The sequence below is a fragment of the Rhea pennata genome, chromosome 3 (assembly GCF_028389875.1).
Source record: "Rhea pennata isolate bPtePen1 chromosome 3, bPtePen1.pri, whole genome shotgun sequence".
In the NCBI taxonomy this organism is placed as follows: domain Eukaryota; kingdom Metazoa; phylum Chordata; class Aves; order Rheiformes; family Rheidae; genus Rhea; species Rhea pennata.
The window spans coordinates 88,013,991-88,086,079 of NC_084665.1; the positions used below are offsets into that span (position 1 = coordinate 88,013,991).

Consider the following 72,089-nt stretch of genomic DNA (forward strand, 5'->3'; position numbering starts at 1 on the left):
TTTCAGCTGGCACAAACACTTCAAAACCTATGCCTGCTGTGTGTCTCCCACCCCTACACATCCCACATCAACAAACCAACACATCAAAATCATGAGCTTCCCTGAATGCCCCAGGTTCAGCTCCCATATCCCAGCCTCAGTTATGGTAGATAGCTCACAAATCTTGGGAAAACAGACTTATGGCTGCTGCTGTTACCTGGCGCATTTCTTTCAAAGTGACTATTGTGCAGTGGCAGTATATGTCCTACAGTCCAGGAGATCAAAAGACTTTCTAGGATAAAAATTAAGCAAGTCTCAAAGTTACTATTTCAGGCTGGCTGTGAATCTAACTATCAGCTATGTTCTGAGCTTTTCATCACAATCATGAGGCCTATGTACTTAACATTTTTTGTAATTAATACAGACTTAGATTCCTAGGGTCACATCAAGGAAGATGAATTGGATAATGGAATACCTGACACCATAAAGAAGTGATTTGGGTGGTGGTATTGGTTTGCATTGGAATGCAGACCCTTCCTAATCGTAAGTAATTCAGCAATGCAGAACACCATGTAGCTGTAGTGGTAAAGAGGCTGTGCAACCATGCCACCACTCCTCCACATATGCCACCACATATCACTAGGCAGTACTAGCATTTCAGCTTGATAAACGAGCCATTGAACTGACACTCTTGCCTGCTCTATTTTACTTAGCTTTTCTTTTTTCCTTTTTCTTTTTTCTTTTTTTTAATTGCTCATCTTTAATGTTCTGGTTTGGCCTAGGGCTGTTGCAAGAGAATCAAACTAAATTCTGTGCTGGGTTGACCAACAGGAGACAAAAAAGAAGCTAATATCATTGCTACAGGCCCTTTCTATCTAATAGTTCAGTCATTATGCAACAGAGGAGCACTGAGATCCTTTTTCTGCCTGAGAGGATTAAAACATCCATTTCTCAAAGATGTCATTAAGTACCACTTTTGAATTGAGTACTTTGGTACTTTGAATTGGTACTTTGAATTGAGTTACCTTCCTCCTCTCTTGTTCCACTTCACAAAAATACTTAAAAATTAATTGAGTCAGGGAGTAACTATGCATTCTTTGGATCTTTCCTTTGCTCTAATAAACTGCTGATCACATGGAGTGGAAGAACATCAGGAGTCATGACCAAGACTATCTCCCATGCAGACTATTCAGTATCTTTGCGGCTAGACTTCTCTGCTAGAAGGTGGAATTTACAGGTTAAAATCCCCTCAAATTTTAAACTGAGACTTGCTACAGGGAGTAAATTTATGGACTATTAGTTATAGAGGAGAACTACGATTTTACATTTAGCAGCTTTGTCTATCTCAAGAGGAAATTCTCTTAACTGCCACTGATACCCAACCCACTAGCCTGGTAGCAAGGAAAAGATATATTTGTGCTCACTGAAAATGTATATGCATAGATGCTAGAACTTGTTGAGATTTTGCCATGAATTAAGTCTTAATGAGTTCATTGCCTCAACACTCCAATTACATTGATCTGGCTGTTAATGTAATGCCTATGATAATGAGTCGCAGAACCATTGCGTTCAAGAAGCACTCACTAACTGGTGACAGTCAAGTACTATCTAACTAGAAGTTTCTAGGTGTGAAGTTAAATTTCAGAAAATGATTTGTCAGTTCCAGTCATATTGTGATTATGTGTTCTCATTAAATTGGGAGCGTTATTTGTCTTGTGTTCCCATTAAACTGGAAGACAATATTCATACTGCATTACCAAAAGGTGACACAACAACATGAGCAGCTCATTTGCTTCTTCTGTGTTTGTATTTGCTTTATTCAACCATTATGGGTAGAGAACATGGCATAATTTTAATCCACCAGCATACGGGACTAAGGCACTTTTAGCTCTGCATGGTCCTTGTTTGTCAGTTCTAGTTGGTATAAAATCAGAAACTAAGCACAGAGGGACTTTACTCCTGTTTCTCATTTAAATAGCAGTGTAGATCTTCTAGGAGAATAGAAATATTTTGAAGACAAGTTCCTCACCTAGAGAAGGCTGTGTGAGCAGGCACTCAGGCTTCATTAGTCCTTCTTATGTGATCAAAGTCCTGAGTACTTTCCCCTCCTACTTTTAATCCACTATTCCAGTATTTTGTGGTATTCTACTAATTTGTGTGTGTCTTGCATAAAGCATCTGTCATCTTCCTCTTCTAATACTGGTTAAAAATCATACTTCCCTCCTTTTGTTCCGATTCATCCAGTTCTGAAGTTCATATCAAAAAGATGAAAAAGATATACTCCTTCTCCAGGAATCTCAGAAAAAAATCCCCTCTCCTTCTAAACTACCTTGTGTATCAAGGTCTTACTCAGATACTTCTGCCAATATAATTTTTACTTCTTCTTAAGAACATAGCAGTTCAATGTATACTCAACTAAAAAAAAAAGACTATAGTAAGAATTAATTTTATTATTTACACTTTCAATGGCACTTGTTTGGCCAAAATACGACTGGAAGAGCCTTCCTTATGCAATGAATCCAGTACTCTGCTCTCACGGGTAGTTATGTCAAATATGGAGTTTCATTGATCAAGCAGCATCCTGGTAAGAGACTTTTTGCCCTCATGGTTAGAAACCTTCCTCAAGTTTCCGCTTTACATTTATTAACAGCATCCTAGAGCCAAATTTCCCTTTTGCTTGAACATCACCTTTCCATCACTGTTGTTTGCCTTCCCAATATCATTACCTTTCCAATCTTTTTAAAGAGGCAACATATATCCTCTCCGCTTTTGTTTTGCTGGGTTAGACAACTTGTTTTATTTCCCTGCTATGGTAAGCCCTATCTTATGTTGACCATCTTTAGTAGCTTTTTTCAACAACTAGTTCAACCTCAATTCATATTTCTTAGGATACAGATAACACTGAAGAGTCTTTCAGATAAGGTCTCAAGAGGATCTTATATAGTTTTATTGGATACACACAGGATAACTAAACTTGAACCTTTTTCTAGGCACATCACCTTGAAGACCCATAGTCCTCCTAAAACCAGTCAAAACATGCAAGTTGTATTCTTCCTCATCTGCTCCCAATAAGTCTGTTATAGGATAACATGATATTATGTGTCCTTAAATCTCTTCATGAGCTTGCACTCTGAAATTTTAAATTTTGCCCACTTCTATTTCTCTTATGCTTAGAGTCATCTAATTTTTCCCAGATGATGTTCCTGTCCTTGATGTTCCTGTCCTCTTCTTCATTAACCATGCTCTCAATTTGTGTCACCAGGAAGTATCACTGTCACTCTCCTAATTCTTTTGTCAACATCATTAACAGAATTATTAAGATTAACAAGATTGATCTCAAAACTGAATCTTGAGAAAATCTATTAGTAACTTCTCTCCATTCCCCTACTTCCCTTTTGACAGTCTCCATTGTCTTCTGACTACTCCCATAGCCATTTCCTTATCTACTTTCAATTATTTTAATGATTCCTTTCATGTCCAGCTTAATTAATAATTTCCCACAAGGCAATGTATCAAATGCAATCCAGAGAGAACAGTTCTATTCCATTCCCTTTGCCTAAAAATATCACAGAATTTATCAAAAATGATCTTGTGTTAATCTGAGATAATCTACCTTTGATTAAAAAGATGAGACTTTTATTCCATTTGCTTCCACATTACCATTCTCTCCTTCACATTTTGTTTTAAAGCCTTATTTTAAAACCTACTGAGCGCAGACCAACATGTATGTAGATGCACTTTGCACTTTTCTTAAATACCTTTGCTCTTTTACTCTGGTAACATTTCTGCCGTTCTTTAAAATATTTCCTACTGGAGTTTTCATGTATCTTGTCTTTCAGAAATCTCAGGGTGAAGATCAGCCAGTCTATGGCTCCTCCTTCCTGTCTGACGGTGTTAAATTCTTTAATCAATGAACCTATCTTTTTCCCAATAGCTACTCAGTCAGTCAGGCCATTCCAGTTGCTGCCTGTTGCCAGCTGCAACTGGGGAAAAATCTGAATTCAGTTTTGCGACCACATCTAGATCATCTTTCTTTACTTTGCCCTTATTGCACAATGGCTTTGCTCTCTTGGGGGTCTGAGAGAAGCTTTGAGAGATCTAATATGCCTCAGAGCAAGAGGCAATGCAAGGTTCAAAGAAACTTGTGATCATCTGAGTTCCAGTAATTTTCATACAAGGGAGCTTACTCTTCTCTTGTTCAAAAGTCTATATAGTTCCTTGCATATTGCTGTATTTGGTATCTAGCAAAGCAGTCCATACATTTACTTTGCAAAGCTTTGGCTTTTTTTCCAATACATATGTTTTAGTGTAAATAATAAAGCGTATCTCAGTAGAAGGAATTTGAATAAACTTGTACTATTTTAGATTTAACTCAATATGGGGAATTCTCAGAAAGGAAAGGAAGGGATAAGAAAACACGGCTGGTGGCTGCTCTCTCCCCAGTCTCAGCAGAAAATACCTCTATGCTGCTTTGCAACAGTTTGTAATCCACTAAGGCAAGGCAGAATCGGTGATATGATTGAAATTCATAGTGAAATTTGACATACACAAAATGTTGCAACCTGCTGTTAGGAAATCTTAACACAAAAGCTGAAGAAACTACATGAGAAGAGTAGATTAGGTAAGAACTCCACCGTGCTGAACAACAAAAAAACTTTTAATATCATCAGGGTGATCTGTCCTCATGAGATATTTACACTGCACCTGGACTGGAACAGGAAGTGAGCTTTTATTAGGTCTCTCCCCATTGGCTTTGTATGGCATACATGCTTTAGAGTGTGCTTCATATTACTCATCACCAGACATGCTGTGGCCTCATATTTGCAAGGCAATGCACAACACAGTGCATCCACCATTTCTTGCCACTCAGTCATGCTAGCTAATTCCCCTTCTGCTAACTCCTGCAGATTTTCTCTGTGTAGTGTGCATTCTAATGCTTTCCAACATGCAGGTGAGACAAGGCTAGTAACTCAAAATCACGTCAATGGCTGTTGTAAAGGTCTTTAATCACACATAATTCCCATGAACTGAAATGACATAGCTTCCACATTTCAGTTTCATCTCTAACATTTACATGACAATATTTGACAAAAGCAAATAAAGTTAGTACTGTCAGAAACATGAACTATGCTTGTACTGACATTAAAAATGTTATCAAATGGAAGCTTTCTTATTACAGGTATGCCAGTTGTTGAGACCACCCAACACCTTCCACTATTGCTTTCCAGGATCATTCTTCTGCTGCCTAAACTTAGATGTTTTAATCAATTGAATAAAAATTGTGTAAACTAAATGTCTGACACCAGGTGAAATCTTTTGAAAGAAGAAACTACGTAGCTGTTCTTCTAAACTAGGTTAGCATAAAACACGCTGGTTTGCCCTTCTTAAAAAAAAATCTACAACAGTTACTTGGGGAAATTTTAAGAAAGCTGGAACCTGAAATTTGACAGAGGTAGCCATGAAAAGACAGATGTATCTCTCCTCATGAAAATGTGCCCGAATACTAAGCTGTCAGATTCTGTAAATTGTGTTTAAATTTTAGATAAGATATTCAGATGTTAGGGCTAAGTCTCAGGTCCATCAAGCTGGCCTTGTAGACTTGCTTTACATTTGTATAAGATCTACTCCATATCTTTTGAAAAATACAGTTCTTAAACCTGGTCCATGATGACAAGAGCAATAAAAATGTCAGTTTTGAGTATTTATTTCTGCTCTGACCATGCTATTCTGAGACTTCATACAATCTTTAAGTTCTTAATTTCTTTATAATATAATTTCTTTTTGGTGTTAGTGATAGCAAATTGAGAAACAGAATCTAGGCTTCCTAAATTCTAGGTTTTTCTTCCAAACACAAGAGCAGCTTTTTTTCCCAGATAAATACAGGCAGTAGTGGATACACTTGGAGTGCTTTTGTTTTCCTTTAACTTTCAAATGTGTTTTTTGAATACATATTTAAAATGTTCTATTTTGGGAGTGTTCAAATTATGCCTAGTCCTCAAACCCAACCACAGCTAATTAAGATTGTGTCAGTCAGAAAAGAAAAAGAAATAACCATAAAAATTGCAACATCCTTGAAACCCTATCTGATCTCTACAACAGTGACATTTTGATAATGATGATTTTGCTTTCACAAGAGAGAGAATTCATTATTTTTGAGATATATATTTCTACATCAATTTCTGAAAGGAAATGAACCTTACAAACAACTCTAATTGGAATACTCTCCTCTGTGCTCTTAATTCTCATCCAAAAAAAAAAAAAAAAAAAAAAAAAAAAGTAACAGCACCACTGTTAATAGCACCACTAAAATACAAAAGACAGCACCTGCCGCTTGCTTGGTATATATCTTCAACAGGCCTAAGAAACATAATATAAAGCCAAATGTTCAGTTAATTTTACTAGAGGTCATCACCTTTCACCAAAAGTACCACCACCACCAGCCACCTTCCAAAAACCAGTCACACTTCATCTTCCCCAGTACATAACATACATACCTAAATCAAAAAAAAAAGTCTTAAGTTCAAAATCCCTGCCTAACCCCAGACTCAAGTTTGCAGTTATGTCTGAAAAACAGGAGTGATGGATTTCCATACATTCTTTTCTTCTTTCTTTTCCTTGATGTTTATTGACTTCATGCGTTGGCTACTGTGAATCCCTTTAGAGTGTCTAGGGGTCTGAAGCAATTTGTTCAGCGCTGAATGTCTGTGCTGAACATGTGTCTACATGTTAGGAGTTTTCAATCTGATCTGCAATTTCCCAATATGTCAGAAATCTATACTATCTTCTGAAAACAAATATATATTGCATCCTCAGCATCTGAAACAGTATTAGCAGCTTATACAACAGTGATATGCTTTTCCTTTAAGAAGGAAATACCTTCAAGTCCTCAGGTCCAGGTACAAACCTGCCCACTCCACATCATTGCATGATCAAAAGTTGCAGTAATAGCAGCTTTCGCAGCCATGAAATTCAAACATACACCTGGGGATAAGCTGGTGCTAGATCTGAATCACCCAGAGACTACCTATTTGGAGAGCAGCAGGGCCAAGAGCAACATCTAGATTTAAACGCAACCTCTGAGCAACTAGGGCTTCTGAATAATCCTATTGCTGGATCAAGCACGTATTAACTAGATTTGGGGTTATATGGAACCTTCCAAATTCTAACAGAAGTCTCTTTAAATCTTTCTACACTGAACAATATATGAAAATCAAAAAGCAACAGGAATTCAGTACATTCAGGGCATGAGTTGGCCCCCCATGCACACATGGTTCAGTTGCACAACGTAACCACACCAGTCCAACCTGTTCTGGAGACTCATCTCATCTTGCATGCAACAGAGAGTCAACTGGTATATGCACCATGACTGCTTGTCTGGGGTTTCTGGCTTGCTAGACATTTGGAAATCCTGGTCAAATTACTTAGGGTGAAAGAAAAAGGCAAGAAGGCAGCAGACAACCCCAAACAACAAGCCATCGCAAAAAGCAGTAGCTGTGGCTGAAGTGCTTGTAGTTTAGCTTCTCTTGCAACACCCGAACCATCGCTCCATCGCACCTCATTCCTCCTTGATCTTTTTCCCAGTTAATTGCTTGTGCAGCTTCTTCAGGTCAGCTCTGTATATTAGCTCTCATTTCCAGGACTTTTTCAAGAAGTATAAACATTCATTAGCATTTTTAGTGCAGGAAGATTTATGAAAGCTTATGGGATCTACTAAAACTACTTACTATTAATAGTATTTTATAATAACATAACATTTTATATGTAGTACTGAGGCTAAACATATCGAAATGAAGCCTATTGCCCAGCTGTTTCAGTGAAGCACGGGAGCTGCATCCACTTCATCGCAGTACTGACTTTCCCCAAGACGCAGCCGAGGAGATCTGGCACCAGCGGACGGACGCGCGGCCCGGGCCAAGAGCACAAGCGGTCGCCTGGCCGTAACGGCGGCCTTGGATTTCCGCTGGACTCCGACTGGGGGTAGCAGAGGGGGCGGCCAAGACGTTTACTCCTGAGCCCTGGCCCTGTTTACCCCATTAATTGCCTGACCACCCTCCAGACAGGGGTAGTAAAGGATAAGGAAATAAATAAATAAAGGGACGGGGGGAAGGGATGCTCACGGCTCCCCCACCAGGGCAGGAGGAGGCAGCGGCGGCCCCGCGCCGCCCCCCGCGGCCGCGGCCTGGCGGGGCGGAGGCACCAGGCCACGGCCCCGCCGCGGCGGCCTGAGGAGCGGCCGCGGCCCCCGCTCGCCTCGGCTCGGCTCGGCTCGGCCCCGCCCCGCGCCGGCGGCAGCAGGAAGCGGCGCTGATGGCGGCCGCGGCGCGGCGCTGAGCGGCTCCGCCACCCCTGCTGCCGCCGCCCGGGGCGGCCCCCGCGGCGCCCCCTTCCCGCCGCCGGGCGGGCGCCTCGCAGGCTCCGCAGAGGCCGCGGCCTAGGGCAGCCGGCGCGGGCAGGCGCGGGATGCGGAGCGCGGCCGCCGGCGGGGCCGCCGCCGCCCGCCGCCGCCGCTGAGGCCCGCGGCCGCCGCGGATGCGGCCTCGCCCCGCGCGGCGGCCCAGGAGGCGCCTCAGCGCGGCCCTCGGGTGGCGCCGCGCGTAGCCCCCCGCGCGGCCCGGCCCGGCGCGGCGCGGCGCAGCGAGGAGGAGGGATGTCTTCTGCCGCCTCCGCGGACATGATCGAGACTCCCCCCGTGCTCAACTTCGAAGAAATCGACTACAAGGAGATCGAGGTGGAAGAGGTGAGTGAGGCCCGGCGGGGGAGAGGGGGCCGCCGCGGCGCGGCTCGGCTCGGCTCGTCTCCCCTCCCGCGGGGCCTCCGCGCTGCCCGCCGCGCCGCACCGCGTCCCCTCCGGTCCCAGGTGCCGCAGGGCAGCCCGGCCCTGGCGCGGGAGCCTCGTCGTGTGTGGTGCGGTTTCGTCTCTTGGGGACGTTTTAATATGGTGGCGAGCACCGTTGTCGCCAGGGGCGAGCGTCAGCTGTGATTTATTTTCATTTTTTTTCCTCCTTTTAAGTCTCCGTTTCTGCACGTCCCTGCTTTTCCCCCCTTCCATCCACCTAAATGATTGTATATCTAAAATCAGCACGCTGCTCTAAACTATTTTCCCGCGTTTAAGGCTGTGTTAAGTGAAGGGACACATAGCTGTGCTTTATTTCTTCTTTTTTTTTCCAGCGTAGGTTAGCAGTGTGGCAGTCGTGGGTCTGTAACGCTTCAGTTCGTGACCTGCACATATCGCACAGGAAGTGACGTTCAGTTTAGTTCAGACGTTCAGTGTAGCTGGAAGAAAGTGTTTCTGCCCTGTAGGTGGGAAGTTTCATGGTAAAAACGTTGCTTAAAATTCTTTGAGACTGGGATCAAACGGGTAAAGTATAGGATATCTAACGTGCTTCTGTCTATATTTCTTGTGAAAGTAGGATGGATGCGATTGCAGCATAAGTTACAGCTTTCCTAAGGACTCAGTACGTATATAGCAGGGTGGTTAAGTCTCCCTGCCTTACAGAGTATTCTTACCAGGGGGAGAAAAAATTAGTGACAGGAGTTTCCACTGGAATAAAGTTGTTTAACACAGCTCCATACTGAATTTGGCAAGGCCAACTTGTAGAGCCTGGGCGTAACAGGCATCCCAGGCTGCTCAAACGGGCTTTGGGCTTTTATTCTTAGCTTAACATTCTTCTCGGTAATAATTAACCTCTTTTTCTTAGAATGCTTCTGTGGAAGTGCATTTAGTTTTGTGTAGTAGCTTCTGTGTGTATAACAACCATATTTTTAAGTGGTTTGTTTGCATATTATGTTGTTTATAATTATTGTACCGTGCTCACATGGTCTTGGAACATAAAATTTGCAGTATTTCTGCAGAATGCCGGAGTACTTTTTTTTTTTTTTTTTTTTTTTTTTTTTTTTCTCCCCACCTCCAGTAGTGTCATGGCAACTTCAGTTCTTTTACTGTAGCAAACGATGGAAATCTGCAGAAGATAAACTGCCTTCCAAAAGAGTGGCTTTTCCCCTTTGTGTAAACATGGCAATCGTGATTATTCTTAATTGTTCCTCTTTCCTCTGTGCACTTAACTGTTTTTAAGTGAGAGAATTTTATGGTGCTCAGGAACTGAAAGTATTTTTGTGTTTGATGTATACTGACCTTTGTGTAACAGTTAACAAAACACAGGGATCACATCACATACTTTTGGAGAAATGGCTTACTTTACCCAAAGAAGAAAATAAAGTTCATAGGAATTTAGAGATTGTAAAAAGGTGCACAGAGATGTCTCATAAAAGTGAGTAGCACATATAGTATGTTACACATAGCACTTTGAACAAATAAAACACTATACAAATTTTAAATCCTCACAACACTCTTGGGAAGGCTGCTAGCAAGGATTATGTTGCCATTTTACCTGTAGGAAATGTGGAGCCATGTAATGTGTAATTGGTGTAACTAGAGTCCATCATTTTGAAGTTTAATGTTCAGAACTTGGCTGAGTGCTGCATAGCCACCTAGCACCTACAGAGACAGGAATATATGCACAAAAATGTACATATAGGTGATGCCCAAGCCATAATTTATGGCTTATTTAATTAGCTTGTTGCATTAGCCTCAGAGTAGTTCATTGGAGGTGACCCATCTCATGTAATGTAAGCAGGAGAGCTATTGATGAAGTGTTACTTCATGATGAACTCTTGCAGCATTTTGCTCTTTTTACCTGTCCTACCAGCAATTCTTATTAGGCAGTGTGGATATTGTAGTGTGGTACACAATTGAAATGTCATTGCACAGAGGAGGAAATAGTTTTTAGTTCACCTGTTTTATTGTGAAGTAGATCTTACGTTGCACCTTGCTTTTCTTGACTGTGGGTGTTAACCTCTTACATGTCATGCATTTCAGAGCAAGCAATCAACTTTACAGGTATAATTTACAGGCATAACATACATTGTAAGTGAGGGTTTACTGTGCTCTTACTGTAGATCTAGAAATTTTCAATAATTTTTGAATGACTAAGGACCCCAAATGGCAAAATTTTAATGTATTTTATGGTGTTTAGATCAAATATTTCAAAACAGAGTGTCAATAGATCTATACTGGAAACTCAAATTAATTCTTGTATAATCGTAGCTTTGCTGTTGCATTATCAAGGCTGTCTTGTCAGCAGATAGCAGTTCCACTCTGCCGCCAGTTTATTAATAGATATTGAAGTTCTGGAATAGTTGCAGGCCCTGAGTCCGTGTTAATAAACTTAAGATCTGTAAGTGTACTTTCATTTTAATTTGGCTGAGCTCTCCTGGGCAATATCATGAATATACCATATTTTGTGTTTGCTATCATGTACGTGACTATAATACAACTATCCTTCAGTGCTGCTTCCTGCAAGTCAAGCATGTCTCTGACTTAAGGCCGCCTTTTCATTATTAAGGGTTGAATTAAAATGTAAAGCTAGTTTTTACCAATGAGTCAGAGTCAAATCAAAATTATGTGACACAGTAGAGGCATGTTCAAAACTAGAAGGGAAAAAACAACTGAAAACTTGGGTTCAACAGAAATATTCCCTACTTTAGCATGCAAGTTTTTGGTTGTGTAGAAATGTCATCTTTTAAGTTTTCCTGTATTAGAGAGACAAACATTAGAAATTGAGAGAATAAAACTGCAGAATTTATCTGAAAACTTAATATAACTGAAATTAAGCTAACAATAAAAAGCCCCATAGTGCTATTCTAAAATCTTTTATCTAGTACTGTCATCCTTTTCCCACAAGACCTGTCACATCCAGGCAGTGAGCAGACTTTGGTTGTGAATAGTCCTGGCAACCTGCTCCCTGCCACTCTTTCCTGAAAATCCCACAGCCATCATGTAACTTGATAACAGTCCCATACACGACCAAAATGCAGACCTCTTCATCACGTGCTGTGTGTTGGCCTTAGGTTGCACAGCCAAAGGATGCAGGTCTGGTCTTGTATGCTGTGGCCCTGCCCTGTCACTGCCTGATGTAGACCGGTTAAAAACCATTACTATGTTTGCAGAGTTGCAAGTTACTTTTGAACCGTCTCGAAGCATAAATTTTTTGAAATCAACTAGATTTCCCACAATCTAGTTGAACAACAGTAATTAATTCCAAGGGGATTTGGGGAAGCGTGTTGCTGTTGTTTTTTTCTTTTTTTTTTTTTTTTTTTTCTTTTTTTTTTGTTAAGAGTCATAGGTAAGCTTTCTAAGTATTTGTTTTAGAAAACCTACTTAAAATGCCAGCAACTAAGGATGAGCTGTTTATGGTATGTCCACCTACATTAAACATTTGACTTACGAATTTCATTGATGGAGAAGTGTATTGAGAATTCTATGTGTTGCTGACAATTATGGAGCAGTTCAGAGACGAGAATGATATATACAGCGAGGCAATTGGGTTTTGTTCCCTTTTGTATGTAGTTTAAAAAGATGATGAGATCCAGTGACCGATTATGTCCATTGTTGTACAAAGTAAAGGTGTTCATATAAATTGCTGCTGAACATGGAACTGATAATACCTCCTTATTTAACTTTGGTTTGTAAAAATAAAAATGCTGGAAGAACTGTGTCCAGTAGTAGAATACTCATTCTAAAAATAATCTGCAAAATTGGAAGAAGTTTAGAAGAGGATTGCAGGAATGATTCAAGAGCTGAACAATGTTTTTTGATTTGAGTACCTGAGGCTTGGTTTTAAAGAACCAAAGATGTTAATCAGAATTGAATCTGAAGTAAGTAGCATCTGCAACTTCTTGGTCTTTTTCAGAAAGTAAGCTATAAAGGTGCTAAGTTGGGCACCCAGAAGCAAAGATGAAAAAATGAGTAGATGGTGAAAACTTCAGCCTTATCTCTGTAACTTAGTTTAGATACATTCCTAATATAATTCAAAATAGTATTTAAATTCTGTTTAGCTATAGCAGTGGAAGATGTTCCTCATTCATCTACAGAAGAAAATAGCTGTAATGTAAGCTAGAGTTTGCATTTATAGCATAAGTTACACAACACCAATTGCATGTGGATGATTTTGGCATGCTAATAAATCACTAATAAGCTAAACTTAACGTAAAATTTTATTTACTTGTACACATGCAAATTGATTGAATGAATCAAATTGCTTTCTGTAAAACATACTGATATTTCACTTGTAAAGAATGCTTGAGAAAGATACTTGCATCCCAGTGATGAAAACAGGACATGTTTCTATGAGAGAGCAGTAAATTTCCATGTCTAGCAGCAGCTAAGGTCACAACTGAACGACAACATTACTTATCAGAAATAAAGGGAAAGGCCTTTCCCTAGAGAAGAACCTAAAACAACAGTACAACCCTTCTGTGTCCTTTATTTTTCCCACCCAGTAGATTCTAGCAATACTTTACTGACTGCTGAATGATTATTTATTTCTCAAAGACCAGTAATTTTAGACTGTGACAGACCAGCAAGCCAAATTTTCATACTGAAGTCTTTCTCCCTGACTGCTTGATTATCCAGTATTTTCTGTTTAAAACAAGAATCTGCTGTCTGGGCTTCAGTAACAGAAAAAATTAAATGAGACAGGTGCTTTGTTAATTATTGGTAATTAAAATGAATTTTAATTCTTGAGAATGCAACATAAAAGGTGGTTCAGTCTGTAACAAGCTGGGATAAAGTATAACCTGATAAACTGTTATCTCTGCTTCAGAGGCACACATTTCTTTGGAATGAGTGAGCTGTCTAAATGTTAATAATATATTTTAAAAAGAGTTGTGTGTTTAGAGCAAAAAAGAGTTTGGGAAAACACCTGTAGTTTTAGGAATGATACTTCAGTGCTTCATAAGCGTGTTTTAAAGAAGTTGAAAATAGAATGATTTCTTAAGACAGAACTAAATCAGGTAGTCAAATCACTGAGAAGTAGTAGTACAGTGTTGAGCAGCTCTGTTAGATGATGACCTGAGCAAGAACTGTCTGTATCAGTTTGTGGCAATCCTAAATTATGTCCATTTATTAAGAATCTAAGTTGCTTTTTAATCAATGGATTTTATTTTTTTTAATTTAGACAACTCCTTTTTTTATGAAGTTGTGCATAGGTCTCTTACCTTCTGGCAAACTGTTTCTAGTTGCCAAGTGTAAAACTTACTTCACTTAAAACTAGTGGGATTGCTGACTGGTTTTATATTGTTGGTTTGGATTTTTTGTTTTGATTCCTCTGCAAATCCCAGAAAGGGAAGATGATGCTTAGAATTGGGTTGAATTTTGAGAATATATGAGTACAAATAAACTTAACTAGTCAGAGAAGCTAGCTGTAAAGAACTGGCAAATCTGAACTCCCTCTAAAGGTGCTGCCCACGTGTTAGCTACAGTCATTTGTGCTGTGGGGTTTATTTGTTTCAACCTACCTAATAAAGTGCAGCAAGTGCAGAGGAATCAAAGCTGGAATTTGAGGCTGGCTGAATGAATAATAGAAAAAGGTAGGCATATATTTTAGGGGCTGTTCATGGATTCTTTAGACACTTCATTTTTTTTTCCCGTTTGTATACTTTGTGTGTAGTAAGAGCAGATGTTTGAAAAACTGAAAATAATAGCATACTTTATTGGTACTGCTGGAACTGGTAGATACAAAAAATAAAGATACTAAAATTAAAAATTTGTTTCAGTTTTCAGAAAATATCGATGAGTAAATATTTTTCTGAGTCTTGCATTGTGTCCAAAGCTGAGAGATCCAAAAGTTCTGTTTATGTGAACCTTTCTTTCCCAAATTTGCTGCCCACTAAAGGGACAGATAGATGTTAAAGATAATTTAGAGACTGCTTCCTATTTGGAAACACAAGTGGTTTTTTTTGTTTTGTTTTTTTTTTTTTTTTTTTTTTTTTTTTTGAGGTGGGCTGGGGATGGTTAGTGGTGGTTGTTGTTTTTCTGGAACTGCCTCTTTGCTCTTCCAGATCATTTTATTGCTGTATTATATGTTCAGCAAGGTTATTTAAAATGAAAAGCACCAGGTGTCCAGCATATAGAGCTAAATAACATGGAAATTTAACGGTTCTAGATAAAAACTGTTTTTCTGTATTTGAATAGGAAGAGGTGTGTGGCTAATACAAAATTTAAATTAGTTCTTGCAAAGTTTCAGCATTTGATAGAGGAAAAGGGTGCATCTGAAGAAGCATAAAGTCATTTTCTTGTTTTGTTCTGGAGGAGAAAAAATCATCATTCATATCCCCTGAGATAAAATGCATCCTTAGCAGCTTAACATATCTGCAGTCTCTATATCCTGCATGATTTCTAGTCTACATATTTACCAGTCAGTATCATGTATCTTTATATACAGCATTTGTTACTATTTGTACACAGAGGCAGTGGTAATGTTTGTTCTGTGGATCTTACATAGTTTGTATTCTTTAAATAAGACTCAATACATCTATTTGGAAAACAGGCAAATGCCACTATTTTGTCATGCCATTTTGTCATGCAGTAAAGTACAACTTTTTACTATTGCGAATTTTATAGGGAGAAGAATAAATATATTTTTCAATCTGTAACCAGCTGATTCTTGACAAACTTACTCTGTGGAGAAGGAGAAGCATTGGTATTATATTTCTAAACTTGTAATCTGCCCTATATTTTCCTTTTTTCTCTTATCTAGAGGGCAAAAATCTTTTACCAAAATAATGTGTTTATTTTTAGATTATTTTCCAAACATACAGTGGCACAGATCAACTTCTGTTTATTGATTTGTTGTGTCAATAATTCCATTAACTGTGCCTCATATAATTCAGAATATGCACTACTGCCCAAACACATGGTGTGGCATCAGCAGCAGGGGAGAAGAAGGAATGAGTGTGAAGAAACTAAAGTTCAAACAGCTCTTCCCTCCTGTGCTATTGAATTACTTGGTTCTAGCACACGGTGTTGAAGGAGACTTTACTTAGAGTGTTTAAATTGTTCTTACGGTTTCTAAGTCTTTCTCCTTTAAAGACTAAATCAGGTGAAAGCTTGAAGGGAGAAAGTGAAATGTAAGTGGAAGCTGCCATGAGCTTCATTCCTGCCTCTTACACAGGATGTTTTTGCAATGAATACTTTTTCCAGATTAAGTAGGGAAGACGTACTGGGATATCGCGTATAGTAAACCTCGAGGTTGTATCGGATCCATCATTGCTCCTGACAGTTTGCGATGGCTTTCACACGATGTCCCAGAGGCTGCGCCTGCCTAGTGTGGGATCTGCTCTTCTGTTTTCCCTGTATCCTAGGTAAATAGTCAGTGCGTTCATGTCCTCTCCTCAAGTTCAAGCCACTGTGTAAGCAGACGCAGACAAAGTCACTGATAAATTGTTACGAAAGCTTGGTTGTTATGCAACCTTTAATTCTATTAAGTGTGTATGTTTTAATCTTTGAATATTTCTTTTTTTTCCGAAGCATCTTTTCTTTTCTCTTTTTTTCTTTTTGTTTTTTTTTGGAGGGGGGTGGGGGATAATGTCATTAATAATTGTGACTTTTTGGTGAAAAATTTTGAACTTAATTCATAATTAGGAGATTTTTTTCACAGTGTTTTTCTAGCCAAAATAATCTTTGTGTGTAAGCTTTAGCTGTTTTAAGGAAGACGGTAGAAATAAATTCTGCCATAATAAGCTGCTATGATAATGTTATTGGTAGATGCCTCCATTCCTCTCTTGTTGTTTTCTCTTCTCCTTTCCCTTTTCTTCCCCCTACCTCCAAAAAAAGTTTTCAGTGGACAAAAAGTGTCTGTTTTGTTCCTCAAGATCCATACTAGAAATCTAGGACTAATAACCTGAGCACCGCATTCTGTTAAAACGAGGTGAGGAAAGGCTGCTGGGGCCAAAATTAATTTCAGTCCTACCTAGCAAGCCCATGATCCCTTTCTTCTTTCCCTGCCCTTCTCATCTGGCCCCCTCGTGTTTTGGGAGAGTTGGAAGAACTCCCATCCTTTTTTTACAGTTTCTTTTACAGTTTTGTCTGCCTTCCCTCTCTCCTTTCCCCCTCTTTGCCTTTCTCTTACCAGGCATATGTGTAACAGCTTGTTTGTGCCCTTATCTGGCAGCTAGTCGCTGTCTTATAAGGGCCTGGTTTCACCTTTAAATTGCAAATGCATGTTTTGCTGTTATTTTTGTGTGTTGCCATTTTTCCCCTGAAGAATGCAATGAAAAGAAAGAAAAGTTTGTCGTGGTTTATAACTGATTCGTAATTGGAAGTAACCTCATAGAATACCCAAGGTGTTTCTCTGTCCTGCTTTCATTCTCTGCTAGGTTTCAAAGAACATTTCCAAATTTTTAGCCACTGTTAATTTCACGTGAATTAGAAAGCATACATTAACCAAAATGGAGGAAGCATGGTTATGCAGATGCTGTACTTAGTTGGAGGAGCTCGGAGGATTTTACTGTTCTCTTGCTATTGAGGCATCTGTGAGAAAACTGAAGGATAATTTTGAGCACATTGAACTCCTCTGCCATACTTCAACATAGTCCTGTACAATTATTTGCATCTGCATCTAAGTTTCAGAAGTGTGAATTCCTATTACTAGCAAGTAGAAATGAATACAACAGATAAATTTGGCCAGTGAAATTATATCTTCATAAAAATAAATCTGCCATCGTTTCCCTAGTTGTCATCTGAGCAGATTTCACTTGAAGTAATTAAGATCTGAAAGACTAGTACTGCATACAGAATAATAAAATGTTTTGTATACATGTTTTCCTGGTTTTTTTGTAAATGATCTTTAAAGGAAGCTGAGGTAAGCACCAGTTATGCTTTAACTGCATAATATTAAACTGCTATTGTGGAATTCAGGACTTCATCTATCTTCAGTTTTTTAACTTAAATTACTTTTCTATTTGTAAAGTTCTGTTCAGAAAAACAAAATCTTCTAAAATTTTAATTTCAGTATTTCATGTTATATTGTTCTAGGTTGTTGGAAGAGGAGCCTTTGGTGTGGTCTGCAAGGCAAAATGGCGAGCTAAAGATGTAGCCATTAAGCAAATAGAAAGTGAATCTGAAAGAAAAGCCTTCATTGTAGAGGTACAATAAACTTGCTGGAAAACCTTAGGGGCTTTTTTTGTAGAGCTTGACTTCTTTTCCTGTTAAGTTCATGAATGCATTTAGTGTATTAAAAGCTGTGTCTGTACAAGGTAGATACAGTGTCTGCTACCCCCACAGTCCTAGACCCTCCATCGTACAGACCTGGAGACCTGCTGGAGCACATTGTAGCTCCCTTAATTCATTTCCCATGGAACCTGTGGTGGGAAAGGGGGAAGAGGCAGGCACACAGGTGGGAGAAAAGTGAGTTCCTGGATTCGGTCCCCACTGGCGTCAGGATGCTGCTGAACTACACACAGCAGTCTTGGAGCTGAGAAACACTGCCAGGTGCTGCGGTATGAACATATCCAGAGTCATGTCGTACCTGCTCTGAATTAAAGTTTCTCATTTTTTTCAGTATAAGATTTAGACATTTATGTTTAGCTAAGTCAGAGGGTTGGATTTTTCTTAAACTGTGAATGTAATCTGAAAATACAGTCAGGTTTTTCTTGTTCTTTTACAGCACTGTGAAAATTAATATTCTTTTACCTCTAATGGAGTGTGACAGCTTCAAATATGAACATTTACAGTTCACTGTTGAAGTAGTGCAGTCTTAATTATCTAAAGCATTTGTAGCCACATCTGTGTTAGCTACTTTACATAAAAGTTCTACAGTTTTGGGTCTAGTATCAATTATTCAGGATATTGGGGGGTTGGTTTCCTTATCTTCAGTTCAAATCTAATAATGACATAAAATTTCTTGAATATTTTACATAGTTTCTATCTGAATGTGAGATATTTGCAGTTGCTGAGAAACCCTGAAATTAACTGCAGGCATCCCTGTTTTCTAAATTTACAGCCTCTGCTTTTTCCACAGTTTTCCAATGTTACATGCTTTTTCCTCCTACATTACATCCCTCATGCTCACAGTCATACCTGTTCTAACAGGACTCCTGAGGGCAGCCACTGTGGGAGTCTGCGTGCTTTCCTGCAGAAGAAATTCCCACGTGTCTGGGAGTTTTTAAAATCTCTTCATACACTCCACTCTTTTATCTGCCCTAATAAGAGCAGGGCCATTAGATCCATACTTGAAAATGTTTCTTAAAATTTTAAGTTTTAATAATATTTAGGGGGAGGTACCTTTAAGTTTATTAATATATATATATCTCATTTAAGGGCAAATCACCTCTTTATCTCTTCACTGTCTACTTCTTTAGAAAGGTCAATATTTCCTAAAATCAAACCTTAGATAAATAATCTAAATGAGTTGTTTTATGTCATGCTTACTAGTATTCAGTCAGTAAGAATCTTGGATGTTCAAGATATACAAAATAGATTAAGAATAAATCTCTGAAGATTAGAACTAAAAATGTGATATACTTAAGGGTTAAAGGAACTGTATTTGTAGTAGGCCTGTTGTGTAAATATTTAAATGTTGTTTATTACCATGGTACATTTGTGATGTTATTAATTTTAGACTGGTTGAATAGGGAGTAGATCTGATTAGTCTCCTAGCATTTTTGTGTTGGAAACATATCTAAGAGAATCCCAGAAATATTTTAAGAATTACTGGGATTCAGGAAACCCACATAGTGCAAGTAGATATAATGATCTATTCTGTTCTATTAGAACTCCTAAGGTGCACAGGAAAAAAATAGCATCAGCTCCCTAGACTGAATGAAGAACAGCATATGAGAGTACATATGATGCAGATGAAGAGCAGCATGCGATAGCACAAAGCTGCCTTAGAAATCTGTGTAAAGGGAGAAAATTACTTTTTCGTATGCTCTTCTCTTTACTTGGAAAAGAAAAGTTCAGTAGAAAATGGTCTCATTTCTGTAGCAGTCATGCATCTAAACACTAACAATTAGTACAAGCAGCAGCAACTCCTTGCAACTGTATCACCTAAATCTCATGGCTTATTTTATAGTTATTTTTCTTTTTTTTAAAGAACAGTAGTTTTGTATATTATAAAATATTGTTTATGAAGTCAGACAACCATGATTCCAACATTGGAGGCTCCAGGAAGAACACAAAAAGTTCAGAAAGCCATGGTTGCGCAGTGTTTATTATCTAAGTGGTTTTACTACTTAATGAAATAAATTATTTTCTTTAAAATTAATTTAAAATTTCTTTTAAATTCAATTCCAGTTGGACAAAAATCCAATTAGATAAATAAACGTGTAAAGTAGGGCATCAGTCTTTTAATTCCTAAATCCCTGTTATATAGGGTGTAAGGGTTATGGAGGCATGTAAAATTGTAATTACAATTTTTACATATAAACTGTAAATGTGAAAACAAAGCTTTAGCATTTTTTTCTTGTGGTTTGAAATGAGATGTGATTTGTATTACAGCTTCGACAACTGTCGCGAGTAAACCATCCCAATATTGTCAAGTTATATGGAGCCTGTCTAAACCCAGTAAGTTATAGCTAGTCATCTTACATCATATTGATAAATCTTATCATAAGCAAGCATCAACCCACAAAAGATATATTTTATATATATTTTATATGTTTTAGCCGCAGTAAGGATATATAGAGAGAGGCTGAGATTGATTGGTGTTTTTAATTTAATTTTTCTGTGGAAAAAATAAATTATTTCAAGAAAACCCCAAACACTTTCTAGACACCTATTAAATTTCAGTTTATCTTGGTATTGTACAGAATGACATGTGGTGTACTATATGCATAATTTCATTTGTATCTATAGTCTATATTAGCATTGTGATGCGTAGTTTGTGAATCAGTTCCAATTCCCATAGATGCAGTCGCTATTTCTGTCATAGCTGCAAATGTTCCTAAAAATTCTCAAAGCAGAAAAGCAACGACTGTGTCAGGACAGATGCATCCTTAGTTAGTTCTAGTGTGGGATATTTAATTGGTTAAAATAATGTTCCATCACTATTTTTAGCTAAATTCTTTTGTCATTATGTTTAAATTTTTTTTGTAAGCTACTCTTAAAAAAAATAGCAGAGGCAAATGAATTGCAATTTGAAGAGAGAGCATTTGTTTTTCAAGATGACGGGGGTGGTGATGGGGGGAGGGGGGTGTCGTTCTCTCCTTTCCTAGCACTACTAATCTCTTATCCCTAAATATGTACCATTCAAACTGATCTTGCACCTCATAGATAAATTTTCTGTTAGCTTAGATATGAACACATTGCAGTTCCTCTGAAAGCGCTTTCCTTTCAGGTTACAAAATATGTTGTCTGCCCTTACATTCAAAACATCCCTATTTTTTTGTTCCTTCCCCCGAAGGTGTGTCTTGTTATGGAGTATGCTGAAGGAGGTTCTCTCTACAATGGTGAGTATCACTTCAGCGTAGCGTCTTCCTGGAGCTGAAGTGCTAGTGTTAGGGAAATCATAATCTGATATGTAAAATTCATCTTGAATGTATTTTTTTTTTAAGAATTCTGAGTAGAAAATGGTATACTTTAAAAATTGTTTTTCAGTACACTAATCTGTTTCTTGATACCAGATTTTTATATTTTGCCTAAGTTATTTAAGGTTTTTCAGTGGGAGAACTTCAGCTGACAAAACTGTCCCTTATTTGTAAATTCCCTGAGCACTTGTTTAGTGTAGACTTCATTAGGTATAGCTGAAAATAAGCATCATGGTTCATATTGGTAGTTATAGCAGAATGCTAATGAAAAATGTTATGAAAAAGATTGTCAAAATAATAATTTCCAGTTTTTAATTTCCATTATTTTTACATTTGGAAAAAGAGATTTTCAGTCGTAGTGATAAGATACTGATAAGTAACTACTTAGGTTCTGTAGACCTTTCTGCTGGGTATGTTGTTGACTCCATTGTATCTGTTGTAATATGCAATAAAGTTCTTTTTAGTTTGTGCCTTTGTTTTGCAGTGCTACATGGTGCTGAACCTCTGCCTCATTATACTGCTGCACATGCAATGAGTTGGTGTTTACAGTGTTCCCAAGGAGTGGCGTATCTCCACAGTATGAAACCAAAGGCTCTAATTCACAGAGACCTGAAACCACCAAAGTAGGTTTATAGCTAATATTTAACATGTTGCAATTTGAATTTAAGGTCACTTGTAATATATTTGTTTTATTGTTTTTGGAAGAAATACCTTTAATTGGTACTGATTTTATTTGATATAGTGTATTCTAAATGAAAGCTGTGCATTTGAGACTTCAGTTACAGAATAATGATGAATAGTGCAGGAAACAAACTGTATTCACTTACCGTTTGTTAAATATGAAAAACATCATGTTCCCGCCCTCCATCCTGGAAAAGGATTTTAATAGGAACATGGTTTCTAAGCAGAGGCCTTAAAACGCCTTAAGTTTGCTACTACTGTTTTGTGGTGTTGAATAGGAGATCAGGAGAGTTTTTCTTGTGTCATACTTAACCTGGTGTATTTGAGCTCTTTTCCAATATGATCAATCCTCTGTCTGTTCTACATACTCAGCCAGAATCTCTAACCACTTCTCACCAAAGCAAAAGTGAATAGTATTCTCTCCATTCTGTTAATCTGACTTATCTTGCAGGGGCACAATCTTTAGATCTGACTCTGAAGATTAGGAGGAAATGGGTTTGGGGGTCAGCAACATCATCCCGTTTTGGTGGTGGCCTGCAGTTATACCAGATAAAATTATAATGTGAAACCACGCCATGAGTCTCCAGTTCTTTCCCTAGTTATGATTTAGACGGTTATTAACATGTAACTGAGTTCCTTCATTTAAAGAAATAATTACATTGACTGACATTAATGGGACTCTTGATCATTCTTCTTTCAGTAAAATTATTACTGCAATTGTTAGGTTTTTATCTCTGGCATATGAAATACTAATTTTGTCAACGTATGCTTTGTGGATTACTATGCCTACATATATTTATTTTAAATCTTTTGTGTACAAATGTTAATAAATTATTATGTGTTTGTGTTTTGTTTTGTTTCTTTTACTATTTCATATGCTCAGATTATGCCCCAGTGACCTTTACTTCTTTTTTTCAAAATTATAAAATTAAATATTGAGAAGCAAACCTGCTAGAATTTCAATTACATTAAAGTTATAGTTGTTAGAATAAAGTTTCAGTGGTTTATTACCAGACTATTTTATCCCACAATTTTGATTTATTTTCTTTTTTCTTGACAGTTTGCTCTTGGTAGCTGGGGGGACAGTTCTAAAAATCTGTGATTTTGGTACAGCCTGTGATATTCAAACGCACATGACCAACAATAAGGGAAGTGCTGCTTGGATGGCACCTGAAGTTTTTGAAGGTAACAGTATTTACAGTGTCGATATTATGTGTTCTTTCTAAGAATGTAACTTTGAAAAAATTCTGATATAAGAAAAAAGAGCATCATTTACATGCACTTTATGTTAATAACCTTATTAAAGTTTAAAGTAAGAGGTAAAACAAAGTCTTGTCAGGAGCCTTTTGTTTAAAAATCAGTGACAGTAGCTTCTGTATGATTGTAAATTGGGAAATAATTATGGAGATTTTCAAAGAGTAGCACTAAGCAGATTGTACCATGTTAACATTAAACAGCTAATTACCTGAAGATCTGAAACCATTATTTGTTGATTTTGAGGTTTACATAAGTGGGACCTTTAGACTGTTGCTATTTCTTATTTTACAACCATATGCAACTGAAACAGCCAGCAGGCTTCTTCCCCAGGACTGTGCCGATTCTGAGATTTTAAATGTAATCTCAAACTCTTCTAACATTGAAAAATGCCACCATTATTTCACTCCGTATTCTGATGAGCTTTTATCTTTAGAATTTCTCTGTTACTGTCTCTAAATTGAACATAATTACCTTCCTTTTCAGTCCCTCACTTTCTTATAACTCTATCCAAGTCTGCTTTTTTTCTTATCTCCTTCATAGTTTCTCCTTGTCTCTAGAGGTTTGATATACTTCCTCTTTTCCACATACTAAGGAACTCATTATTAACAGTTAATTTAGTTAAGTAGGAAAACAGGCTATTTCTTGGAATATAGCTAGGGAAGACTGACATTTAGTAATTAGGGAGAATTGCTGCCTGATTATTTAGGAAATAATCCAGTCATTAGATTACAAATTAGATACATCTTAACCAATCAGGACCTTAGATTTAAGCTTATCACTGTGAATAGCAGGGGGTTTGGAGAAGTCATCTCTGTGCTTTAGGAAACAGGAGTCCAGTTGTTGCTGTATTTTGCAAGTGATCTCCCAGACTCTGCATCCAAGTAGCCTCTTTTCTTTTTCTGCTCTTAATTAGAGAGGAGCAGCAAATTAAATGTCTGTACTTAACTTTTTGGGGAGGAGTTTCCTCCCAGACACCATCTTAAGAGCCTGTGTTTTGAAGGTACCCAATTCTCTCTCATACTGCTTAGAAGACCTCCAAGACTGATTCTGTTGCACTCCAATGCCTAAAAATTTGTCATTATGGCACTTTATGTTGAGGCACCTACATTTCTTCTAAAACTTGTTCACAATTAAATGAACTTGTATAATTTAGGACTCTTTCTTTTGGAAGTAATTAGTCTGTGTTAAAGCTAGATTTTTTTTTTTGAGTGAGAAATCCCTATCTAAAATAGATTATGAAATAAATTGAAAATATATTGTAATAGGGATTTACAGCACATATCATAATTTCTCTCAAAAATAAATTCAACAAGGCAGAAAAATGTAAATTTTGATATGCAAATTTATTTTTTGGTTGACAGCAAAAGCCTTGGGTTTAAAGTTGTTTTGTACTTAATATCAGTAAATATTTTTAAAAACAAAGTATCAAATACAAAGCGCCTAGTAATTTTTATGACATAGCGTATCAAATTAATCTTGAAATAGTCATTAATCAGAATTTTAAAGTCAAATGTCTAAATTGTTAAGAACTTATTTGCATATACTATTGTATCAAATCAACAATGGAGTAAATGTTAATACTTAGTTCTGTTTTAGTACTGACAAAGATTTTTAGACAAGAACAATGAATGGGCAGGAGTTGTCTTTGCTGTAATGGCAGACTTAGAGTGCTCATGGAAGTAATTGCTCTGATATAAATACTTTCTTGTGATTTTAAATATTGAGGCACCTAATTTGATTTGCAGATCAAATAATCTAAATCAAAATAATGTCATTTAGACCAGGATTAGCTGAAGGAGCAGGTACTCTAGCCTCAGAATTCCTGTTAGAAAAAAAATATTTATAATTGCTTTGGGATAATTGGATAAATTAAGGAATGATTGTGTGCGTCTGCTACTTATCCTGCCTTGTTCTGTTACATAATGAAATGATATAGAATATTCTTGGTATGTTAAATACTACTTTAGCACTGTCAATTTCCAAAGCTACAAGAGGACTTAGCCACAAAGGTAAAACTTACTTGCCCAAGCACGAGAATAACGTTACCTCTCTGTCATAGGCTATGTGTCTGTGTCCTACTTTGTACCACATAGGATCCTCGTTCCTTCAATGGGACCAACCAATCATTTGCTGTTGTAGAAGGCTTTGTCCTCTGGAAAGCGACCTCAGCAGATCTTCAGATGCCAGTTGCTGGCAGAGAGTAGTCTAAAAGCTGTTGCTTTCTTGTTGCCACGGTAGTGTTTCGACTTAAGGGATGGAGAGCAAGCTCTTCAGTGCTTGGCTCCATGCAGTTGAATGGCAGTCTTGCTGGACCCCCATTTGCCATTACTGGGGAGGAGAACAGCTGGTAGAAGTGAAGTGTCTAGGAGGGAATGAAGATGTAACCGGAAGGGCTATGGTTGCATAGGAGGACAGACTGTTTCGCTTTCGTTAGTAATCTGCCGTTGTTGACTACAACTTGTTTTTCCAGCATCTTTGAAAAAAACTGACTGATGAAGCTGACTTTGACATTCCTCTTCAGTAACTTCTGAACCCATTAGGCCATATTTAGCAAATTTGAGAGAGTGTAAAGGGTCTTAGAGATGCTACATTCTTAAAAGTTTTGTAAAGTCAGCCTCTGGGAGAAGTCCAAATTAATGCCTCTGCTGAGAGAGGGCTTCTGGTTCACACTGTAGCCTGTCTGTTCTGTTTGGCTTGCAGGCTGGCCAGTCTGCAAGAGCTGGTCTGAGAGTATGCTGCGCAGTTTGTCGGAGGTATAGGAGCAGAAGATGATGGCTTACAGGGAGAGTAGAAGCTGTTGCAATGGTTTGTTCTATGATGGATATCCACATGAAACTAGGCTTCATTAATTCCACTACTTACGAAATGATTTACCTCAGCAATGCTTTCTGATTGCATATTACCAAAAAAATCTCTTGGTTATTTTATGCTGTTTTTGTTTCATGCCTAAAGACAGATGAACAAATCCATAGCATTTATATTCCTGGACTTTATTGTCATGTCATTGGCCATTCACATTTCTTTTCAGTATTTGCATAAGTTATGATTGTAGAGCACAAATTCTTCTTCTGCAATCTCTGAACATCTTTATTCTTTATTTTATTATCACCTAAATGTCTTCTGCAGCTTTCACAGGAGACATAGAAATACTTAATTCATGATGAAAGAACTTGGAGTAAGTAATGACATGACAATAAGAAAGGAGTAAATAAGGTGGCGAAGAATTGGGAAATCTATTGATTTGTTCACCTAGTAACTTACTGGTTCTGCTAAAACTTGTAATTAATAAACAGTGATGGATATGATAAAGATGTTACTGACTGACATGTTGTGACTGACAGGAGAGAAGTGAGTTCAAGGAGAATACTGAGAGGAAACAAGCCTCATCAGTAAGTCCTGAATGCAGGAGAGTTTTGAAACTTATTAGATCATGTTTGGGAAGACTTCAAGTGAAAAGAATGACTTCTAGAGAGAGACATTCTTAAGTCTGAAATCGTTTGACAGCACGACCAATTAAGTTAGTATAGATCAAACAGCTTTAGAAAACACTTTCTGTCTCAACAAAACTAGTATGAGGTGAAAGGAAGCATATAGAGCTATTTATCAGCAGAAACTGTACTTCTTTTTAATGTAGTATATAGAAAAGAAACAATTTATTGTGATGGCTTTTTTCCAGGTAGCAATTACAGTGAAAAATGTGATGTTTTCAGTTGGGGTATTATTCTCTGGGAGGTAATCACCCGTAGGAAACCTTTTGATGAGATTGGTGGTCCAGCTTTCCGCATAATGTGGGCAGTTCACAATGGTGAGTTGAAAATACTTTACAACATTTAAAGTTGTATATTTGACCCATAAATTTGCTAAACACTAACTCTGCTGCTTAAATAAATAGTTTTTCAGTTTTATACCTCACTAAATGTGCGCATTTGTCATAAAGCCTTGATAGTTACACACTGCCACCTTTGTGCCAATATGGGATTTTTGTATTGGTTGCTACATTGCTTGTCTTTCCCGCTATGTATAATTGTAGTGCATGAACAAATAGGGGAGGAGAGCTGATTTTGTTTTTAAAAAAATGGTTTTTGCTTCTCTAGATTTTTATCATGCTTCATCTTACTTGAAACCTATGTAGCACTTTTACTTGATGTCTTACTTTTTATGGCCAGCATGTTTTAAATGCTTGTTGCTTTCTGTACACAATGTCACTGCATCTCTTGTGTTTAAACACAACCGATTGTTTATAAATTGTTGTTAAAATAGTAAAATGAGTAGAAACTTGAGCAAAGAAACAACTGAATAGTGTGCAGTACATTTGAAGTAAAATATGTAATTGAAAAAAATACGTATTTTTTTATATATATAAAATTCTGTCTTGGGCCATAAAAATATGGCCCAAAATTGATCCTTCCACTACTTAGCAATATTTCAGGAAGTTCTTAAGAGCAAAAGCTGCCTCAGAAATACTATTCTTCTTTTATGAGTACAGTATTAAGAATCAAAGACTGACTACTGCTTTATTCCTAGCATTAACTAGAGCTTTACTCTTTAGAAAGTGGTAACATTTTAATTACCCATTGTAATTACCATTGCAATGCATCTTGTCAGGTAATTTGTTCAAAGCACTACTAAAAGAAGAGCTCACTTATTTCTTCATGCTTGTATGTAGCTGAGACTTGCACATAGTGTAAGCAAAGGAATGTTTTTGTCAGTGTGGGTGGTTTGGGGGGGCAGTATTTGTTTGGGGGGGGTTGTTTTGGGGGTGAGGTGAGATGCAATTAAGTACAGGCAAGTTCCTTCAGACTATGATTAGCTATACATTTTCCTATACTTATATAGCAAAATACCAGAAAGAGGTCAATCACTATAGCCTTTTTATGGTCCACTGAGCGAATTAAGGAGTTTTTCTAACTTCAATTGTAGGTACTCGGCCACCACTGATCAAAAACTTACCTAAACCAATTGAGAGTTTAATGACCCGTTGCTGGTCCAAGGATCCTTCACAACGACCATCCATGGAGGAAATTGTCAAAATAATGACACATTTGATGCGGGTATAAGATTTGTTTTAGTATCATAATCATTTTTTAAACAATTACTTTGTGAAATTATGTTATGAAAGGCATGCCTTTTTTTCAGTGTTTTCTCCACACTTCAGATGCAAATTATCAAAGCAGAATTTGTAGGCAAGACTTTAAAAAGATATGAAACATAGTGGCAGAGAAGAGCATAAATTCCATTCCTCTGCTTACAGGGCCTATGCTAGATCAAACCAATGCTAGTTGGACCAGCAAAATTTTGGCTATTACAGAGCTCTCCTCTCTTGTTGCTTTTTCTGTTTTTCTAACATGGAGATATAAGCAAGTCACTTTGCCATTTCCTAGATTTTGACTGGTCCCCTGAAGACCAGAATATGCATAATTACGTTCTTGAAGACTGTAGAGTAACAGATGCTGTCTAAGTCTGTAATACTTTTGTCAACAGCAGTACTGTTTCATATGTCAGTTATTTGAACAGCTTTTTTTTTGGCAGGGAGGGTCGCAGAAGCTTTTATTTTGTTAAATAATCTAAAACTAGAACACAATATGGATAGAACACTTTGAGCATAGCATGTGTAGTATTCGCATCCTTTTCTAATCCAGAAAGCTTTCCATAGAATGCCAACAAGCTGAATTCCTTATTTCTTAAGGCTTTCATTTGCAATAGTGTCCTTCCATAGTATTAAATATTATGAAAACTTGTTGGGTTGATAAGATATTGAATATTCATTGTTCTATCCTTATGCCATGTTACGCTGGGTACTGTCTGAATGGCATCATGGAAGTGATTCATTATGATTATCACCGGTGCAGAGTTTCTTGGGGATATTCTTATAGAACCAGACTAAAAAAGAGATATCAGTGAGAGTCTGCTATAATGTTTCATTTGTAACAAATACGGAGAAATTAATAAAAATAGTCATGTGTTTTGTAATGTGTTTTTTAAAAATAATTGCATTTATTTCTCTTTTAGATAAGTAAATTAGAAATTATTTTTTTAACTACTGTTTTAAAAAATCAAAAACAAATTTGTAATTATATATTTTTAATTAAGACATTACTTTTTTTTTTCCACAGTACTTTCCCGGAGCTGATGAACCTCTTCAATATCCTTGCCAGTATTCAGATGAAGGCCAAAGCAACTCTGCCACTAGTACAGGTACACTTGTATAAATGAGAGAAAAGAACAGGGAAGTGAAATGATACAGGTGGATTATAAAGCCTTGATTTTGAACTTGAATTGGGAAGGCTAACCTTTCCAAAATCTTAAGCATTGGCAAGAGTCTGGTATTTTATTAATATCTTCCCCGACATGATGTTCAGTATTTTCATCCAGGTAGTTTTGCTGAAGTAGACCATGAATGAGAATGAACATATGGATAAAGGCTATTTCAGAGTGTCCAGGTTTAAGGTCTCCCTTTTCTAATGAACATTGCTAGCATTTTTCACTCATCTGTAATGTTTAGGAGCTAGTATTTTTTAATATTCTACTGTTCTAGAAACTGTAGCTGCTTTCAGTTGTGATCTCCACTATTTAAACTTGCAGTTGTTTTATTTTAAGCTGCAATAAGTATACTAATGTAAACCAGGTATAAAAATGCCTTTTATTAGAGGAAAGGTGAATGGAACAAAACCTGGGCTAGGATTTCAGATGGTCTTGGCCCCAGAAAAAAAAATTTATAATAGGAAATAAAGATCATTCAGTCCTCTCATTTTGTAGAGTAGTTTTCATCCTTTATTAGTTTTTAGCTGAAGTGTCTTCAACTTCTACTGTGTGTGTGGTGGATTGTGGGGTGTTTGGAGTTGTTTTTTGTTGTTTGTTTTTCCTTTTTTTTTCCCCTCCAAACCAATTCCTACTATTCTGGATAAAATTCCCTGACTGATTTGCAACTTAATGACTTGCAAGTTACATTATAGAATCTTTTCAATTGTAGCATTATACTGACTTTACTAGCTGTTCTCTTCATTCAGCACATGATTTTTAAGATGTAATTTATCTTTTTAAATTATCAATATATACTATTACTTCAGGTATTTGTTTCTCTGTTGTTATTCTAAAGTATGATTAATGATGAACCTTGTCATTAATTGTGAATGAAGGTGCTGATTGTATTGTCTGAAATTGTTGCAGTAGATGTTAAATTAACAAAGCTAAACCTTGAGTTTGAAATGTCATCCTAGTACTTATTAAAAATATTCTGGCTTTTTTCTCCTTTTACGTGTTTATATGAATGAATCTACAGAAATACTGCAACACGGCTTTTATTAAAAGTTTTCAGAAAATTACTTTACAGCAAAGTGAGGCTTCTGAGTAGACCCCAGAAAAGAATACACTTTGGTATTTTTAGTGGAAATGTAGTTTCTTAATTATTTTTCCATGTTGCTGATTCTAGGTTCATTCATGGACATCACTTCTACAAACACAAGTAACAAGAGCGATGCTAACTTAGAACCAAGTGACTTTCAAGGAACTTCTACCAATGACACTATTAAACGTTTAGAATCAAAATTACAGCAAATGAAAAATACAGCTAAGCAGCCGGTAAGGAAATGCGTAGAATTTTGAGCCATAATAATGAAATAGATTTTAGCTGAATAAATGATATAATGCTAGATATCTATTTTAGTTTATTTTTTTCAATTTAGTGAAATTCAGTGGTCTTTAAATGTAAGGACTATAAATGTACTATATGTTTTTTTGCATATCCTGATAGTCTGTAGATACATAAAATTTTTATTAAACACTCACAGTCCTTTTTTACAAAGGATTGTAGCAAGGAGGATATTTCACTTGTAAATGTAGACATAAATAGAGAGTAAACTAGGTTCCTCTTTGCCTTGTACTCTTGCTTCCTGTAGAGAAAAGTAATAACACTTTCTTCATTGGTGGTAGTAACCAGATGTTGTTTCTAGGCGATAGCTGCAGTTAACAGCAGTGGGCTGGCATGTCCATAGTGAAATGAGGACAGAGTGAAACAACATATGCAAAGCAGGAAATATGAAGAATATAAGTCAGTAAGGAGCTCGAAGTGGCAAGACTGTGTTGTACACTTCTGCTTTTTTAATTCAAAATTTGTACATTGGGTAGTTGCAAATCAAATAAATTTATTTTCTATATAACCATTTGCTCTAGCTGCACAGGAATGCTTTGCAGGTAGTCTTGGACCCTGACTGGGAAGTATATAGGTGGTTCTCAGAGTAAATTAGTTGACTACTTTAAGTTAGTGGTAAGCTGAGTTGGTCACTAACATAAGTTAGTGATCCTCCCTCAAGAAATACTTTGAAGATATTGAACTTAAGAAAACATTAGTATATTTTCTTTCAAAAGTAGTGCAAAGTTGGAGCCAGTTAGTTATGGTAAAGAACATAAAAAGGCAAGAAAATTACTGAATAATTCTGAAAAGATAAATTGGGAAGCTCTAATAAGATATCGCTGAAATACCAAAACGATTCACTTAATTTAAAAGGATTCCCTAGTTTAAAAATAGTGTTTATATTTGAAATTCACTTCTTTAAGTTAGCACCAAAATAATAGTATGACACAAAAGGATTAAGCATTTATATGAGTTATGAAAATACTAAGTTTTATTTCAGCTGGGATGGAAAACTAGAAAGATTCTTTTGTCCCAACATTGGCATAATTCTACTCAATTTCAGTCTGAGTAAAGTTAGGTTCTTTTGAAAGTTGCAAGATATTTGGTTCTATGCACCAATAATAGCTAAAATATTTTCTTTTTTATAAACCATACAATTTTAAATGCTATAATTTTTAAATGCAAATTATAGAAATATATTTTAACCTACATGCTTAGCATGTTATGGAGGGGCTCCTGCAGAATTTTTTTTCTTTTTAAAAATGTGGCTGTTGAAACAGGGTGATCCTGGCCGTTTGAGTTTACCCCCATCTCGTGGGAGCAGTGTGGAGAGCTTGTCAGATGTTCGTGGGAGACCACAGTCAGCCCTTGTTTCAGGAGAAGCCAAAAGGATGAGTGCTGACATGTCTGAAATAGAAGCAAGAATAACTTCCACCACAGGTAAAAATAAAGGGTGCTTGGGGAAAAGAATGAGGAACTGGAAGAAAGGAAGGAAGATTCAAAACATAGTAGTCTTACAGAACGTTAATAAGATTAGCCATGTGAAAATACTTAAACTTTGCATGTATTCTTTATTGTCATTTAAATGTGGAGGAAAATACGGCATTTTTAGCAGTTGTGCACTCAACTGTAAAAAAAAAAAAAAAAAAAAAAAAAAAAGTTGAGTTTTGCGATTGAGTGCTTCTAAGGTTGCATAGAGATTAATTTGTTGAATTAGACTTTTACCCTTTAAAATAATTTTGAGATTTTTAAATATCAGTCCTACTGTGAGTGCATAAATGTTTGCTTTTGCATCCAATTAATGTTATTCCATCTCTGCTGTCATAATTATTGCTGGGATAACATTTCTTCAAGGTTATTCTAATCTATTGGAATGAAAAGATGGGTTTAAAGTTTGGCACATTCCCTAATAAATTTTAAAATCCTCTTTGACAGAAGTGGATTTCAGAAAGAGAAACTAGAAGATTACTTTATTTATCAGTATAACGAAGTGCTTGTATCTCTTAAAAACACACACACACACACACACACACACACACACACACAGGTACAGGTGTGTTGCTGGGTTTGCTTCAGGTAGCTATAAACTGTTCTGTCTAACTATTAAATCCCTGAGTGAATTGGAGTTTATATGTAAGTATAAATACATAATTTTATGATGAAAACAATTTTTATTTTTCCCAGAAAAACAAATTAATAAAAGTGTGTATACCTGACAAACACTTTCTTGTCTCTTTTCTTCATCAAAGATACTGTTTTTTAATCCATGCAAACTTTAGGTTTAAGTTTCATATATGAAACTTTTTCTAACAGCACATAACCATATTTTGAAATTATAAGACAAAATTACCGTGGTTAGTCCGGGTTTATTTAGTTCGTTTAGTATTTCTCCACCAATCTTAAAATTAGGGTAACTGAGTAACCATAATTAATAAGGAAATACATATCATATTCTGGCTACCTTCTGCATTATGACTATTTGATTTTTATTCTTTACTGTATTATAATTACTCCAGGATCCTGTTCTACTAAATATTGAAGATACTCATGAGATAATACTATCTTGCCCTGAACTGTTTTTATATTAATGTTTTTATTTTAAGCCCTTACGCTAAGATTTGTTTTCTGTACTGTCAGTATTTGACTGGATGACTGTGTAGCACTTCTCACCCTGAATATCTCTAAAGGTTTTCTAACACAGAAGGCAGCTGTATATTTACCTGATGATAACATGTTGTTTTCATTTTTAATTATGTCAGGACTCACTTTAGTCTCTGACACTATAAAGTGAAAGACACTATAACATCAAATATTTTTGACAGTAGTGGAGATACCTCCAAGCCTACATTGTGTGAGGTTTTTAACTTTCCTGATTTGTCTTTCATAAATAGATTGTTTTGAGTAGTAATTATTATTTCAGAATATTTTAAGATTTTTGTTACGACTGCAGGGTTTCTTTTTCTTACAGCAAATGCATATATTTGATATACTAGTTATTTAAAAAAATACTTTAGGTATTAGTGGTCTACTGGAAATGAGACCAAACTTACCTGATATTTTTTTAGAGAGGTGAAACAGCACTGATTTAGTGGGTTGGATGGGTGTTTTGTTGTTTTTGGTTTGTTTTTTTTAAACTGTGTGACAGATATGATGATACACTGTGAACCTGAAGAAAAAATTATGGCTGGGGTGAGATTGGGGTGGTGGTAAGAGTAAATAAGTTAAGAATTATTTTATTTTGTTTCATCTATTGTTAGATTAAATGTAAGAACAAGTCACATAAGACACGTTAGTATTAGGTAGCAGGTTTTAGGTGGATATGCTGCAATGCTACATTTGGGAGATATAATTTTCTCCAAGTAGGAACTCTGTAATCTCAAACTATGCAAGTGGCAAAATAAAAATAATAAAAGGGGATTAGATTTTATTCCAAAGTATGTAACGTTTGTTGAACATCATTCAGAAATGGAAAGGTTGGTGGTGATACTCTGTTTTCAAAACAAAAAATATTCAGTAATAGAACAAAAGAATAGAAGGCAGGAATGATTATCAAGTCTACCAGAACACTAAGCATAATTTAGAGACAGGTTAGATTTCCCTTAACAGGAAATGATGACTCAAGGAAACAAAAGATCCAACTAGTAGTCTGTCTGTAAATACGTATGCCTGACACTAAAGAGGAAGTATAATACAAGTTCAGGGAATCAAGAATATTTATATATTCTGAATATACAGGTGACCTGAATGATTTGATTTAATCCCTTTTTGGATAACTGCATTTGTTTTCTCCCTTCTTTGTTGCCATGCTGCTTTCTGTGTTTGACTTTTATGTTGCTAACTCTAACTAATTACACATTGTTGTACTGATGGCTAGTTCTGCATTTTTGCTTTTTAACAGTTGCTTTACTATTTGTAAGCATGAGTGGAAGGCAATGCAGTTTATTCTGCATGACATATTCTGCATGAACAATAGTTTAACAAAATTTATGAAAAATGCAATATTAGATATTCAGTAATTTTGCTATTGCCATTTTAGTGTTTTGCATGTGTATTGTATATGTGTATTTTTTCAGCCTATTCCAAGCCTAAACGAGGCCACCGTAAAACTGCTTCATTTGGCAACATTCTGGATGTCCCTGAGATCATCATACCAGGTATCGCAGACCAGGTGAACGGGTCTATTGATTAAGATGCTGGAATAATGATCAGACTGCTAAAAATACTTTTTGCTCCAGCTGCTCTAGGGCAGAGCTAGAAATATCCTGATAAAATTTTTCACAGTGTCTCTGTAGGGCGAAGCTTGACCTCTTAGTGCCAACTTTTTATCAGTAAAGTTTTTTTCCTTTATGATACTGATATTAGATTCTTATTATGCAGCAAAGGTATTTATGCAGTATTTTATTACAAAACCTTGTATTTAGTAAAAATGGTCTGAAACTGAAAAATCATGCAGTATTTTATTACAAAACCTCGTATTTAGTAAAAATGGACTGAAATTGAAAAATTCCTACCTAGATAATTGTCTTGCCCTGATCTTTGTAGGTTTTGAGCAACCATTTTTGATCTAATCAAATATTCTAGTAGAACAAAAGACTTAATTACATTCTATACAGTACTTCAAATCCATATTGTACTTGAGATTAAACAAGATTGGAGCTTAATCTGTGTAATTTTTATATTCAGTTACAATCTTCTAGAGCTCAATGGGTTTGCATGAAGTATTCCCATTGTGTTTAATGCAAACTAAAATTATTAGAACAGTCTTCTGACAGGAAGAAAATCAGGATAATCAGCACCATAGCCGGTAATTTCAATTGGAAGTCTAATGAATAATTTTCATCTATCCTAAGTCTAAATTTAATTAGAAATATATCTTTTCCTTTCCCATTACTTTTTTGCAATCAGAATGGATTTATCTCTTTCATTCCATACTTCTCAAAGCCTAAAAATAAGTACAATCAATCCCAAACTGTGATAGGTGCACCGTTAGTGGTATGCAAGTCACTTCAAAACAATTTGTCAGAGTCAGGAGCTGCCAGTAATAGTATCTGTTGCTAATCAGGAGATCCATTAAAAACTGTGGACCGGTACTCTAAATATGTGTCATCTGATAAAGCTTCTATGTAAATCTTGATCATATGTGAATCTTAGTAAATTTCTTTGTATAATATTCCCCAAAGATAAAAATATTGGATATCACAACTGCAACAGTTTGGTTTGTATTTCCAAGTTGAATGCAAAAGATACAGCACTGCACAAGATTTTTTTTTCAAATATCTTTATTGAAGATTATGTATAGAAACATAGAATGTCAAAAAGTAGCTGGCAAAAAGTAGCTACCAAGGAAATACAGCACTATCAGTGAAAACAAAACCTCTTTTGCTTTGAGACTAACCAAGCAGCAAGAAATTATGCCAGGATAGCTTTCTACTGTATTTTCAAACAGTCCTGGCTTCCTGTGACATAGGAAATCCTGAGGGAGCAAGGAAAGAGAAAGTGAAGCCACATACTAAGGAGATCTTTCAAGCTTGGCCTTGTCAATAAGCAATGGGAGCATGGCAAATATGCCCTAGAGGTTATTTGGGCACCTGTTACTCTATTTGTCTGCCTATAACAGTACACGAGATTTTTAAAGAAGAAAAATTAAATGTAAAAAGGTCAGTGAAATCTAATGCCACGCAGTTTTCTCAAAATAGATTGTGCTAGACATGTCTGATACTTTTTTTTTTTTTTTTTTTTTTTTTTTTTTTTTTGAGGTCTGTCTCTCTTAGGCAAAGGGACTCAGTTAGATACCCTTCATCTGGACAGTTTTAATTATTAATTGAACTTGACTAAAATAAGCATTCTAAGAATAAGAAATAAGAATTTGGGGTAGATAAACAAGAAATATCGACCAGTAGAATTAGAAGAGTGTGTAGGATTGGAGCAAGCATATGAATGAATTTTCTCAAAGGTTACTCTTAAGGAATTTAAGCCTTAAATGAGTGCTAAGGAAATTTGCTGTTAATGCTTTATCAGGAGTCGCTATTCATAAAGAAGAGGGTTGGAGTGTTACATAGGATAAACTGTGTTGTGACTAAAAAACAATATAAGTAAGGTAACATTCACAGTCATACACTGAAAGACTAGTAGCAACAGTCCCTTTAAGATGAGAGCTTGTTAGTGGAAATGATTGCAAAGGACCATAGTATATGCACGCAAATGAATCCAAGCTGGAATAAGTCACTCATGTGATGTCATTGTAAAATCAAGTATATGAAATCTTAGGATTCATTTCCAAAGGTCTCTTTCTGGGAGAGAGATGATGATAATAATGCTATTGAATAAGTCCTTGGCTGTCTGATCTGGAATATAATACACTATTCTGGTCAGCCATATGAAAGAAACGTAATTGCAGTCTGAAATAATAGCAAGAAGAGCTACTGGCATGGTATGGAGAATAGGAAGAAGATACTAAAAAAGCATGGCTTTTTTTAAGCTCACAAAATGAAAGCTGAGAAATTAATAATTATTTTCTATAAATGAATCTGCAGGTAAGGACTACTAAGCTACTTAAGCTAAAAAAACAGTATTGGCACAAAGTAAAAAAAAAAAAAAGGATATACAGCCCAGACGTATTTGCAGACAATTTATATTAAAGGATTTCTAGCTGTCAGAACAGCTTTCTAGTACAAATCACAGGGCCAGAAAAAAAGAACACTTCCTATACTTAAAGTATAATCACTTAATCATTATGTGAAAGGGATGTGATTATCTGCATGGCAAAGTAACTATATCTGTGTATCTGTATACTTTAAGCAGTGTTTCTCAAAAGCTTCTTGCTCTTAACGCAATTTAATATACCTATTTCTCACCTCATTCTTTCCACTACTGTTTTAGAACACAGCCTTCAATACTGGCCTCTTAGCACACTTTCCCCTTTATAATTACACTTCCCACATCCCCAGACCGAAACCCAGACTAGCTCCCACCCTGTTCCCCGCTTCTCTGCCACGTACCCGGCTCCTTGGCACTTCGCTCCATGCGTCGCTGTCGCGGCCCCCGGAGCCCCGCGAGCGCGGACGCTCACCGCCACCGCTGCTGCGTGCGGTTCTGCAGAGCACATGGCAGAGCAGCTGCTTCCGTGAGGACGCAGGGCAGCACGCAGGCATGTTCCCATGAGTCAGCTGCTTTGGGGTAGGGCTATTTTCGAAGTATGAGTGCTCCATCTGCTATCATTGTTTTCTGTAGTATGTTTCCCTGGCTGCTTTTATGCTACTTTAGGTCGTAAAGAGTAAATTTTGATCAGCTCAAGGTAATGTTTGCAGAAGTAGAATTTTTCAATATATTTCCTGTTCTTTCTAAATAATTCTTTTAAAATAAGTATGTGTTGAACTTTTTCATTTATGATACTATGTTTTGAGACTTAGTATATAAAAATTATGAACTAAAAATGGATCAGCTAATTGCCTTTTAGTCTAACAGTTTGGTAGATCACCTTTCAGTGGTTGTAATGTGCAACCAGATAGCCAAGTGTAGTATCCCTTTATAGAATAGATAATGCACACCAACCTTTGATTTTATATATAAATACATGAAAAAAAAAAAGCTAAGAACCACCAAAGGTTTAAATAGCCACATGTTTAAAGAAGAAAATGTAAATATAGTTTGTAAGATGATGAAGACAGATGTGCAAAACACTTTTTGGATGCAAACAAGTCAAGCAACATCTAGCAAGAGTACCTGAAAGTACAGTATTTTTCTTCATTGGGAGCATTAGATACCTCATGCATACAGTATGTATGTATTTATCTCTGTAATCTTGTCATCCAAAACTTTGTACCACACATAGTTGTAAGATTTTTATAGCATTAATGCTGCATAAATGATTGGTCGTGATAGCTCTATTTTGCTGAGTATGTTTAGGAAATGAATAGGAATCATAGATGCTTCAGTCTGTAATTTTTTTATAAACTTTTAAAACAAATATAAGCCATAAATCTCACCTTTGTCTCTCCAGATCACTTCATTCTTCTGCAGTTGAGATCAGTGTCTTCATTGACATTGAGAGAGGGGAGCAAGAGAAAGTCTGAATGAGAGGAGAGCTAAAAGAGGGGGAGGGAGTTTGTGCATTGGCTGAAGGAATGCAAACAATATGTTATTATATTAATGAGAGGAGAACAAGCAGTATCTGTGTTTGTGAAAGCAGCTTGTTGGTTTTTGAGACCAGGAAACATGTTTGTGATGTTTATGGGGAAAGATTAATGTGAGAATCTTGAAGCAGCTAGGAGGGAGTAAGGTGGTGGAAGACGAAGTGAAATGAGAGCAATTCAAGAAGGAAGAGAATATATTGTGAGAAAAGGAAGAAAGAGCTGGAGGACAAAAAAGGGAAAATGTAGAAAGGGAAAGTAAAATAGAACAAAGGAAATGAATGGAAAAGAACATGTATCTTAGCAGTTCAAATATTTTCTTACAGACACATTTAAAATTACCATTTTCAAGTAATGCTTTACAGCATCAAACTCATAAGACCCTAATGACTGCCTTATGTCTCTTTTCAACTCCTAGATATTTCAACAAGTGATGCTTTCCTTGGAGTCTCCTTTTGTCTTCTCTCCTCCTATCTGTCCTTAGCTTTTTTCTTCTGTTGTTCAGCTTTCATTGTACTCTTACAGTTTATATATTCAGGTATCATTAAACAGAACATAGGTTGGACATTTCAGTAATTGTACTTCTTACCCACAAGATAGGTACATAGAGAAAAGCTGTAAGTATGACTCCGCAGATGCTCTAAATCTTTGGAACTTCTAGAACTGTGTTACAGTGAGCATTTGAACCATAATTGGCATATGATTTCATAGGATATATTTCTATTCCAGCATATTTTTTTTAACTTCTGCCATAAGAATATTTTTAGCTCGTTTTAGCCTTTTTTTTTTTCTTTTTAATAACTGGAAAAAAAAATATGACTTCAGATGGTGATCAGGCATTTAGAACCCTTTAATAAAGGTGTCATTTCAAAACAAATGTGTAATTGGATGCCTATTGATTTGTAACATTAAAATTCTATAAACTGTTGAAAACCTGACATCGTGCAACTGTATATTACATACTGTTACTGCAGGTTTTGGGGAGGGGCATTGTAAAAAAATGTTTTACAAAGAGGGAAAATTAAGTTGTAAATGGATGTAGAGATAAGAACATTATCAAAACCATGCAAGGGAAAGCATAGAGAAGTAGGAGTAATAATTTCAAATAAAGATTTCATGTTGTATACTACATTTTTCAATTGAAATTAATCTTTAATCTGGAGCAATAAGTATTTGTTGATTTTTTTTTTTTTTTTTTTTTTTTTAGTCTGTTTCTGCTTTGTCTAAGCTCTTTGCCAGATGTCTGCAGTAGTTAAAACTAATTCAAATGGCATTGCCTAGTAGAGCTTGCTCTTCGCTCATGCTACTAACTTGAAGATTTTTCATTTAAAGGTGTTCATTTATTACAACACAATAGTTTTTGGCCCTTCTTCTTCCCCCAAAGCATTTTCTTTTCTTTCTTGCACCCCACCCTGATTATTTTAACTTTTTGGCAACCATGATCTAATACTTCAGCAACACATGTGCCGGGTTCTTTAAATTCACAAACGTTGCTAATCTGAAATGAGAATTTCAGATATTTTTGCAAGCTTATTTCAGCTGGGCTAATTTTAGAGTGGTGTTGTTGAATGAAATGTTCACATAATTGTTGTGTCAGTTACGAGTGGATCATCCGTTTCTTGAGTACTGAGATGATCTATGGCAGTCAAATGAATTATCTATAGTACATAATTATATTAAATATGATTTTGTTTTTAAATGGTCAGGTAGCTATTTTAAAATGAATATATTCAAAAATTTTGACCTACCTTTGTCATTCATATGATCTCCAATACGTTTGTACAGAAGTATTAAATGCAATATAGTCATTGTTGCTTAGGTAAGTTTCTCTGAATTTCAGAAGCAAAACATTAAGGCCACAGAAAATCTGCAATTCAAATTCACTTATAGTCAGAGCCAATCATATATTTCCAGTATAGAATGCTCAATTTTCTGATACACTTGTTTCTTGCAGTCCTTTCTAGAGATTTTAGAATATCAAATGTCATGACAAGCTGATAAAATAGCACAGAATTTTGTATTGCTGCTTTGTGGTAATGTGTTCCTACATACAATAGTAACTGATGTTTAGAGTTTTAAATTATGATCCTTTAAAAAGGTATGAATTAATATTGGGTAAATAGTTTTATGTTTTTGTAGTAATTGCTATGAATCAAAACGTCTATCAAGAAAGGCTATGCAGTAATGTTGAAATGATGCTGAAAAAAGAAATATCCAAGAAGTTAAAAAATTAGATGCCTGTTACAAGACATTGCCGAGTGAGTTGTGCTGATTGAGTACTTTGGGGGCTAGGGGCTGCAACTGCTGTAGTACGTGTTTCAAATGCTACCCACTAGTAGAGAAGTTACGTAATGCAGATCTAAGACCAAGAATTTTGAGCATTGTCAGCTGTTACTCAGGGCATTTTGGTGTTTCCTTTTGGACAGCTGATCTACTCTCAAGAGACAATATAAACAATCGCAGCAATAAAAATCAAAGTGCTTAGGGAGATTCTGTTGCATAATCTACTTTATTTTTAAGGAGACTTGGTTTCCTGGAAATGCCTTTGAGTGTCAGTGTTACAATTTAAGCTCTTTCTCTATAGCTGTCACTAGTGGGTAATTGCTAACAGGTGGAAGGAGAAGAGGAAAAGATTACAGCATTGTGCTCCATAGGTTGATAAGCAAGATGCAATTTAGCTGAACAGTCTCCTTTTCACACTTGTTAGAGCATGGGAATAGGACGTAGGTTAGGACATATTTTTGTTCGTATGAAGAAGACAAAGAGCTTTCACTTCGACCAGAAGAAAGCGCTTTCACCTCTTAATTTTAGTGAGAGGAGCCTAACACAGGCAGAAGTCCTTGCTATGTTTCTTAAGCATACCAAAGAGTAACAGGTTAGAGCTGGCAGTGTGTTATCTTAGCAGTCTAGCTTTTAGAAATCCCCATAACGTAACGCACTTGAAATAGATGTCGTCATCAGCTCCTGCCCCGAGTACTAAGCCCAGTCAAATACATGTGACAGAAGATGGTGGAGTAGAGTGCAGAAGCTATTCAAGTGGTAGGAGTGGTTATTGTATTAGGGTATACTTTTTGTTGACAGGCCAGCATGTTTTGAGTTAAAAATCTGCAGCTGTCTCTCTCTCCCCCTCTCTCACTTTCTCTCTTGTGGATTTGTACAAATTCCAAGCTCCTCTGCTACAGTCGCACCCTTCTTATTTTGCTCTGAATAGATTTCACTGATTTGTTTTGGTTTTGTTTCTTCCCCAGCAGGAAACGGACAGCAGAGGCGCAGATCCGTTCAGGATCTCAGTGTTGCTGGAACAGAATCCAGTCAGGTAAAAGCTTTGTTTTCTTTATCTTTCGGTAAAGCCCGTAGTGAGTCTGTACAAGAAACTGCTTTGTGACTCTTCACCTTTTGTGCTTAGGTAGAAACGGTGCGGATGACCTGGCATCTTTTAGCTTGACAGAATGGAGCGTCATTTGTATGGTATTTAAATTAGAATCCATGGGGTAGTCTATGAATAAGATTCTAGATGAGAAGTGTTACTTTTGTAGCTTACACACAGCATATTTCCCTTTTATATACCAATATTTTGTATGTAGCCACTCCATATGGCTTAAGGCAGATGTCATACAGGAAAGGCATTTCATTTCTTGGTATGTAAAAAACAATCGTAGTTACTGCTTATGATTGTCTGAAGCACTTATCATATTCACTTTTTGCATGAAAATAAAAACTTTATGCATTAACAATAAATTCATAATATTGATAACTGAATCCTGAAAAGTGACTTCTAGTAATGTCACTCCAGTTACTTCAAAAAGGTGTACAGGAGGGTGCTGTCATTCAGTACATAAAATCGCTATCTCAGTAAGGTAATTTAAAATAACATAGTTTTGTATCTGGTATCTTAAGTGCCATGGTAACAGACATAGTGGTGTACTGTGTAAAAATTTAAATAAACTGCAAACATCTTAAATGCAAAAAGTACAACTAACATTTCATTTGATTGTATTTATTTTACTATTTAATTGCTGCCTTCTCTGTTTTAGTAGCACATAGAGGATATTTAGTCATTAGTGTGAATTAACAATTTTGAGATCCCTGATATTATTTGGATGTGGAAAAAAGCTTAGCGTATTCATCAGGTTAGTCTGGTTTCCATATTAAACATCCTACTGTAATAAACTAAAATAGGTGGTAATTTTAGGGGTGTGTAGTTATCAGGGAGATTAACATTTGATCCTTCTTTAATTTCATGGAGCATGGTAGCCACAGAAACTTCATCAAACTCCAGATATTATTAGTCCAGCTTACTATGTTCATCTATCAGAAAATAATAGAATGATTCTTAAATACAATATAATACCATTAAAGAAGGCAGATTTTAGAAAGAAATGAGTCTGCGAAATTTAGTAAAGAACTAGATTAGCCTGCCAATTCAGTTAATTTTTTTTTCCACATCTTGCCTAATTTTTATTCTGCAGTTAAGAGACAGCCTATCAGTTATTTCAAATTCCAGTTTGCTGTGTAAATATATTTAAGTGTAGTTTTTTTAAAGATATTTTCAGTTCTGTTCATTTTCATGAATGATTAATATTTGAACCCATTATATAATTTCAGCATTTACTTCAAATATTAATAACTCTTAAAGAACCTTTCTTTGAAAGTTGCTCTGTTACTTGTATATATAGATGTTCTTGTCACCAGCAGGATACAGAAAAATTCTGTTTAACTCACCAGTTTCTGACAAGGCTCTATAGAAGTACAAGCATCACATTTTACTTTCCTGCTTGTGATATCCTACGTATTGGAAAACTAATTGAAAGAATTACAGTAACCTTCTTTAGCCTTATGCTGTTTTGGAAATACTATAATAAAATCTGGGAAACAACATATTTTAACAGGCATGAAAAATGCTCTTTGGAGAACATTTCATGCACTACTCATATAAATAAATAATGAATTTTCACACTTTGCTCTGTGGTGTAAGAAGAGATAGAAAAGGGCTGAAATATTTTAAAAAATAAGAAAACAATTTGCAAAAAGCAAGCACAATGTATTACGTCAAAAACCTAGATTCTAAGGTTCAGAATTCCTTTTTATAAGTTTATGTAGTTCTGGATGTCCTTCCTCTGAACTTTCATTAGAAATCTTCAGTTGCTATCCATGTACTCAATCTATGAGGCAAAGCAGGAAAATGTAATCTACAACTAGCTTAGCTCTGGTCAGTTTATCACGTCTCCCCATATGCACCATACCGTATATAGGTTTTCCTTTCAAATGTGAAAATCCCCTACCCCCTCCTTCTCTTCATGGCAAACATCCTTCTTTTCTACGTTCCAGTCTCTTACACCCACTCTTCCACATAGCATTTTTCGCTGATCTGCCATAGTACTGTGTGCTTCCCTTCTGGTGCTTTGTCCTTTGAAGTCCTTATCCAGCTCAAAGTTTAATGATGCTGAGGGGGGGTTGATTTTTTTTTTTTTTTCCCAACACCATTTCACTGAAATGCTGATTATTAAAGGTGATAAATATTTTTATTAAATGTGTTTTTCTGGAAATTGCCCATGTGTCAATATAAAATTATTCTTTTAAAACTGGAATTTTTTTACTAGGAGGGATTTTTCCAGTTCAGATGGAATTTTTGTTTGGTTGGAGAGAAACACAGGACTTAATTAGTACAGCAATGATTGGGGTGCTTACCTGTGAAAACATAGACCAAGACTCACATCTTCCTGCTTTAACATCTGACCCTCTTGTATATCATATGATTATTCATATCTGTATACAAGAGTTAGCATCTCCATTTGTGACATGCTGAATGTTATTTGTATAAGGTAAAATGGCTCCAAGAGAAGTTGGAGACATTCGGAAGAAGTAAGCTCATTTTTAGCAACCGTAAGTGGAGGGTAGCTAAAAACAAAGAACTATATTTTATATATGGATTTCTTTGGTTGATTTGTGGCTACTATTTTTATTGTATTTTGAGACCTGAGGCATTTTCTGTTTTCCGTTATTCTTACTGAAATTATCAACAGACAGTGACAGTGCTTTACAGGTGATTGTACTAATCAGCTTTTACATCAAGAGGTTAGATAGAAAAATGTACTAAACCAGCTAGTTTTCAACCATCAGATCAGCCTTCCTAGAGAAGCTCAGTGTTGAAAACATGCATATGTGTTAAGTCCATTTATTTACAGATTTCTGTAATGCTTAGTGACCTTGGACTGAACCTTCCTCTGAGTGACCTGAGCAACACTCTTTACAGTCAAATACTATGTTTCTGTCTGTTACCATCCATATAACGTGATACTTATTTTTCCGTGTAAAACTTCTGAATCACTGATGTGATTCACCTACCTTCTCATTTGCCAGTACGCGTGTTTTAAAAGCTCACAGACTTGTCCTATATTTCTCTGGTTACACTACTTCTCTTGCCTAAATACACTCTTAACAAAAATTAAATGTTCAGGCTCCAAACTGCAGCCACAGAAAGTGTTCAGTGACTTTATGAACACAGCAAACCTCGGATAGAATCATCTTCCCAGAATCTGGTATTTCATACAAATAGACTGAGAAACATACTTGACGTAATCCTGCAAGAGTTACAGATTGTGATCAGATGATTACTAAGATACTGATATTCTTGCTTACATATTTTTGGGGGGCTTTTTTGGTATGTCATCCTCCACAGGGCTGTCTTAATATCAAACCATCTCTTAAAGGGATGATATTCTTGTAACAACTGCTGCTAGACTTTGTTTTTTCCACCTCAAACTGTAAGAATTATAGTATAAAGAAAATCATGCACTGAACAGCTGAGAAACAAGGTCTGTATGTACGTGCCCACATGCATGCAAATTAAGTGAGATAATTTGTGGAATCTGATATTATATAGATGAATCACTCTATCAGTGAGATTATGCAATTGGTCACAGATGCAGGGTTGTTTTTCCTATCCTTTCATAAGAAGATAAAATCCACAGAAGATGAGAAGGCAGGGCCAGTAACAGTGGGGTTTGGTTGTGAGGGGTTTGTTTTGTTTTGTTTTTTTAATTTGGTTACCCATTTAAATTAAACTTAATTAAATTTAACTAAATTTAAATTATGGAAAAATAGTACTTTTCTTAAACAGAGGGGGAGTTATTTTCAGAGCAAGCCAGATTCTCTAGACTGTATGTCTTTGAGAGATGGAAGCTAAGAAGCTGATAACGCAGCATGGGTTTGATGACTTGGCAAAAATGATCAGAGAGTACCCTGACACAGGAAATGAAGCAAAAGGGTTTTATCGGTAATTTTTGAGACAGTGGGAAGGAGCTGACAGAAGACTTCGTGCTCCCATAAGCAAAGCCTTGTGTAGAAGGGGAAGGGAGGTAGGAAATCCAGACGTTCCTAAGAGGACTCTGTCTTAAGCCTAGGCATTCAGACAAGGTGAGGAAAATGGAGAAAGGGAAGTGTGTTTATTTTGCTTAGCCCATTCTCTCATCTCTCAAAACCTTTTTCTGGTAGCTACACTGGAGGTTAAGTTGAGTTTTATAATCTTTGTAAAACCTATGTTTCAACTCTTACTGGAAGCTGAAGAAACGAAGTGTTAACACACAATGCTTGCCAGGTGATGGTTCTGTGAAGGGTCCATTGAGGGTATGGAGATACTGGAGGAAGCAAGGATGAAAAGATATTCATAAAAGGATGAGAAAAAAAAATGCTAAGGAATAGCCAGGGCTTAGCTGTCAGAAGAAGTGGCTGCAGCCTGTTGGGACTTCAGGAGTCCTAAAGCATCTGGCTCAACGTACAAGCTCAAACACAATAACCAAGCAACTGGTTTGTTTGGGGAATTCCCTTGGGTGTTGTGATGTTATGTAAATGTGCTTCACAAATGAATCCCTTATTCTAACTCTCGTAGTTTCATCTAAATAATGTTATCAAGGAAATGGTCTTATTCTGTGGATGGATCAAAATGATCTAGGTCAGCAAACAATCTAGTATAGAATGTTTTTGCTCAGTTACTTCAACTAGAGTACTTTTCCACTTTACTATCAACTGTAGATATTCAACTAATATTTTTTTCCTTAAAGGAAACAGCCAGTTTCTGTAACTGCACACTGTTAAATAAGCTTAGTCAATCTTAAGTGATTTGAAAGATCATAAGTGTGTTTGTCATTCAGATCTGATCATGCTGGCAGTAAACAGTTAATATATCTCCCTAATATCAGCAGAGACTTCAACATGAAAGCTTCTTCAAAATAAGTAATGTAGTTATCCTGACAGTTAATATCATCCCATCTGGAAATTTCTATGGAATACTGATAATACATTGCCCTGTTTCTGACCTGTAAAAATAAAACATTAGATGGTTAATAAAAATGAAATTACTTCTCTTGATACCACTTGCAATGGCTGTCAAAGAGTTAATGGATAAATTAGTTGTCCTAATTTGGAAATTCATTTGTTCTTATGGAGTTTCTTTTTATTTACTCTGTAGTTATGAATACATATATTTCCCTTGACAGCATAAAATGCATTCACATATATGAGTTTCCTCAACAACTGAAGACTGAAATCATTTGGGAATATTAAATAGTATAATCACAGAATGGTTGAGGCTGGAAGGGACCTCTGGAGATCATCTAGTCCAGCTCCCCTGCTCAAGCAGGATCATCTAGAGCACCTTGCACAGGATTGCATCCAGGCGTTTTGAATATCTCCGGAGAAGGAGACTCCACAACCTCTCTGGGCAACCTGTGCCAGTGCTCTGTCACTCTCACGGGAAAGAAGTTCTTCATATTCACGTGGAACTTCCTGTGTGTCAGTTTGTGCCTGTTGCCTCTTGTCTTGTTGCATGAAACCACTGAAAAGAGTCCAGCCTCATCCTCTTGACACCTTCCCTTCAGATACTTAAAGACATTTGTAAGGTTCCACCCCCCCCCCCCCCAGTCTTCTCTTCTCCAGGCTAAACAGGCCCAGCTCTCACAGGCGTTCCTCATAGGGCAGATGCCCCACTCCCCTAATCATCTTTCTAGCCCTACGCTGCACTCTCTCCAGTTGCTTTGTGTCTCTCTTGTAGTGAGGAGCCCAGCACTGGAAACAGTACTCGAGATGAGGCCTCACCAGGGCTGAGTAGAGGGGCAGGATCACCTCCCTCGACCTGCTGGTAATGCTCTTCCTAATGCAGCCCAGGAGACCATTGGCCTCCTTGGCCGCAGGGGCACATTGATGGCTCATGGCCAACTTGTCGCCCACCTGGACTCCCAGGTCCTTCTCTGCAGAGCTGCTTTCCAGCAGGTCAGCCCCCAGCCTGTACTGGTGCCTAGGGTTATTTCTTCCTAGGTGCAGGACTCTGCACTTGCTCTTGTTGAACCTCATGAGGTTCCTCTCCGCCCAGCTCCCCAGCCTGTCCAGGCCTCTCTGAATGGCAGCACAGCCCTTAGGTGTGTCAGCCACTCCTCCCAGCTTGGTATCAGCAGCAAACTTGATGAGGAGTCACTCTGTCCCTTCGTCCATAAGTAAATATATAAATAAATTCTATTTATTAACATAATTTCTCTGTTACAATTAAGGTGTTCCACTTCAGTACAAATAATTCTTATGTTTGCAAGCGTTTTGTCACTGCATAAGTAAGCAAGACTAAAATGGCACAAGACTAACATTGGCACAGGAATAGTGTTAACTGCTGCAAAATAAGGTTTGCTTTTTAAACAGTTTTTAAAGCTCTGAAAAGGTAGTAATTGAGCCATGTTTCTGACTTCCCTGTTTTACCCTCTAGATTTAAATTATTGTTCTTATATAGATGTTTCATTTTAGAAAGTATGGTCATTTATCATTATAGGTCTTGTGTGTAGTAATTGTGTCTTCCAAGCTCTTAAACTGAAGCAATTACAAGAGAAATGTGTTCTAATGTCATTGAAATAATGGATGTTTTGGTGTGTAGAGTCTTGTAGCTGTTTGGATTGTTACTTGACTGATTGAAGTCTTTACTTCTAAAAATCAAAGTTAAGTTATTTGGAAATTAGACCCATAAAGAAAGCCTGTTTCCAGGTAATGTACATTTGAGTACTTCACTTAAAAAATAATAATAATAGATTTTTTTTTTGGTAAACACACTGTACTCAAAATAATTGTGTTTTAACAGCATCTTTTCTCTTGACTAGTTTTTTCTTGCAAGATTTGAGGGGCAAGATCTATAGTCAAAGTCTTAATTTTATATCAGTGAGAGGATATATAGAATATAAGAATGTTGTGAATAAGGATTTTGAAAAGGAAACCAGGTAGAATAACAAAGTCTTGTATTAGGTTGGATGTTAAAAAAGTTCCTACAGAATTTTGTTTTAGTTTCCAATTTAAGGGGGAATTTTTCCTCATTTTCTAATTTCCTTTCTTTAATTCATTGTTCCTTTTTGGTTAAAAACTTTCTCATGTTTTCTGAAGATGACTCATACAACCTGCAAGTCAACACGGGAATCATAACAAAACTTGTAGATTTAATACATAGCAGTCTAGTACAGAATTACAAAACTGCACTGCCTTCAGTTGAATGCAGTACCATTTATTGATTGGTATTGCAAATGAACTTTATTGCTTCCTTATTTACAGAACTCTTTCCTGAACAGTTGTGAAAATTATTAGATGTAATGTCATGGTTCAACATTGCTTTTCCTTACGCCAAATAGAAAAATTATATTTCTTTCTTTTTATGTGGTAAAAATTGAGTAGAAATGAGGGTAAAATTATCCCTGTAATACATGTAAAGTTAATCAAGCTATTTGAAATGCTTTCATGGTAAAAGACTCTTAGATCTTTTACTCCTCTCTTCACCCCTCGCCCACCACATTGCAGGGAGCGTAGGTCCAGGTTTCTTTGTTTTAGTTTATCACTTTAGTGCTGTTACGTAAAATGAACACTTGGAACAATCTTCTGTTGACTTTCATTGTCATTTTAGTTTGTCATCTTATATTGTTTCAGGAGAGTAGAAACAGCAGTAGGTCATCTAGTCCTAGTGTGAGAATGATCACTACCTCGGGACCAACCTCTGAAAAACCAACTCGTAACCCATGGACACCTGATGATGCAGGTAATACTTTGTTATTTCACTTTTACTGTTAGTTCACTTTTAGTCTGTAAAAAGTAAGAACTATTTCTTTCATTTTATTGTGTATGCAGACATTAATAAAAGTAAGCAGTGAAAGTGCTGGTCTGTTTTAATACTGCTTAAATTAAATTATAAAATTATTGTTTTGTTTTGCACACTGAATATAAGAATTTTTAATGTAGGTTATATTAAATTACGTAAACGTTTCAATATTTTGCCTATAACAAATTATTGTTCATATACAGTGATGCTACTATTTAGTGCAGATCTTTGAGCACCGGTTTTTGGCTACAGTGTGTTGTTGGGAGAGAGGGGAATAGACATCTTGCAGCATTTTAGTCTGGTGCGTTTGTATTGTGAGTGCACAGATAAAGCTTTCATTGCTCTGACTTCTGGAATGAAGTGCTAATTAGGTGAGTATGAGCTAGAATACATTAATTCTGTTTTTGTGTGTGTTGTAATTTTGCTTATGCAAAATACACATGTGCACACAAATCATTGTTTTTAAATGAATGAATGTAAATAGTGTGTTTACAAAATTGTTGTAAATACAAATACTTTTATATTTGCATCACTTACGAAATATACTTAAGAGTGAATGTAATTTAATAGTTGAATTCAATTAAGTTGTAATGCACATTATTATGAAAAGGATTGATACTGGACTGCATTAAAGCAATGGATCCCTACAAATTCCTTTTTTAGAATATAAATAAGAATTACACTTTGCTATGAAAATGTGTATGTTAGTCTCTAATTGATACTTTGCAGTGCCTTAAATTCTGAAATCTTTTGCTGGTGATCTATTTAATCTTTGGGCTGATGAGACTGTCATTCTTTTCCTGTAAACCAACTGCAAAATGATATCTCCCTCATCAACTAATTTTGTCCCAGCATATATTTAAGCAAATATAAGGTGATCCAGTATGTAAGATACGTGCTTTTCTTTTTTTCCCCTGTTTCAGTGGGAAGAGGGGAAAATCCTCTCATATTTTGCTTCCACACTTCCTTCTTTCTGTCCATTATCACTTTTTGTTATCACACACTCTGCCTTGTAACACATAATTCCCAAACCCCCTGTATTCTGCCACAGCCCACCCTGGGTCGTTATTTGTGCAGCTTAGGTTCTGAGTTCCTTTAGGCAACGTGCACTCACAAGAATTGCTACCTCATGCAGAGGCAAGCTCTTACCCATGAGTTGAATCAACAGTTCTTTGGGAACTGAGAGCTGCTGATACTGTGCCACTGCAAAGGCAGCGTGTCCCAAACTTTTGTCCTTAAATGCAACACAGAACTAGAGTAAAAGGTCCATCACTATGGCAAATTTCTTCTGCAAAAAAAGGCCTCACCTATACCCAGATAAATGCAGAACATGCCATGCGTATATTTTTTTCAAATTAAGTTTATGCAGTCCATTAACAAAGGATTGTTTTTCATTTCTGAACAGAGAAATAATTTTGTAACAGGGAGGACACTAATAATTAATGAAGCCAAATGATAAAAGAAAGACAAGGTCAAATATGGACAATCACAGAAAAAGTTACAGTTCTGTGATACACACCTGAAACACACAAGAATGTAACTCAAAATATTTGCATGTCTTGATGTATTTGAAACATTGCAGTAATTCCTTTTCTGTGGCAGTATGCCGTATATGGCAATTGTCTAATGTAGGGACTTTTATATTATTCTAATTTAAGACATTGTGGTGATTAAGTCTCTGGTTTTAGGGGTTTTTTTCTACCACCTTCCAATTTCCTTACAAACATACACTTAACCACTGTTTCTCCATTCCCACCCTCTTATTTCTGTTTCCTTTTGAAGCTGCTCTTGGAGATAGCATAGTCTTTGAGGGAAACACCTTAGTTTGTCTACCACGACTACTGTGTGGCAGGTGCTTTTGGGGTATGGGTAAGCAGCCCCTTTTTTTTCCCCGCCTACCCTCTTCCATATGATCCTCTGGTAGAAGTAATGCAGCTATGAAATCAGTAGTTTCTCAATGTATCTTTACTCCTGTGTTTCCTAGAGCTTAAGAGTAACCTTGTGCTCCCTAGATTGTGGGTTACCAAAAGATAAGATCTATAAGAATTCAGATACATGTTAAATCTGGAACGAAAGTACTAGAGAAACCCAATGGAACCGCAGTGTAAGAAGAGAGCAGCCAGGCCCAGGAGATGGATTGGTTACTGGGTTCCTTGCAGCCCACAAAGTATCTCTGATACAGAGCAGAGAAGATGCATGTTGTGAGGAAGATATTTACAGTCCTCACAGGGAGTAGGTTTCAAAACTGTGCTGGGGTTTGTGCTTATTCTATTTTAGCAGAGCTGGTTTGCATAGCTTCTAATTTTAAAATCATTAGATGCACGGGCTGTCTGGCTGATCCTTCATAAACAAGAATGGAATGGCAATTTTTTTTTGTTTTCATAAAGAGAGAACAAGATTGCAAACTGTACAGAAATAATATTTGTTCTTAAATCTGTGTGCTTTTACATGGCTTCTAGAAATTTAGAATGATAACATTAATCTTTATTTCCTCTTGGTGTGATAGATCATTTGAAGTTCTCATATAACATTATCAGAAAAACAAATGAAGTCATCTGCCTTGGGATTGGAACACTGATATTTCCATTCGCCTTTTCACATTCAGACTGTATATATTTGTGAAATGTTTCATTATTTTTTGTATCCTTTAAAAATCAAATTAACTCATTTTGAAGCTATATTAAAATTTTCTTGGTATTGTTACAGAGACCAATGGGTCAGATAACTCCATCCCAATGGCGTATCTTACATTAGATCATCAGTTACAGGTAATAAATATAAGCTTCATTAAATACTTTTTTGCATTTCATTTTAATGCATGAGTTGTGAGCTGCAACATAGTGTCACATGTTTACCTGTGTTTATATCCTGTCTAATTTTTGACCAAAACTAAAAAATACATATATTATGTAATTTGAGATTGGTTGACTCAGATTTGATCAAGCTATTAAAGCAAGCCATGAGAAATACGATCTATAAAACCAAATTAAATCCGAGTTTGACTATCAAAATAAGACATTGTTTGCTTGGGTGTTATTAGGTCAAACTTTTGTATTCACTTTATTTTTCCTTGTAACAGAGATTTAGATTCATAACAGCAGGTTTGGTGTTTGAATCAACTTTGACATCAGTGCTGTAAAGTTTTCCAGGGCATGGTTTAACACTTATTTTTAAATGCTTACTAATTTCTAAAAGTTGATACAAATATATTACAGACACATTCTAACACGCTTTATATTGGAATATCAGTTGATTAGTTTTTAAAATGTCTGATTTATTTTCAGCCTTTAGCACCATGCCCAAACTCCAAAGAATCTATGGCTGTGTTTGAACAGCACTGTAAAATGGCACAAGAGTATATGAAAGTTCAGACAGAAATTGCATTGCTTTTGCAGAGAAAGTAAGTGAAATGTTTTGAACCTTTTCTGTTCTTCTGTATGTTTACTTTACACTAAATTATTTATCTGAGAACACTCTTTCTCAATATCTCAATGTTACTCATTCGGCAGTTGATCTTTATATCTGGCTTTTGTCGACTGGATGCAAAACAGTAATATCAATGTGTGTACTGTTTTTTCTACCACAGGTTTAGACTTTAATATTTAAAAGCTCTTACATACTTTCTTACCCCTGTGCACTAGAAATCATCTGTTTAATCTTAGTAGGACTGTAAACATGTATTTGTTAAGCAAGTGCTTGCATGTATTGTTGGATAGGTGCCAAAGCTATTGCCAAATCAGAAATTAAGTTTGCAGTACAATCTGTTGAGTTCTGCTTCCCTTCATTTTTGCTTCCCGATGTCAGGAAGTGGATCTGAGATACAATATGTACTCGCATGCTAGACAAAGGAACCAGCTTGTTGCTCGCCAGTGGTCTGAGGCACTGCAGGCAAGAGACTTAATGAGGAGTTCATCTTGGTGTTTGTGGAATAGCTAGTGAGAAAAATAGGTGTGTCTGAAAAGCTTGTACAATAGGAAGAGCAGACAAAATAGTTTTAAAAAAAAAGTTACTTCACAATCAGCCTCATCTGTTGACTTTCAGTTTAGCATTCTGAGAACACTTTTTTTTCCCCAAATATTAGAATTCCTAGACTTCATTAGGAGATATTGAAGCTAGCTTGAAATTCGTAATTTTTTTTTTATTATTTCTGTTGTTCCTAAGGATCAGTAAGTTAAGGAAAAACAAGTTTATTTTTCAGAACTGTTACTTCTCTAATGTCATGCTTCTCCTTTTTCTTTCTTTCTAGAAAATCTGAGTGCACATTTCTTCCAAGTTGTTTTTGTTAATCAGAATGTAGTTGAGTTGCCCTTATGTATTAAAGAAAAAGTATTATTATCTGAAATAGTAACTAGGGTGTTTAATGCTGTTTGAGATAGCTGTAACTATCCTTAACTGTAACACAAACTATATGGCAACAGTTAATTAACATGATTAATTTTCTCCTCTACTATTTGATTGCTAAAACATTGTTGGCCTTCTTGTCACCTCATAAACAAATAGTAAAACAAACTGCATTCTATCTGCTATAGCAGTTTTGTAGGATATTTTTTAGTGAGTTTATCAGTGTGTTTGTTCCTCTAAAATAGTTACTGAAAATGTACTGAACACTTATTACATAAATTAACTGAAATGACCGTTTTAGAAATAATCTGCCTCATTCTGCTTTTGACTGCTTTGAAAAGTATGGTTCTGAATACAAAACAGTATTTCAGTGAAAAGTTACCAAAATCCCTGCCATGCTCTTTCCAGGAGTCAAACAGCTTCTACTGTAGCAGAACTTAAAAGCTTAGGCTGTGAGAGTACATACAGTACAGAATCATTTTACTGCCGTTTTGAACGTTTACATGATGAAATCATAACAGAATTTTTGAGAGCACTGCAAGTATGAAAGTGTTCTTTAAATTGTCTGTCTGTAAATACTTAATATGCTGGAAAAGAGCAATTTATGAAAAAACAAAACTCTAACATCATCACTTCATTGAAGTTCAAAGATACAAAAGTAGACAATTTGTTTCCCTAAAAACAACTGCTAAAATAATACTGATCACTAATTGCATAAATCAGCTGAAAGTACAGTTGTAAAAATAATCTGCCTGATACTGCTTTCTGCTGAATTTTAAGAATTTTTCAGTGAAACACTTTTCTACTTGGAGCTGAACTTAACAGAGTTATTGTAGTTCTGCCTTTTAAGTTGGAGCTTTAAGGTTTTAAATATACATATGGTTAAGCAAAAATAGAGTTAAGGATCCACACAGAAATTCATAAACATACTCAGGTGCTCTAATGTAACCTGCAGAATTGCATTTGCAAGCTATTATAAAAAGGATGATTTTAGAGATTGAGACTGTTTTGCAGTTATTTTAAAGCTTTTATGTGGATTTTCTTTGAAAGAGCACTTTTTTTCAGGTTACAGCAAAGAATAAGGAATTTTTTTGTGAACAAATTCTTTGCACAAAATATTACCAGCTATGAATTCAGACCAATAATCAAATAATGATTTAAGCATGTGAAATTGACTTTTTTTTCTTTTTCTTTCTTTTTTTTTTTTTCAAAAAAAACTCTAGACAAGAACTAATAGCAGAACTGGACCAGGATGAAAAAGACCAGCAAAATACATCCCGTCTGGTACAAGAACATAAAAAGCTGTTAGATGAAAACAAAAGTCTCTCAACTTACTATCAGCAATGCAAAAAACAGTTAGAGGTCATCAGAAATCAACAACAGAAACGGCCAGGCACATCATGATTCCCTGGGACCTTTTGAATGAAAAATATGCACAGAAAAGACTGACTTTTTTTATTCTCCCTTATTATGAAACTCATGAGTGTTAGCTTCTTGGTGTGGTCTGTATTTGTCTGCTACACTTAAAACATCATTTAATTTTCCTTTTCCTATGGTGGACATTCAGTTCAACAGGTTAATCAAATAGGGTGAGAAAACAGTGACAGTGACTTGAATCAACAGCCCTCAACTTACAGCAAGTACAGTAAACCATGGCTGTATGCATGCTCCTTGTGTGAAGGCTAGCCTAACAAGTGTTAAAATGGCTGCTAAATTGTAAGATCTTGTATTTAGTTTTTGGTGTTACCTCGATAAGAGCAAAACAAAAAAAATTCCTGTTTAAGAATGGTTTTGTTCTAGTGTCTCATCTCAAACAGATGTACAATAGCAGTTATTTTCAGGATTTAAACATGCACCAAGCTGCAAAGATGGTTGGCTGACCAGAGTAATTCGTGATGCATTAGTGAAGCCTTTTACCTGTAGATGTAGTGTATTTTTTTCCCAAATGCAAAATGGTAGTCAAACTGATGCCAGCATCCTTGGTTCAGTGCTTGATAGCCCTGCATTTTGACTAATGTTTCTTGTAATCTTGCATTCATAAAATATTTGAAGTAAAAGGCTGTATTTTCTTTACTTTCTTGGGGGGAATAGTATGTAGTTTCATCTGGTTACTGGGCAAAAGTTATGGAGGTGATTCACTGGGCAAAGTTAGTCTCTTGGTAAATGAGAGAGAGAATCAAAAATGTGTGAAAGCATGCTTTAAACCTTTACAGCTTTTGTCCTTTTAGCATCTTTGGAAGGAAGTTGAGAAAGGCAAGTTTTTATAAACTCATTGCGTTAATATCATTTATTGGATTTTTCTTACACCTTATTTGCTGAAAAATACTTAAAATAAATGTAAATAAGTTTGTTTTGGATAGAGAGAGAAGGGTGTGGGGAGATGCAGTTATTTTAAATAGCGAATTATGAAACAGACTTGAGTACGCAAATAGCGGAAGCTATTAAGAGAATGAGGGAAATGGCTTAGATCTCTGTCAGGAATATCAGTTATTCCACTCATTTGAACATAGTTCAAAGCAAGCCCATCACAGAATGCCTGCTGCCTTTGTGGCTGAAGAATTGCATTTAATGAACTGAAGCAGAATATGTAACGATTGGTATTGTTATTTACCATTATAAAATGGGAGAAAATAACTACTTGTTTACATTGCAGGTTGATTATTTGGATTATGAATTAACTTTTAGCTGGTACAAAAATGAAGCACTTATAATGAGAAATTATTCCTTGCACAAGCTCTTGGCATACTCATTTGTGGGTTGAGTTTTAATAACACTCTTCTGCAAAAAGAAAATAGAAAATTGAAATTTAGCGACTGAGTCCTCAAAATAGGGATAATCAAAATTTTGATTTATGCTTATGTAAAATGAATGATTGTTCATAGGAGCCCATGAGCAGGACTTGGTAAAATATTAATGGCAAAAATCTCACAGTATTTTCTCTTCCCCTTCCTGCCTACCTGATAATAAACATAAGTAATATTGTGCTTATTTGTGAACAGCAAAGATGAAGGACAGTTTACTGAACAGTGTCCTTCTGTCTGGAAAATAAATCTATGGTTGGCAAAATTTTGGAGGTGAAAAACCCTTCCCTCATTTTATTTAAATAAAGGAAGGGTTATCATTCCCAAAACCTTAGCAGATAATTTGATTAGTTGGCTGAAACTGATATTGGGATCAACTTAAGGGCACACATATTTATAGCAAAATGTAATTGGCAGAGAAAATAACTCTAGTATTAGGAATAGCACAAGTTATCCAAAGCATTGCTGTTTGAATACATCTGTCCCTCTACCAAAATGGACACAGTCAGTGTTCAGCAGCTTGCTTAGCATATGTATAAGCTTGAAGTAAAGCAGGGTAAATACTAATGCTTGACTTCTGATGGATGGTTGATAATTACATACACAAATTCATTTCCCAGGATAGTTTTTATGGTTTACCTTCTCATAAAACAGATATGCTTAATCAGTATTGTGTGTGAAAAGTCACTTAACGGTGAGTTTAAATAATAGAAGTGAATGCAACACTAACTTAATGGTACATAATACAAAAGTCATTTCTAACAGCCATTTACGACTTTTCAAAGTTTACATTAAAAAGGGTCTCAGATTGTAAAATAAGTACTGCCATACACTGTTGAACTCAGCCCCGTTCAATAGTTAGGTTGTATTTGCTCTTCTTATGATGTACAAAGGGAATTTGGTCTTTGACCTTTTGCTATCAAATCAAATTATCCCTTTCCTAATTCCACCAAAAATTAAATTATTTGCCTTGATATCTCAGTAAGGTGTTCTGTGTGGGGAAATTTGTATATCATAATAAGCTATAAAGGTAGAATATAATAATTTGTGTTAAGCAGAATTTAGCAGCTTATCTTTCTAGTGACTTTTAACATTTTGATAAGGCTCTTGTTTTAAAGTTGTTTACAGATGTACTTTTATTTTTCTGTTAAACTGTTTCGGAGTATTCAGGAAATTTTTCATTTCCTCTTATGTCCAGTTAAAGCCATTGCTCTGATCATGGAGGTGAAACATCTAGTTTTGTCTGGGCACTGCCTTCTTAAAAAGGTAACAGGCTCTGCCTTTTGTTAAAGTATGTGCTGTGTAAGATAATGTGTAATTGAAAGTATGCTTTTGTATACTGTGCAGTTCTACCAAAATGACTTTTTTTAGGCTCTGTTTTTTTCTGATGAGAAGTTGAAGATTGTAATTCAAAACTTGTACATAAAATGGGGAATGATTTCATATGATTCAGGAATGAGCGGTGTGGCTTTCTGCTACAAGATTTTATTTCGTTCATCAGGAATCTAATTAATAAAAGCTGAGAGACTTCAACAAGCATGTAATGCTGCAGCATGGCAGCCACGGCATCCTGGCTTGGTGATGGAATCCCACGTTGGGTGGGGGCTCATCGTCATGCAGTTGTTCCCACCACTGAAAGAAAATTCTTCTCTTCTTAGCTCTTCCCTTCCTGTGTGCCTAAGTAGAGCACTGGGTGAATAGGCCTGGTCATAATTGGATATCAAGATATTTTAAGAATGCCACATATTTAGTATTGATGGTCTGTTAAAGAAATAAGTTATCTTCTTTCATTGTTCAGTGTGGACAAATTCCATTCTCTGTAACTTCTCTGTTTTATTCCTTATATATTCCACTGTTTGAGTGTTTCCATTGGCATTCTGCTGGCAGTTACAACCTGTTAATTATCTCCCTGCCTTTGAAGAACACAAGATTTACTTCAAATAGGTTCTGAGCTCCTTTGACCAGCTCCAGCACTTCAGATGCCCTGCTCAAACTTGCAGGCAAATTTAAAAGAATAGGGGCAGAGAAAGGTGCAGCACACGTGACTCTTCAGAGCAGAAGTTACCCCATACTGAACTGATTGAAGAGGAGAATCTTATGAAAGTAAGCATATGTGTATATATGCCCACAATGTAATATATTTATTTGTATAGGTATAGACAAATACCTATATAAAATCAGAGTTCACAAAAATTTATTTCCAAAATCTGCTGAGCTGAGGCAAGTTGGCTTTCTGAAGTTAGCTTTATTTACTCTACATATGTCACTAGATGAAGTAGTAGCTAAATACTGTGAGGATGAAGTTCCAGAAAGAAAGGTAAACAAGGATGTGCATTTGCAAGAGTGCATTGATTATTTCCCATGAGTGGTTAACCTTTTTCAACTTCTTACAGAGACCATTTAGATTTCCCACTGTGCTTTCACAGACCTGCTCCAAATGCTTTGACTTTGAACCTGTGGCTTCACTCTGGTCTTGGAGAGGTATTTAATGAAAAAGTAAAATGTAACTTAGAACAACTATTTTCAATTTATAATAAAATATTGTCATAAAAATCTTCAAAAACAAAGCTAAAGCTAAGGGTTTAAGCTAAACAAGCATTAATGAATTTTTTTATTATTATTAGTCACAGCTATGTGCTTTATGCTGAGTAGCTAAAAACTTGAAATAAGCCTAATTTCGTCTTTGGAGTGTGTTCCCATAATTACATGTGTTTAGTTGTGCCCCCTGTCTAACTCGGTTAGCGGTGATAGTTAAAAGCAGCCCAGCTACTCTTACACTGGGGAGTTGTTGCCTCTTGTAGGTGGAAGGAGAGGAGCAGATTGTGGCACTGAGACGTTAAAAACATAAGCCATGTTGTCAAGCAAAGCCCTGGAAAGGCCAAAATAGGAATCGGTGGTGGGTAGCCTTTTACAAGGCCTTTAGCTGCTGCTGTGCTCTGCATAAATCCCAGTTCACTAACGCAAGTGTGCAAATGGGTAAATTAAAGGACCTTCCCTCTCCCCAGCCACTCTTTTCCTTCCCCCCACTAGTGCTGAAGGGAAGAGCGTAGCAGCTGTGTGGAGGCTGCTGTCCTCCGGTATGTAGGGAGAGGATCAAGGAGCGGCTCGTATTCGTATTATCCTTGGGGTAAGTACACAGGATAGGACACAATCTTAGTTTGCAGCAGAATATTAGAAAAAATCCTCCTAAAATTAGTGTTTAGGAGGATTGAAGATCATGACGTGACGTATGTTGGAGCCCAGAGCACCTCTACCTGGACCTGTTCCTCCCCTTTTTCATGTGGAGTGAAAAAGTATTTTACACATTGGGCCGCCTTTGAGCAGAGCTGCAGAGCCGTCGCTGCAGTCCTGGCAGAGCCCAGGGTGTAAAAGGGAGGCAGACAACATGCTGCTGAAGGAAGGGAAGAGAGCTGTTTCCGATAAGCCTTTGACCCAGCAGAACTGATGTCAATACAGTGCACATTTAAGACTACTCAGCTTCCCTCCCAAGAGCAGGGTCCTCCTTTGCCAGTTGCCAGAGGACTCCTCGAACAGCTGTCTCCAAAAAGTTAAACCCGGCGTGTGCAAATCAGACTCTTAATAAAAGTTTCTTACATCATCGTTAGCGACGGGGAGAGGACGTGGCTGAGGGTTGTCCGTGAAGCGGGAGGTGAAGCTAATTTAGCTTGCTGCCGGAGGTCTGCTAGGCACTGCAGGGCTGCCAGTCACAGATTATTTCTGTCAGGAAAGTGAGCAGATAGGACCGAAGACGGAGGGAGCACAAGGAGCCCTTTTGGTTAGCGTAGCCGTGCTTTAAGTAAGAGCGTAGTGCGTTAACCGAATGTTAAAAGGCCTGCTGGAAAGGACTGTGGTGGTGTTTTCATTAGAGATAAGTCCTTAGCCACCACTCCGAGGTAGCCTTGAATGCTGGGAATGTTCAAGCTCCCAGCTTGAAGCTGTATCAAAAGCTCGAGGTTTTCACCCTCATCAAAAGCGCTGTGCTCCAAGAGATGGCTCAGGAAGTAGGGAGGGGAGGAGGTTATTTTAAAAAAACAACAGCAAAAAAAAAGGCCAAGGTCATGGGATATGCCCCCTGTATCCCACCTCTGGAAATCAGAGAAATGCCCTGGTAGCAGGCAGAACCTGCTCTGAGTGTGCTACCAAAGGAGCAACATGGTGAGATGAGAAGTAGCACAGTGGAGGCTTTACATTTGTTTTGTGATTGCTTTCCTGAGTGCTCTGCCTTCACAGATCTAGAAGGAAAAAGGTCAGAAGTCTTACAAACATAGCTGGGATTGGACTATAGCTGGCTTATTCTTTACTTCGTCTATCATGGTATGCCAAAAAGAGTACTACAGGCCAAACTGAGTTTCCAGTGTCAACTGCTTTAATCTTATTGTTTTAAGACCATGTTTCCTGCAACATCTGGGCAAGCCCTCAGCCTTTGCCAGCTTTGAGCAGGTAGAACAAGAGAGGCTGTTTTGCAGGTGGAAGGAGCCAGCGGGCTCCTTGAGAGCTACCGGCAGCAGCGACTTCGCCCCCAAGTCAGCAACCTAAGCAAGATGATGGGGTAGATATATGCACCAGCATAACCTGTTATCTAACTGCTTTTGGAGCAGAATGGCAGGTTAAGAAATTAATTTCTTTGGAATATAGTCCTACAGTGACAAATAGTGAAAGATGCGTAAAAGGATGAAGCTTTTTTTAGGGGGGAGGGGGGGAGCAAGTTTTGTAAGTGAAGTGACTTATTTTCAGAATACCATCAGTAGGGAGAACATCAGAGTCTAGTGTTTAATGGCAGATGATAAAGCTGCCAGTTTTTAAGCAACAGTTGCCTGAGTGGTTGGTTTCAAGTCCCTTTCTGAAATCAAACAAAATACTGAAGTATCAAATAGAGAAAGCATGTTTATATTAGAATCAGTTAAAAAATAATACAGAAATGAATATTTAAGAAACCTGAATCTTATATCACTCATTAAACAAATCAGAAGAGCTCTCCGTGCCGGCAGTGTAACATAGAAGTTAGCCAGAGTATCCTGAGAGCCAGTCTTGACAGGTCCCAAGAGCCTTTTTGCTTACAGGATGACTCTGAAGGAGCTGAATGTTTTTAAAAGTCCTAAAGAAAAGTTTTAAAAATCTTGAGTGATTACATTCTGGTTTAATGTCCCTCCCGCAGTGGATTGGACAAATGTGCAGTAGCTCTAAATGTACCTGAAGTATGAGAAGTGTCCGGGCAGGACACTTACACATCTGCATTCAAACCTCCCCCACAACAGCATTTTCTATTGGGAAGATATTTGCAAGATCATCAGAACAGATCCACAAGGATCACTGTCACCAGCCACACTGTTTGCCCTGCTGCCTAGCCTGATTGCGTTACGCTGGGAAGGGAAGAGAAGAAAAGCAGCTGTGTCCAAAAGCAAGTCAAAAATTAAATGCAACATCAGTGTTGCTGTGGTTAATTGCATGAAAATACAGCTGTGCAGTACAGCAAGCGAATCACAGGCTATGCTGTTCACTTATTAAGTTGGCAGAAATACAAATCCCTTAAGAATCAGATGATGAACACTAAGCACTTTGAGCTCTCTTGAACCTTTATGATCCAGTGTCTGGTGTTTACTCGAGCTAATGTTCCCAGTGGTATCTGCTCAGACCTAATCGTTGCTGTGTGGGTGATGATAATGCAGTAATGCTGGCTCCACTTTCTTTGAGGCACAGCAAAGTTCAGAAATTTTCAACACAGTTAAAAATAAGCCACAACTCTGAAGATCTTTTTTTTATTTTGCTTTGAAGAGACAAGGAAAATAAATTACAGTTTTCTTTGTATTTTCTGGAGTTGTGTGTGCTTGTTAGGATCAGAAAGCCTACCCAAGTGTATCAAAGATAACAGTGAATGAAAGTCCCATTGCTATGAGCTTTAAGTTGTGCAGCCTTTTCCATAATACGGATCAGGGTTATAGAGGGACAATGCTGTTTCTACTCTCTCTATGGCCTGTCTTCCCACATCGGCCACTTGCTCAGAGCACAGCCTTGGAGCAGGTGACTGAAGGGGTGGAGGGGCTGTTAGCAAAGGCGCTGTTTCCCACAAGGCTTACGTTACAGGCAAGGGAGAGATGTGTTTCTCCATTATAATTGAAAGCGGTAACACCATTTGGGCTTCTGAAGTGGATGATGCCATACCTGCATCTCTCTCTCTTGGGAGTCAGCCTTCCCATGGAGTATAGCTGGATCTGGGAGAGATTATCCTCAGATGCCTCAAGTTAGCATCAGTGAGAACCCCCAAAAATCCCCATTTGTCAGCATCTGCCAATCCGGAAAAGAACAGAAATGATGCATATTCTTATCTGACCTGGGTCTGCTGTGTTTGTGATGTTGATACATTCAGGACCTTAAAATCACTTGAGAGCTACATCTATAACTGACATGCAGTGTACCTGATAAGGGAGCATAGCATGGTTACTTACCCTGTTATTAACAACAAGGCTAAAGTTTTGAGATAAAATAGCCAGGTTTTTCTAATTATACTAGAATTAACTGCATCAAGAGCAGCAAAGATCGTGTCTGCCCTTGCTGTGTCTCCAAGCAGGCTGCAGGAGGTATCGCAACAAAAAGTCTTGTAGTCACCACAGCTCCTCCTCTCAAAGAGCAGCAGGGGTGTTAAGTTATGGCAATGGCTTTGCAAAATGAACATCTATAATCTAGGCTAATGTCGCCAATTCACTTTGTGTTTGCCACCTAGCAGACAAATTAATGGTATGAGTCATTACCAACCATGCTAAATAAACTAGTGGCCTAGAGATGAAAGGCTCTATATCCAAATTGTTTTCATCAGATGCACTGTGGGGCAAGGATAGATTTAATTTCAAGGACGGAAATATTAACCTCAATTCCCTTCCTTAATTGAGTGTGGAGAAACACAAGGCATAAGCAAGGGAAGCAGGGAACAAGGACATGGGTCATTAACACTGTCATCTGGTCTCACAGGCGGCAGCGTCTTGTAAAAATGTCACCGCAGCAACCAAAAGGCAAAAGCTTACTTGGCAATGTATTGAGCACAAGTAATAAGATTTACAGCAGTGACTGGATTTTCACCAGTATTTAGGTGCATGAGTCTCAGCTCAGGTTTATAATTATAAGCCCTTAACTGGAACCCATCTTGCCACAGATTCATAGGGTAAATACAACAGCAAAATACCAAAGAACAGTTTCCGTGGTTAACACTGGCCCTATGGGAACTCTTTAAAGGCAAAAGCTGCAAATGGGGTCATTAGTCCTCCTTTTTTTACCGATAAAATAGCACCTGCATAATATTTCTCGCTTGAAGATTTCAGATCCTCTACGAAAGTTAGTAAGCATTATTACAGGGAAACAGAGGCCCTACGGAGTATGGTTGTCCTTCCAAGAGGTCGATACCTAATTTCGGAATAAAGTTCAAGTTTTGTGACTGTTCATCCACCAATTTAGCTAGTGGGCAGTGAATCTGCTGTTGAGCAGCACAGTTCAAGAGAGGTTTCCTGTATCTGGCTTGGCTGGGGAGAAGGTCCTCTCAGTCAGCAAGGGTTAGGTGCTTTTTTTTTTTTTTTTTTTTTTTTTTTTTTTTTTTTTTTTTTTTGACTATGTTTGCAGCTGAGTTGATTAGACTCAGCGCTGTTTAACTGAATGGATCAGACTCCATTTAACTAAATGGAATTTAATCTTAATCAACCAAATCAAACAGGTCATCTGTTGTTCTGAAAGCGGGACAGCAGTGAATGAATGAATATTTCTTTCGGATGCACAAAGCTGGGTGACATTTTTGTGTGCGACTAGGATTTATTACATTAAAATGTTGCACACTGTTATGAAAGAAAGTGCCTGAAGCTGTATCTCCACATGTAATGCACATAAAACAGAGTCTCTCGCTGAGTTCAAGTTCTTTCTTTTCTTCTGCTTAAACCTCAATAAACGCAAGTTCATCTGCCCTTTATGACATCCAGCAGTATTTGCAAAGCCTTTAAATAAAATAAATTACTTATGGCACCATTGAAAGAGCTATCAAAAATTAAATAAATATATGTTTCATTAGGTCCCTAGAGAAAGCTTTCAAAGCTTTACAAAATAGTAAATTTTGCTAGTCTTTTGATTTAGCTTCATTTCCCTTGGCTCCCTGGGGACCCATTATCTTGAGAGAAGTGTGGCCTGCTTGGCTTGGGAAACCAGGCCAAACTCTCCTTTCCTAAAAAAAAAAAAAAAAAAAAAAAAAAAAAAAGTCAATGGCAGAGTTTCTTGTAGTGATGTATAAAACATGGCTACATTCAGGACAGCAAAAAGAAAAAGCAGCAAACTGCAGACTGGCATATTGACGTGTTTGCTGTGGGTGCGGTGGTGTTATTTTAACGCGGATCTGACTTGTCTTCGGCAAGGCGAGACTCCGCACCGAGCCTCGCGGGAACGCCTGCACGCGCTGCGCTCTGGATGCCGCTACCTCGCTTGGGAGCCCTCACGTACCCGCACCAGGGAGCAAACCACGGCCGGCCGGGCAAGGAGGCCTGTTTAGCACAGCACGCACAGCGTCTGGATCGCTGGTGCCCTGGTTATCTAAATGATGTCCTCTAAAATTAGCAGCTTTTTTTCTTTTCTTTTCTTTTCTTCTTTTTTTTTTTTTTTTTTCCTTTTTTTTTTTTTTTTTTTTTTTTGGCTCAATCGCCTCTTCATCCCTGGCTGAGGTTTCTTTTTCCCACATTCCTCATTACTGAAGCTTAGGTAAATACAGAGGTCTTACGTAGCTCTTCTCTGCTTGTAATCTCCATTGCAAGGTTGGACACATGCTCAGACACTTTTCTACCTCTCTAATTATTGACCTTGCTTGCTAATGTTGCTAAAAATATGTTTTTTATAGACACACAGATATTGCTGTAGAAATAGATCTATGGTAGGCACAAACCAGCCACTAAATTCAAGTGACATGAAAATGAAAAAAAATTGCTATTCCAGTCCTTATTTTACATCCTAGCGAACAAAAGCAAAATACTTGCACTGTGTAAGTGGTAATACATACATGCAGTTTTTCTGCAAAAATTCTGTGTCAGCTCTTCAGTAGCCAAGACATAGCATTTATGCTGGCAGAAATAAGGCTGGATCTGCAAAACGCCACAATAAATTTGAAAAAGGTAATTAAACAATACCCAGACTGCCAGCAGGGACAAAATCACATCATGCTATAACCTTCATCCCGGATATAAATAGACTGTGCGTGTCACCTGTGAGCTTGGAGACAGACTGCTACTGTTCTGCTATTGCACAAAGAAAAAGGTCTCATTTTAAAACATTTTTTTTCACCGTTTCCTTTTTGCCTTTTCAAACATTAAAAATTCCTTCTTTTATCAATAGTTAGGCCTGGATGTTCCTCCTTTTCAGCAGAGGGAGAGCAAGAGTTAGGCTAATGAGGCCTGAGGTTTAATGTTTTCCACAAAAAAAAAAAAAATGACCATTTTTAGAGGAGACATTTAGAGGAGAAGAACAGTTACTGAGAAGGCTGGAAGAGGAGAAGGACTATCAGATACCTGAGCACCTTCACACTCACAGAGCTGATGCCTTGATATCAAGACGATAATTTTGATGTGACCAGTGTGGTTCTGTGGTCGCATGGCAGATGATTGTTCTTCCTTCCTTCAGCGCTTTTCCACATACATTTCTTCTCTCCTGTTCTTCTCATCTGTATTGGGAACTCCAAGCAGGCAAGCAACAACACATAGATTATAAAAATATAGAGATTATGTCAATAGTTATGAGGTTTGGTGATTTTGTTTTTACAACTGGCAGTTCTTTTTCATTTGTACTCTAGTTTCTCTACCTGCAGTGTTTTCTTCACAACCCCATGTAATAGAAACCCTTGTTATTTAATACAACCTGAAATTTTTCACATACTCACCTGACTCAAGGAGCTGGAGCTTAGTCAGAAACCATAAGGCAAGCTAAAGCTGTAAAAACAGTTGTGTATATTCTGTACATGAACAGTGAATGGGATACATCTGGGTATAGCTGTTGTATTGCTGCTTCTCTTCAAATACGAGGTTCCCCGAGACTGCAGTGGGTGTGTGGATGCAAAGGCAGAAATGTGAGCTGAGGGCTTAGTATGTTGAAATTAATCCTTAAACATAGTGAAAAGAGGGAAAACGGATGGAGAAAATGGATGTTTAGAAAATCAATTTAATAGTAATTAAATAGAAGGAAGAGGCAGAGCTTCTAAAGTAGTTTCTGGGAGGAAAGAGGCAGCTGCCTCTCAGGGAGCAAGAGCAGCCCTCTGAAAGCCAGCTCTGCAAAGAGCACGGGCAACATGAGAAACTAAATCACGGTGGCTACCACCGCGCAGGGACTACACCTGCAGGGCCGAGCACGGCTTGCTCCACAACCTGCGCCCCGTGCGTGCCCGCTCACAGGTTGGGAGAGAAAGGCACAGCATTTCCCAGGACGGACCATGACTTCTGCTGGCAGAGGGCTGAGCAGCAGCAGAAAGCCTTGTTTGAGCCACACTGCTCAGGAGCCCCTCAAATCGAGGTGCTCCGCTTTGCAGTCACGATGAGAATCTGAACCAAAAGGCTTCGTGATGCAAAAATAATGCCAAATAGCCCTCATTCTTTCTTTTGTGCAAGGCAATTTTTCCACTGCATTAACCTGTCAGAGTGCCGAGGACTTCACACTTACTAAGACTTTCTGTCTTATAATTTCCCAGAGAGCGGTGAATTTGGTACTACTTGAAAGCTGTGATTATGCAAAAATATGGCTTTTTCTTTCTCCTGGAGGAATATCACCGCGTCAGAAGATGAATCTCTGCTCTGCTGAGAGCTCTCCCAGCCTGGCAACTTAAAAACGTGCTCGCCGATGCCTGCAACTTGCGTGCACCTTTCACCGCGGCACTGAGGCCGGGGAACGCTCTTAAGCCGATTAAAACGCACGAAGCCGTGAGACATCGGCGCTGCGAGCCGTTTCACAGCTTGGCGCGGGGCGCTGCGGCGGCTGCCTGGTTTTCCGGCGGCGTTGCGGCGAGGGGACGTCGTCTCGCGGCAGGCTGCTCCAGGCACGAAGCCTCTCCAACGGGTGCAGAAGGCCTTTGCGTCTGACCTTGCGCTCGCCTTGACAGCACGGCCACGTACCCGTGTTGACTTCTTCTCTTTCACCCTGGCAGGACTCGGGAAGTGCTTGGTGGAACGCCGCTCTTGCTTCAGCAGCGGCGATGGTCTTTTTCTTGGCTGAAGCGTGGGCTTCTCTCCTACTCTGGTTCTCCTACGCGGCGTAAAAGATGCAGACAAATCAGTCAGAGGTGATGCACCTCTGAGTTTGACTGCTTGCTCCTCTCCAGATATTTTTTTGCAGCTGTGCAACCTTTCTGACTTTACCAGTGATTTACCTGGGTGCAGCAGAAAGGAAAATGAGGTGCGTTTTCGCATTTCCTCCTGCCAAATCTGTGTAATCTCACTGTCACCTGCAGAAACTGGAGGGGTGCGAAGTGAATTTTCCTCTTTGCATTGCAGTTCAAAGAAAGCGTATGGAAACTATTTTGTTTGATTTGCAGTCTGCATCTTATTTAAAATTAAAATTGTCCAGTGACTAGATTTCCACTTAGTCTAGCAGAGCTCTGGTGATTTACATCAGTTAAGAATCAGCTCATCGTTTCCTTTAAAGCTGCTGATATCGTTCTGTGGTTATGAGCACTCTACAGAGCTGCATTATTTTAAGAGAAGAAACCCTCAACAAGCTTTCTGATGCAAATACAATTTTGAAGTGATATTTTGCAGTGATAAGGTGGTCGATTTTCCTCTTCCAATGATTTTAGAGAGCCTCGGAGCTATTTTAGATATATTAATCTGTTTAATTAAAAAAAAATGAATGTTTGGTCTCCCTATCACTATTTGTGTTTCATATCATGTTTTATCATTATCACAAGCTATTTTATTTAAACTCAGCACGTTAAACATGGCTATTCTGAACCTCTGACGTGCTATCAATTATTTAATAAGCAGGAAGCCTACAACTTCACTAAAGGTTATCATCTGTAATATATACATCTTTTGTTTTCCTGAAAGCGATGCATTTTGACCTTTTTTCTATACAAAGGAATAAAGTGTTTCATTGTACAATCTGTGGTGAGACCATGGTTTTCCTCTCTGTTTTGCACTGCTTGGACTACATGAAAATGTTAAGTGGCAGGGGGTTTACATGGGAAAAGGAATACAAGCACTTCTGTACTATCATGGATAGTGCCATCATAATATGGTGTAAATATTACATTAAAAGTAATTCAGGACTACTGGAACGCAGTATAAGCACCTGAAAATATACTGCTCCTTTCAGTATCATTTCATTTTATCTTGCAAACACATAACATAGGAATCTGAGTTCCATATTCAGATGTGAGTTAAACACTTACTTAGAAACCTATGATGTTTCCACTGATGTTAATGGGACTTTGGTCCTAAAAGCCTGAAAATAGGTCTTACTGAACCAAATCATTTTGCTCTGGCATCACTGCCCTTAAAAAAAAAAAAAAAAAAAAAAAATCTGCTTTTTAGGTATATACATGCAAGATGCAAGACCCAGGCCAACTTTTTTAGACTCCTCCTGTAGTTACTGGAACACCTGAAAATGAAGCAGTTGGCCTCATGGCAATGTAGATCACAAAAATTCAGCACCTAAATTTCACAGTGAATAGCGCAGATGCAAAAGTGGGCATCTCCGAAGCGCAGGCCTTAGGCCTGGGGTGCTTGGCCAGCACCATGCCGATAGGGAAGCCAGACAGTAGGGAATGGGTCCAAGTCACCAGCAATGGCCAAGAGGAATCCTCTTCCAAGGGCAGGCGTTCTTTCCTTTTTAAATTAGACTTAGGCTCCCAAATCATTGAGTATTTTTAAAATTTTTAGCCTGGTCCTACTGAAATTATGATTCAAAAAAACCCTGAAAAATGTTGTTTGCACTGAAACACCAAAGCTACTGGGTTTCATGTGGCTTGGGAGTATTTTTACCCCCCATTATTTATGAAGTGAGTAACCTCTCCATGGAGAATGAAATTTTCTGGAACGTTTCTCAGCACTGCAGTACCTTAGAGTTAGGTTTTGTGTAGGATGAGATAAGACGTTTCTCCAGTTTTCTCCTGAAGGAAAGCATAGCTGAGAGTGTGTGAGATAACTTTCTTTGCTATTTCCATGAATCTATATTAAAGCAGATAGGAAACATTAAACAATACGTTATTTTAACAGAGAGATTGTTTAAACCAGAATGCCTGGAAGCACCTTAACTCTAGACAACTGAAAATCATTTCCTAAAACGTCTTTTTCAGTGAGTCATTTAATTCTTTGAAATGTAGGCCATTTTCAAGTCATTTTGTACAACAAATGAGACCAGCTCAATCTGTTCTTCACATTTTAGTAATTTAAAAGGACATAACTGAATTTTATTTTAATGGTAATTGCAAACTCATGCAGAAAATGTAAATGCACACTTCCCAATTAGCTTGCAGCATAAACCATGGCTTCTATTAATGTATTCCAATTTGTAATTCTTTGCACAGTATGAGATTTGAAAGCTGTGATTAAAATTAATTAGGTTAAGTAAAGTTTATCCCCCCTGAGCACTGCTATTTGAAGAAAGAAATAGTAAAACACTAGCTACATCTGGCACCGCAGGAGGCTAAAGCATCACGAGGAGTAGCAGCATTGCTTTTTCAGAGGAGCTGTGTGCTGCCTTATTGGCATATCTTAAGCACCATGTATTCTTTCCTAGCAGCTAATTGGGAGCCATTAAAAGTCACTCTTTGCCTCTTGTAAATGCTCTGGAGCTACAACATTCATACAAATATCTGACTGAGCGATCTTTGTAATACAGTGGATCGCACGCATTCACAGGTGGCATCATCTGTGCCTACCTACCACAGCCTCACGACGGTGGGAACTGAGGGTCTGACAGGGTGAAAAGTCAACAGGTCCCGAGGACCTCCTAGAGTGTTTGACCCTTTCTTCTGTTGTGGTAAAACTCATGATAGTTTCACTTGCTAGCTTGCCTGGGTGTTTTTGGTTGGCTTTTCGCTACCAGCCAGGTATTCTAAAGGAATTTCTTTTCCTAAGAGGGAGTGTTTGGATAAGAAGGGGTGTAAATGTTGGGGACATTGTACTTGCTGGGATAGGAAGATCTTTTTAAAGGGAAGACACATTCAGGGTTCACCCACTCTGATCCAGAGTCCAGGCCAACTGCTGGGAATCATCATGTTAACTGATTCCTGTGGGCTAGATGGTTTTTAGACTTGATTTCTGTCACTCCTGAGGAGGCAGCTAGTATATTAAGATTTGGTCTTTTGCCTTTCTCTGCTACTTGAGAACAATAAAGTTCTTGGTCAGGTGAAGCCTTTTACCACTGGTATCCATCACAGCCAAACTGAAGTACTGAATACACTTGACCCAATAAACATATTAGTCACTAGGAGAAAGAGCTTCTAAGAGAGTAAGAAGTAGGAAGGTATTTTTGGTGACTGATGCTCTTTGGTGGTTCAAGATCACGGAATCGCAAAATGGTTGGAAGGCACCTCTGGAGATCATCTAGTCTAATCCCCCTGCTCAAGCACAGTCACCTAGAGCATGTTGCACAGGATCATGTCTAGGTGCATTTTGAATATCTCCAGAGAAGGAGACTCCACAACCTCTCGGGGCAACCTGTTCTAGTGCTCTGTCGCTCTAACAGTAAAGTAGTTTTCCCTCATGTTCAGACTGAACTTCCTGTGTTTCAGTTTGTGTGTGCTGCCTCTCATCCTATCACTGGGCACCACTGAAAAGAGTCTGTCCTCATCCTCT

The 72,089-nt window shown here is 37.3% G+C and overlaps 1 protein-coding gene across 9 annotated transcripts; it reads left to right on the forward strand.

Moving 5' to 3' along the window:
• Window positions 1-8,566: 8,566 nt before the first annotated feature.
• On the forward strand, window positions 8,567-58,830 carry MAP3K7 (mitogen-activated protein kinase kinase kinase 7). 9 transcript variants are annotated; one of them, XM_062572742.1, is made up of 18 exons: window positions 8,570-8,716; window positions 17,852-17,962; window positions 20,315-20,380; window positions 21,219-21,264; window positions 21,827-21,965; window positions 23,084-23,208; window positions 26,957-27,085; window positions 28,201-28,331; window positions 29,394-29,475; window positions 30,710-30,858; window positions 32,191-32,350; window positions 34,984-35,064; window positions 42,288-42,355; window positions 49,984-50,092; window positions 51,935-52,021; window positions 52,859-52,920; window positions 53,437-53,552; window positions 55,717-58,830. In XM_062572742.1, the coding sequence occupies exons 1-18, from the start codon at window positions 8,627-8,629 to the stop codon at window positions 55,895-55,897; spliced, it is 1,932 nt and encodes a 643-aa protein (XP_062428726.1). In that variant the 5' UTR covers window positions 8,570-8,626; the 3' UTR covers window positions 55,898-58,830. The 9 variants fall into 9 exon arrangements, with proteins under 9 accessions (XP_062428722.1, XP_062428724.1, XP_062428723.1 ...); XM_062572733.1 differs by lacking the exon at window positions 51,935-52,021 and having other exon boundaries at window positions 8,572-8,716; XM_062572734.1 differs by lacking the exon at window positions 51,935-52,021 and having other exon boundaries at window positions 8,572-8,716; window positions 42,291-42,355.
• The last annotated feature ends 13,259 nt before the right edge of the window (window positions 58,831-72,089 follow it).

What these genes read in the sequence shown, in the direction of transcription:
- MAP3K7 (XM_062572742.1), top strand. Translation starts at nt 8,627, where the DNA reads ATGTCTTCTGCCGCCTCCGCGGACATGATCGAGACTCCCCCCGTGCTC. An exon ending in GGCACCTGAAGTTTTTGAAG is followed by an intron (nt 23,209 to 26,956) that starts GTAACAGTATTT and finishes GCTTTTTTCCAG; the next exon opens with GTAGCAATTACAGTGAAAAA. An exon ending in CAACTCTGCCACTAGTACAG is followed by an intron (nt 29,476 to 30,709) that starts GTACACTTGTAT and finishes TGCTGATTCTAG; the next exon opens with GTTCATTCATGGACATCACT.